Below are 71,191 nucleotides of genomic sequence, written 5' to 3'. Positions count from 1 at the left end.
TCAGGTGCCAGAAATGTCACCCAAGGCGACTCTAACTGGTGGCACACCCCTCACCATGGGGGTTTGAGCAGCCTGTGGTTCCCCGAGCTGCACTTATGGACTCCTTCCAAGACAGATGCAACACTTACTTGTCCTTTCTCACAAGTGATCTCTGCCAATTCAAGGAGCTTTCAAAAGCGATACCTCAAGGAAATATTGATTTTATACCAGAACTTCACCATTATTATTAGTTATACTACACCCTTATTTTCTCTCATCTTTAACATATTTGCACCTGAGCAGGAGAAAGTGACAACTTCTGAAGTCATCTTTTCAGCAGACTGTCTCAGAAAGGCTCTTTCAGTTATTCACCTGTTTTCTCCTCCCTTTACTCTTTGGTCTTTTCGGTACCTCTCACCTGTGCTGCTGTTTTTACTTCAGGAAGGAAAAGCTTGCATGTCTTCCTGCAGCCGAACTGTCTCCTTACCCAACTCTCCCCTTGTGTTTAGATCTATATTTCTGTATCTAGCACCTAAAAGATTTCTCATGAGAGTGTCCCTTGCGGAAAGGCACCTCATCAGAGACAGCTTGGACTCGGCATATGCTTGTGGAGGGTGTTGGCTTATTTATGCCACTTGATCATTCTTCACATTGCTTGCAGATTTGAATAATTCTTCTGTACCTGTGTGCAGCCAGTCCTCTAAGGCAAATTGGTGGGGATGGTGCAGAGGAGCTGCAGCACCCACCTGCAGAATTGAGGGGAGAAGTCTGACGTAAGGAGAAGGGATGTGAGTCCCAGGGGACAATGAGAAAAAGGGTGGTCTTGGGGACAGTCAGAGCAAGGTTGTCCATCCGGTGTCAGACCTCAAAGAACTGCGTTTCCTACCAGTCCAGATATCCTGAGGAGATCCTCTGCATCATTATCACTTGGAGATTGCTGCTAGAACCTCCTCTCTAACCTAAAAAGTAGCAAAATATAACCTATGAAATAAAAAATACTTATTTTGAAGTGCACTTTGAAATCCTCTCTCTTACCTACATGAATGGAACAGATTCAATTAGCTGCACAGGTCTTCAAGACTTGAAGGAAATGAGAAAAGCAAATACCTCATTAGGGCCTTGGGGGCTCCTGCCATGAACCTGAGCTACTGAGAGCAGACTGAACCAACCACTGAAGGAATGTAAGTCAGAAGCAGCACTGAAAATACCTTCAAACATTGATGGGTCCCGCTGAGGGCCATTGCTGACAAAGCGTCCCCATGGACTCGTTAGAGTAGCTAATTAGAGGCCAGAACTGCAGGTAGGCAAAGGTACTGTGTCGGTGGCTGTAATGCTGCAAAACACATTTAGGTTTTTTTATGAAGCAGAAAGACCAAGCCCTGACCCCCAGGCTCTTGGAGGGCAGAACATAAGAGCCTCCAAATCGAGTTCTATGTCACAGGCCTTGGTGGGAGAGGCAGCTGCCATTGCCAGGGGGACAGAGGCCTCAGCCCCCAGCTGGGCCATTCAGCCTTGCTGCAGCCCTGGGCCATCTCCACTGCAAGTTGCCCTGCACTGTCCATGTGGCACCTCTTTCCACTCTGGGGGTTGGCATCTTCCTTGCTTTCCCACCCAGCCCTCACACCTGCATTTTCCTGACTTTTCTGAAGTTTCTCCCCTCATCCCTGCTTCTTCCTTGAGACTTAAAGCCATGGGACAAGCCAGGCTCCCTCTGGGTGAACTCTGGCATCAGAGGGCAACCCTCCGAGGGACATTTCTTTTTCCTCACATCCAATCTTACCCTTCCAAGCAGCACTTTGCGGAGGTTTTCTCTTCCTGTCGCTATCAGGAATCACTCCCTTATCTCTGACACCCCCCTTCAAGCAGGTGCATGCTGTTACTGTGGTGCCCTGAGGCTCCACTTTGCCAGTATCAAGAAGCCCAGGACCTTCAGTCTCTCTCCACAGGCACCAAACTCAATCCAGGCAGGTATCCTCCACAGCCTCTCCACTTTTCCCCCATTCCTCCAGAATGAGAAACCTCAAAGCCCAGGCACAGATAACCTGGATGTGGCCACAACAGTGCTGTGTCAAGGGGGATGATGCTGAGTCAAGGGGGATGACGAATCCCTTGTCTGGGTGGCCACCTATGGTGAAAACCTCCAAAGAATCACCAAAGGAGGACAGTCAATGGCCAGGGAGGAAAGGGAAAGGAGAGGTGAGCTGCTTGCATGGGAGGATACAGGGGTGGTCAAGGAGAAGCAATTGTGCGTGGGAAAGGAGGGAAAAGTTGGGAAAGGGTGAAGAATAGGAATCCATAGGAACCAGCCAAGCAGCCCTGCATCTGAGCAGCAAAGCTTGGAGTGGGAAAAGAACATCGCAGGTCATCTGACCAACTTTCTGATTGGCTTCAACAGCCGCTGGAAACCTGAGTGATTTCCCTGCCATCATGAAGGCAAGATCCATGGTGGATGGAGATCCAGAGTCATTCATGCTGGAAGGGACCTCCGGAGGTGTCCAGGCCTACATGCTGCTCAGAGAACGATCAGTTATGGGGTTGAAGCAAGTAGCTCAGGCTTTCCTTCAAGTGGGGCTTGAAAAGCTCCAAGGATGGACATGGCACAAGCTCTGTGGGACATCTGCTCCACTGCTTGACTGTTCTTCATGGGGAAGGACATTGTCTTCCCTTGCTTCAGCTGATGCCCATTGGCCCCCACACTCCCATCATGCACAACAGGCAAGAACCTGGCTGCCTTTTCTTGCTGATATGGCCCAAGAAGATCTGGGAAGGCTGCTATTAGGTGTCCCCAAAGCCTCCTCTTCTCCTGGCTTTGCACCTTTCAAATAAGGCCCATGGCATCCTGGGCTGCATTAGGAAGAGCACTGCCCAAGGGTTGGTGGAGGTGATCTTTCCTCTCTACTCAGCCCTGCTACAGTTTGTCTTGTTGACTTGCTCTTGATTTCTACTTTACCAGTGTCACCCATACTTGACAGAAAGGTGCTGTCCACATTTTTCACCATTCCTGCCTTGTCTTTTGTTCAAAACAAGTCCAGCAAAGCATTTGTGCCATGTTGGTCAGGGATCATTGCTGCGATGGAGAGACGGGACGCAGGGTGATACAAGCAAATGCCAATTTATTGTACAGAAGCACGAGTTTATATACACTTTCAGAAGCTGCGCGTTTTAAAAAGATTGGTTCTTGAAGCTGCACGTTTTAAACAGTTGGTTCCTGAAGCTGCGCGTTTTAAACACTTGGTTCCTGAAGCTAAGCCTTGCATACTAGGCAATCCCCGACTGGTGGTTAACTACCAGCAATTAACAGCAAGGTGTTACCCTTCCTTCACGGCATCCGTCCCCCACTCCCCTGTGCTCTCTCAGCATGGCTCATCATGTTAGTTTTTGTGTCTATTCACACTCCTTGTCTTCCCAGGGTTAGTGACCTACAAGCTCGAGCACATTCCCTTCAGCTAACTGATTGCCACGCATGGTCCTGATTTCCAGCCTGCTCCTGCAGATCATCTTCCAGTTTCCCTTCAACCAAGGCCTTCAAGTAAAGTTCCCTTTCTCTAGCGGTCTAAAGGAGATGTCGTTCTCGTTCTAACCTTCATCAGGAGGTTGAGAGAATCTGAGCAGAAGCCCTTTGCACATGGAGGAGTTAGTGATGAGTGTCACAGAAAACCTGAGCAGGCCTGTGCTGTGCTCCATGTACCTCTTGGCCTTCAGGCTGAGCTGTGCTGAGTGTGTCCCTGGGTTGCAGAACAAGCCATATTGGAAGAAGAAATCTGCAGGAAGCTGCTGGTGAATGGCCAACCGCACGCCCTTACCTTTGTCTGAGGCTGCAGTTACCAACTCCCAAGTGAACATCTCCTCTTAGAACACGAGAAGTGATGACTAGAATGGGTTTCCCTGGCAGAAAACACTTCAAGAGCTGACAGGAGCAGTGTGGGATAAGCCTTCTGCAGGCAGGATCTGCACCACTTGCTGCACCACTCTCCCAACGCTGGAAACTCCGTGTTCCCGGCCTCGGAAGGGACGGCATACAGCTGACACGATTGTCTCTGTGTGTAGAGAGTTGGCTCTAGCCAAGGCCAATTGAAATGACACTTTGTCTCAGAGTCCAAGTGCCTTTCTTACTGCAGCCATAACCAGCTGGGCTGCTGATGGCCAATCCCCCAAGGAAACTGGAGACTCCAGGGACCTCAAACTCGCCTTCATGGCCACGTGCCTCCTATGAGCTTCTCAGATGTAATGGGTGTCATAATGATAGCCCAGATCATCAGCCTGCTTGTGGCCTCGGTTACTCCTTGGTCAGCGGTTCCTGAATTGGAGAAGGCAGTGATAAAGAGATGCACAGCAATGGAAGAGATGGCCAAGGACCCTGCAGGTGCCATGAAGGCTTTGCAGGAAGAAGTGTGAGAAATAGCCCCTATAGCTGTGCAAAATGGAATGGCGTTAGATATGAAGGTGGTGTCTGAAGGCAGAGTCTGTGCTGTTCTTAATACCAGTTGTTGCATATACGTAGATCAAAGTGGGAGAAATTCTACAGATATATGTGTAAAAAAAATTTGGACACATCCTATTATTTGTCGTGAGTTCCAGAAAGTTTGCACCTTCTATGAAATTGAAGACATTTGGAATAGCCTGACGTCCTGGTTTCCTGATTTACAGCTATGGATTAAGAAGTTCATCTCCAGATACCTTTCTCCTCTTTCTCTTTGATCGCTCCAATCCATTTTACCTATGTAGCTTCTGCTTTAAGGTTCAGAGAGGAAAATTTGGACTGTCTTTCAGTAGTGTCTCTAATATTCCCTATGGGCAACTCTTCAGTAGTGGCAATAGACCTCATGGGGATTTGCTTGAACTAACAATTATACAGCTGAGAAATGTATTTTTTATTTATTAATTTCTATCCCACTCCCCCCCACACACACACACGATAATTAATCCCTCTTTTATTCCTGCTTACACCCTGTTCTCTAAGAAAAGCAGGCAATAATTACTGCCAAGAATTTGCTATATTCAGCTGCAGAGTTGGTTGAAGATCTGATGTAAAGTGATGTAAGTCTCATGGGGCTGAAGACAAAAATATTGAGGCTGGAGAGCTGGGGAGCAAGGCTGTCCATGCAGTGATTAGCTCCAGGGACTGCTTTTCCTACTTGTCCGCACCTCCTCAGGAGACACTGTGCATCAATAGTAATTGGAAAAGCCTTCTATCCTTTCCCCAAAGTGCTCATTACCTGCCTTTCTCTTTCACTGTACAGCTGAAACTTATCTCATTAAGTGTAGGAGCCAAACTTGAAGACCAGATGTCCCTGATGGAGGAGACAGGGCTCGTCAGGGCGTTCTCCCTCGTCATGAGCCCAGGGTGTCTGTGGTGCTCTGGACTTCAGGTGTTCAGAGGAGCCTGAAGAAACCTCTCAAGATCACCAAGTCCGGAGCAAAGCCCACAGTCCCTGGAAGCGTTAATGGGCCCCACTGAGGGCCATGGCTGAGAAAGCCGCCCCATGGCCTTGTTAGAGCCCGTCCTTGGGGGCTGTGAGTGCAGGAAGGCAAAGGCGCTGTGCAGGCAGCTCTGCTGCTGAGCAAAGCCTTGGCTTGCTTGATGAAGCAGAAAGGCCAAGCCGTGACCTGCAGCCTGTGGGGAGGTGGGTGCTGTCCCTCACAGAGGGCTCAGGGCTCTTCCTGGGCACCATGGAAGGTGGGCATCCAATGCCCAGTGAAGGACAGCAATGGCACAGCGACTTCCAGCTTCCCCATGGGGCTGCAAGGAGGCAACGATGCCCCCGTGCCGTGAGGACATCATGTCTTGACATGACCCTCAGAGGCAGAGACAGCCGCCACAGCCAAGGGGACACAGACCTGTGTTCTACTGGTGCCTTCCAGCCTTGACAGCACCCTTTGCCCTCTCCACCACAGGCTGTCCTACATGGTTGGAGCCCTGCCCCTGTTGCCCTGCAGGCTGTAGGCACCATCTCGCTGCCCTGCCTTGCTCTCACCCCAACATTGCCATACCTTCGCTGAGGTACCTCCACTCTCACCGGCTGTTCCTTGAAACACAAACCATGGGCTGATCCAGGCTCCCTCTGGCTGAGCTCTGGCACCGCAGCAGGACCCTTGCAGTGACGGTTCTTCCTCCCGATAGCCACTCTCCATTTGCAACATTACACTTTGTGAAATCTTTTCCCCTCTCCTCTTTCTTCCCACTACCCAGAAAGGCTTTACCACCTCAGGAACTGCCCTCCAAGCAGGGAACATAACTCAATAGCTATTTTTGGTGGTCTTTCCCCTCAAAAAAGTGAAGTCACCTCCACATGGTCTTCTAAACCACATGGCTGCTGCTGGCCTTTTAGCTTCTCCCAGAGACGTGACCAAGCCACATGCCTGCTGCTGTCCTCTCATGTCCACAGGCAAAATGGACATGACAGCCTGTACCCCAGCCCTTCTCCTGGATGGGGCCTATGGGGTCCCTTGGCAGAGGGACTGTCCCAGCCACGTTCCTGATGCTGGCCTGTCACCTCCAGAGACAGAACTGACCTCACAGGCCCCTTCACAGCCAGGCATGTCCTCCTGCATGAGGAGTTCCTGAGAATCAGCTGTCCTCCTCATAACACACCCCTCTGTCACCCTCATTCTAACCCATGACCTGGCCACAGAAAAGCAGCCTTGTTTCTTTCAGATTTTTCAAATGCATTTCCCACAAGCCATTTGAGTGGAGAAACATTCTTCACATGAACTTCCGTAGTTGTGTTGACATACACATGATATATGATCTTTCATATATATGGCTTTTTTTTCCAGGTTGGACTGACCGCTGGAGATCATCGAATCCAGCCCTCCAACTGAGGCAGGGTCAGCTAGAGCAACTTGCTCAGTAACTGGTCTAGGTAGGCTTGCAATATCATAGAAGCATAGGAACAGAGAATCATTTAGGTTGAAAAAGACCTTAATGATAATCAAATCCAACCGTTACCACAGGACGGCCAATCCCATCACTAAATCATGTCCCGAAGCACTGCATCTATGTACTTTTGAAACACCTCCAGGGCTGGTGATTCCCCCAGCTCCCTGGACAGCCTGTTCCAATGCCTGACCATCCTTGCAGTGAAGATGTTTTTCCTCATATCCAATCTAAAGCTCTCTTGGTGTAAATTGAGGCATATTCCTCTTGTTCTGTCACTTCTTACCTGGGAGAAGAGACCTACCCCACCTTTCAGGTCTACAACCCAACCTTTCAAGTCTACAACATCCTTTCAGGCAGAAAGATCCCCCCTGTGGTTCCTCTTCTCCACACTGTACAACCTAAGTCCCCTCAGGTGCTCTTCAACAGTGCAGGGCTCCAGACCCTTCACCACCTTTGTTGCCCTTCTCTGGACATACTAAAACACCTCAACATTACTGTTGAAGTGAGGGGCCCAAAATGGAAACACAGTGTTCAAGGTGTGGCTTCAGCAGTGCCGAGTACAGGGGGTCCATCACTGCCCTGGTCCTGCTGGCCACACTGTTTCTGATAGCAGACACGATGATATGGGCCTTCTTGGCCACCCGGGCACACTGCTGGCTCATGCTCAACCATCTGCCAACCTGCACCCTCAGGGTACTTCCCCACCAGGCTGCCTTCCAGCCACTCTGGCCCAAGCCTGTAGCGTTGTGGGGGGCTGTTGTGACCCACGTACAGAACTGGCACTTCTCCTGGTTGAACTTCATACAACTGGACTCATCCAAATGATCCAACCCGTGCAGATCCCTCTGCAGAGGTTTACTGCCCTCATGGAGATCAACACTGCCACCCAATTTGGTGTTGTATGCAAACTCACTGAGGGTGCACTCAAGCCAGATCATTAATAAAGTTCTGAAGCAGGACTGGCCCCAACACTGAGCCCTGGGGAACACCACTCCTTATGGGCCGTCGTCACCCGAATTCACTCCATTTACTCCCCCTCTTGGGGCTTGGCTGTCCAGCCAGCTCGAACCCAGCGTGGAGAACACCCACCGAAGCCATGAGCAGCCAGTTTCTCCAGGAGAATGCAGTGGGAGATGGAGCCAAAAGGCTTTCCTAAGGTCCAGGTAGACAGCATCCACAGCCTTTCCCTCATCCACTAGGCAGGTCATCTTGTCCCAGCAGGAGATCAGATTCCTCACAAAGGACCTGCCTTTCATACATCCATGCTGGCTGGTCCTGACCTCCTGGTTATCCCGAACCTCCCTCCTACCCTTCTTGTAGGTGGGCAGCACGTGACTAACATTCAGCCTTCTTGGACCTCCCCAGTTAGCCAGCACTGTTGAAAGTCATCGCTGTGGTGAGGCAATAGAGAAACAGACCAATGATTTTCAGAGTGTCCCTGCATCACGGGATGTCCATGGTCAAGGACACAATCAAAAGCACAGAGGGGCTGAGCTGGGCTCTGTGAGCGCTGGCAGGGAAGAGCCCTGGGGCCAGAGAAAGAGCAGCTGGCAGGGACAGCTGCAGGCAGCAGAGCCCTGGGCAGGGAGGGGGGGAGATGCTGAGGGGGACCCTGATGCAGGGCAGATAGGGGCACCTCCTGGCCATGGTCTGCCGTGCAGGTGCCTTCCCTGAGCAACACACCTCTGCTCTCCTCTCCCACCCAGCACAGCCTTTAGACCGTTGGTTCCATGTGTTTCAACAGCTCCGGGTCCAGCAGAGCAGCAGAAGGGATGAAGTGCATCTCTCCTGCTGCCACGGTGCCATTTCTCGCTGAGCACAGCCTGAGGGTGACTGCCCTGCACTGCTGCTGTGTGGGAGGTGGTGTGCCGGGCTGGGAAAGGGGAAGGAGTTCCCGAGTGTCCCTTTGTCTCTCTCCTGGCCTTGCTCAGATGCTATTGGCATTGCAGGCAGGCTCTCTGGCAAGAGGGGTTTCAGCTGCCGGCTCAGGCGCAGAGCTTGTGGGTCCTCCTGTGCAGACATGTCCTCAGCAAGGAGGTGTCCCAGCTTTCCCCAAACCTGTGATGCTGTGGGCAATGCACTCTGTGAGGCTGGGGAAGGAGCTGAGTCTCCTGCAAGAACTTGCCATGGTCAAGACACTTGACTACCTACTTCGGGTGTCCACCCAAGCTGTATGTGCCTGCCAGGGCACACAGTGAGCCCTGGGTGTCCTTGGATAGCAGTGTGGTGCTGAGCCTTCGGTAAGGGATGAGGCATTCTGTTCTCTGCAGTGGATCCCTCTGCTCTCAGCAGTGCCTGGCTGCTTGTCAGGGTAACATGGCAGTGTGATCACTCTCCATCTAAGAAAGGAGCAATTGCCGGGCAGCTGGGAAGGAGAGGGATGGAGAGAGCAGAGTCCCTGCCTCTGCCCTCAGGCACAGACAGTGCCCTTGCCTCTCAGCACTCACTCTGCTCTCCCTGAGCACAGCACAAAGCCCTCCTGACCTGACTCTGGCCATGGCCGTTGCTCAGCACGGGCAGAGCCGATGCTGACAGGCCCTTCTGCGCTGGGAGCAGTTTGGGCTGAGCCAGTGCAAGGCCAGGACTGGCCCCTGCCCCCAGGGTTCCCATGAAGCCCCTGCTGCAGAGCAGGGCTCACTGCTGGGCAGCCAGCGGGCACAGCCCCTGCTCCTCACAGCACACTCGGCCAGCACTCAGCACAGCTCCAGCCACGGCTCGGAAGGGAGCTCTCCTAGGAACGGCAGAGGGGGGGACATGGGGCAGCGGGGGCGCATCTGGGAGAAACGGCTTTCACTTGGCTTAACAGAAGAATTGCCTGACTTGTCACTACTTTTCCTCCTTGAGCAGGTTCCCATGCCCAGAGGCAGCAGATGTCCAACAGCAGCTCCATCACCCACTTCCTCCTCCTGGCATTTGCAGACACGCGGGAGCTGCAGCTCTTGCACTTCTGGCTCTCCCTGGGCATCTACCTGGCTGCCCTCATGGCCAACGGACTCATCATCACTGCTGTAGTATGTGACCACCACCTGCACACCCCCATGTACTTCTTCCTCCTCAACCTCTCCCTCCTCGACCTGGGCTCCATCTCTACCACTCTCCCCAAAGCCATGGCCAACTCCCTCTGGGACACCAGGGACATCTCCTACTCAGGATGTGCTGCACAGCTCTTCCTGATTGTCTTTTTCCTTTCAGCAGAGTGTTCTCTCCTCACCGTCATGGCCTATGACCGCTACGTGGCCATCTGCCAGCCCCTGCACTACGGGACCCTGCTGGGCAGCAGAGCTTGTGTCCACATGGCAGCAGCTGCCTGGGCCAGTGGGTTTCTCTGTGCTGCGCTGCACACGGCCAATACACTGTCACTGCCGCTCTGCCACGGCAATGCCCTGGGACAGGTCTTCTGTGAAATCCCACAGATCCTCAAGCTCTCCTGCTCACACACCTACCTCAGGGAAGTGGGGCTAATTGTGGCTGGTGCCTCTTTATTCTTTGGGTGTTTTGTTTTCATTGTTCTGTCTTACATGAAGACCCTGGGAGGATAAGGAGGGTGAATAGATAACAACCAACAGAATGAGTCTGGCCGAGAAAAGATAAGAAGATGAGGAACAGATGGTGCCAAGGGGAAGTAACACTTTGCTGTTAATTGATGAGTGTAAAAATTTACTTAAAGTGTCCTTTGTTTGTAGTTAACCAAACAGGGATTGCCTGGTATGTAATGCTTAGCTTAAGTGACAGAGAAGGGGGGGGTAAGAGATAGGGTAGAGTTTAACCATTATGATAGTTTGCTTAGCTGTTTAGGGTAAAGTTGTAAAGTTTAACGATTATGATAGTCTGCTTAGCTGTTTAGGGTAAAGTTGTAAGATTTAACGATTGTAATAGTCTGCTTAGCTGTTTAGGGTAAAGTTGTAAAGTTTAATGACTATGATAGTCTGTTTAGCTGTTTGCCAAATCTTACAGGGTTTGCTTGGGTGCTGTGATAAGGTGTATGGGAGTAAAGGGCTTCATGACCATATAAGTCCAGCTTTATGACCATATAAGTCCAAAGAAAGATTACAGCCTTGCAAGAACAAGCCAAAGCCGGTTCTGCGGTTTGGACAAAGAGCAGGACGTTACTGAGCCTGCGCCAGGTGTGGGGGCAACTAGCGGTCACGAGGAAGACTCACCTGCCTTCATCCTCAGGACCCCTGACGACCACCACCAGGGGACACTGCGCAAACTCAGTTGAGAGAAAAATATGGAAATGACTCGCAGAGCTAATTTTAATACAAAGCGGGGATAGGTAATGCATATGTATAGGCGTATTACGACATAGTTATGAATATGTAATGAGTTGCCTTATAAAATCGTGCAAGTTTTCGCGCCAGGCACGCACGATTTTTGGCGGGACTACCCCCGTGCTGCCCAGCGCTGATTAAACATACCTACTTTACAATCTTACGGATTGTGGAGTCCGTTTTCCGCGCGTCAGTTTTGGCGAGCCAGCCAGGAGGATCTCCACTCGGCTGCGGGACCGACTGCGGAGCGGACGCTCCTAGGCGCGCCCCGAGCGTTTTGCTCGGAGGAGTCTCCGCTGCCGGCCGATCACCGCGGGAGTGGACAACAGCCTCTTGGAGCTGCGGATTTAACGGTATGTTTAACAAAGGGACTTGAGCGTACGCATATTCGGACTGCTGATAAATCGCGCAGAGACGTCTGGCGTGCAGCATAGTGCCCGTTGGTTAGGTACCTATTGGGTTTGGGACTGTAACTGAGAAACTCGCTGGCCGACAGAGCGGCCGGTAGCGATCTCGGGGATAGATCGACTGAGTTTAAGGTAACTGCTGTATCCTGTTGTTGGGAGCCAGGACAAACAGGAGAGGGGTAAGCGGGCCTCTTGTAATTCACAAGATATTTGCAGCTGCTAAAAGGTTGTTAACTGGAGCGATGCTGTGTTAAATTTCTCTTGGTATTGATTTTGGTTATGGCAATAAGACATTTGGAATAGACTATCGATTTGAATTTGTCGAACCATAGTGTTTGTGTAAAGTGATGTGTGTGTGATTTTCTCTGAGTGCATGGACGTCCGTGAGAGTGGAATTGAGTGAGAATAAGTGAGAGTGTGGCTGATAGGCGTAGAAAGAGAGAATTTAAAAGTCAGTTTGAATCCCTTAAGAGTATATTGAAAATGGGTAACACCCAAGGAGGGATACTGAAAAAGAGTCCTCTGGGTTGTATACTCGCCCATTGGAAGGATATTGTAGGGAAGGGAAGCACAGAAAGCAAAAAGACCCTCATTAAATATTGTAATCAGTGGTGGCCATTGTATAAGTTAGAGGGCGAAGTTCAGTGGCCGTTTAATGGAACATTGGATTATAATACTTTGTTACAGCTTATGCTGTTCTTGAGAAGAGAAGGGAAATGGGATGAAGTATCATATGCAGATATGTTTTTCACTCTGCGAAACCATCCGGAGTGGCAAAGGGACTGTGGGATAATACCCCCACAGGACCCTATGGTACTCGCATTGGAGCGGGAAAATAAGGAGGGTAGAAGTAAATTGAAAAGATGCTGTTCTTCCTGCAGCATTGGGCAGAGGTGTACAAAGGCAGACAAGGTTCACCAAGCCCCAGAACAGGACTTAGATGACTTGTTTAAACCTCCCCCCCGGGCACGGGACAAGGATGCGGATTCGGAAGGAGCTTTTAATCCTCCTGATAGCCCTGTATCTTCCCACACTCGGCAGAAGTCTGCCCTGACTATTTTACAAGCACCCCTCCGAGAGGCGGTGGGGCCAGACGGTGGAACAATGCTAATTAAAGTGCCTTTCTCCACTGCTGATTTGGGAGAGTGGAGAAAGATTGCAAAGGATTATAGAAGAGACCCGATAAGTGTAACCAGGCAGTTCCAATTTATCGTGAAACAACACAATCCCGATTGGAACGATATACAATTATTATTGGAGTATTTGACTGAAACTGAAAAACAGCTAGTTTTGAAAACAGCAGGAAATCTGGCTGAAGACTATTATAAAATTACAGGAGGGGATGTTAAGGAATATTTCCCCCTCCAAGACCCAAAGTGGGATGCTAATAGATCGGCACATATGCAAAGATTACGGGAATATCAGGAATGGATTGTGAAGGGAATGGAGAAAGCAATTACCAAAACTATAAACTGGTCAGCTTTATATGCAGTTAAGCAAACTCCTTCTGAGTCCCTGTCTGAGTTCCTGGATAGGCTGAGGGATGTGATGCGCCGTAACACGCCGCTGGACCCTGGGTCTGAGGTAGGGATCCAGCAATTAATTTCTTTATTCCTGGGTCAATCTACAGGGGACATAAGGCGAAAACTTCAAAAGCTGCGTTCTACAGAAGGTAGAAACTTAGAGATATTGTTGGATGAAGCGTGGAGGGTGTTTAGTAATAGAGAGGAAGAATATCGGCGGGGACAAAGGAAATTGATAGCTGCCATTCAAGAAAAAGGGGAACGGAGAGGTGGTAGGCGAGATTCGTCTCGATTGGAAAGGGATCAGTGTGCTATGTGCAGGGGCTTTGGTCATTGGAAAAGGGAATGTCCTAGAAACAAGGAAGGGGGTCGAAAAACCTCGGTGAATGTGAAGATAGCCAATGTGATAGAAGACTGACGGGAACCTGGCGAATCTACCCTAGCGGATCCACTGGTTATAATTAAGCTAGGGGAAAAGCAGCAGCAAGTGGAGTTTTTGATAGATACAGGAGCGACATATTCGGTTTTGAATCAAGCCTTAATGCCTTTAGGAGATGATTACGTTGTAGTCCAGGGAGCAACTGGCCAAAGTGAAAAGGCGTATTTTTGCAAACCTTTAAAGTATAAATTGGGAAAGCAATGGGGTATCCACAAGTTTTTATATATGCCCAACTCCCCAAAGGCACTTTTGGGGAGAGATTTGTTGGAACAATTAAGAGCAAAGGTCACGTTTGAAAAAGGGGAAATTACTTTGGAGGTAAAGGATCAACGATATACACAGGCATTAAGTCTAGTCCTAACTAGTCTCCCCTCAGAAGGGAAAATCAATGAGGAAATTCTGAACCAAGTGTATCCAGGAGTCTGGGCTACTGATGTGCCTGGAAGAGCGAAAAATGCTCCACCTGTTGAAGTTAAGATAAAGGAAGGTCAACGACCGGTAAGAATTAAACAATATCCTCTAAAGAAAGAGGACAGGGAAGGAATCCGGCCGGTGATAGAAAAATTTTTGCAGCTAGGACTATTAAAGGAATGTGAGTCTGAATTCAATACTCCTATATTACCTATTCGGAAGTCCGATGGGTCATATAGGGTGGTTCAAGACTTGCGTGCAGTGAACAGGATTACTGAGGTTCTCTACCCAGTCGTGGCAAACCCGTATACCCTACTGACTGCATTGGCACCTGAATTAATCTGGTTTACTGTTCTAGATTTAAAGGATGCTTTCTTTTGCCTCCCTCTCCACGAAGCCAGTCAAAAGTTGTTTGCATTCCAGTGGGAAAATCCTAAAAGTGGTCGAAGGACCCAGCTCACTTGGACGGTGTTGCCGCAAGGATTTAAGAATAGTCCTACCATTTTTGGCAATCAGCTTGCGAGAGACCTGGAATCCTGGGAAGCCCCATCCGAGAAAGGAAAATTGTTGCAGTACTTGGATGACATCCTGATCGCTACCAACACAGAGGAAGATTGTATGGAGTGGACGGTGAGTCTGTTGAATTTCTTAGGGCTTCAAGGATATAGGGTGTCCAAGAAGAAGGCCCAGGTAATGCAGCGTAAAGTGAATTATTTGGGCTATGAGATCAGTGCGGGACAAAGAACTTTGGGACAGGCCCGCAAAGAGGTGATATGCCAAACTAAAAAACCCCAGACGGTAAAGGAATTGCGAACCTTTCTGGGAATGACAGGGTGGTGTCGATTGTGGATCTACAATTATGGACTGCTTGTTAAACCATTATATGCGCTGACAGCGACTGAACAGAAACACCTCGAATGGGATAAAAGAGGCTGAACAAGCTTTTGAACAACTACAGAAGGCCCTGATGTCAGCCCCGGCCTTAGGACTCCTGGATGTGGGTAAGCCGTTTCTCCTTTTTTCTCACGAGAAACAGGGCATTGCCCTAGGAATATTGGCACAGGAGCTAGGTCCGTACCGTCGGGCAGTTGGCTACCTCTCTAAACAGTTAGACGCGACTGCAAAGGGCTGGCCTGGATGCCTAAGGGCAGTTGCGGCTGTGATACTAAATATACAGGAAGCCCGAAAATTCACCCTGGGCCAGAAAATGACTGTTTTTGTGTCCCATACAGTGTCGGCAGTATTGGAAGCAAAGGGTGGACGCTGGCTATCTCCACAAAGGTTCCTGCGATATCAAGCTGTAATAGTGGAACAGGATGATGTGGAAATCGTGGTTACTAACATTGCCAACCCAGCTTCTTTTCTCAGCGGAAACACAGGAGAACCAGTGCATCATGACTGCTTAGAAACTATTGAAGCGACATACGCAAGTCGCCCAGACTTAAAGGATAGCCCCATAGAAAACAGGGAAAACTGGTTCACAGACGGGAGCAGCTATGTCCTGAATGGCAATCGGCACGCAGGATACGCCATCACCACCAGTCAAGAGGTAATAGAGTCAGGACCTTTGTCCATGAACACCTCCGCACAAAAGGCAGAAATAATTGCCCTAACTCGAGCCCTGGAATTGGCTCAGAGCAAAACTGTAAACATTTACACAGACTCAAAATATGCCTTTGGAGTTGTACACGCACATGGAGCAATTTGGAAAGAAAGAGGTTTATTGAACTCCCAAGGGAAAAATATCAAACATGCAGAAGAAATTCTGAAGTTACTAGAAGCTGTCCAACTCCCTGAGAAAGTGGCAATTATGCATATTAAGGCACACCAGAAAGCGAGCTCAGATTTGGAAAAAGGGAATGAACTGGCAGACAGAGAGGCAAAAAAAGTGGCCAAAACGAAAATAAAAGTAGCAGGGGCTTTAATCCCCGATAGACATATTTCCCTACAAGATAAACCAAAATACACTAGTGTTATAAATTGAGACCACAACGGATCATAATCCAATTAAAATTTTATTAATTATAGCAAGTAGAATATGAGCAAAACCAGCGCTGGACGACAGGGGAGTCTGCGCTCCGCCAACTGCCGTCCTGAGCAGTTCAAACAGTCCCTTTTTATACATCTTTACTCCCGTGTTCATGAGGTAGTGGAGGTACCCTGCGCATGCTTCAGTTGTTGTTAGGGGGTCGTTTTCTGCCTTCTGGTGGTCGTTGAGGCCGAAGTAAGAAGTCTTCCTCCTTTGTCCCATAGTTGACCCCTCACTCATATGTCCTTATATGGGGTAGTTTGTCCTGTTTCTGTCGGTTCCTGGACATCTGGTGGTTATCTTATCTTGCACAAGCGGTATCTGGTGGCTGTTTATATCTTTTGCTGTCTGACCTTTACATTGGGCCTAACATAAATCTTTATAAACAATACCCTAGTCCATAGTTTCTCACACTGTCTGACCTTTACATTGGGCTTAACATAAATCTTAATAAACAATACCCTAGTCCACAGTTTCTCACAATCCCCCCTTTTTCTTTTTATCCTATTATTGTTTATTAGACGCCGCTTTCATTCTCGGCACTGCAAGCAAACCTTTTTCCACAATCCCAACATTTATCATAACACTCACAAGGTAATACCTCACAATTACAATAGGCATAGTTCTCACGTGGCATAACGCATTCACAACAATCTTCATCCTCATTAATAGATACACTCTTATACTTTGCCCCAGACCTCGTAGTTACAATAAGCAATTTAGCTATGTCAAACCGTTCTTTAATAAAATGTAAAATATAGCGTAATATACAAGGCCCAAATATAAGTCCCAGAATCAACATAATAAGTGGTCCTGCTAAAGCAGACAACAAAGTGGTTAGCCAAGGTGAGATATTAAACCAGTTTTCATACCATGACCTTCCCGCCTCACGATCTTTCTTACGTTGATCTAACCTTTTCCGGAGTTCAGACATGGTGTCCTGGACTACTCCCGTATGGTCAGCAAAAGAACAACATTCTTCATTGAGAGCTACACATAACCCTCCTTCCTTTAAGAGCAATGGATCTAATCCTCTTCTATTTTGCAGCACTACTTCTGATAAAGACTTTACTGAAGTGGCTAAATTTTGGATAGATTGTTCTATTTTTGCTAAATCCTCATCTACAGCCATCTGCAAACTTTGTAATTCCTGACCTTTTACTAGGGAGGCTATGCCTGTACCTGCTCCAACTCCGCCCGCTATCAGCAGTGTAGCTAGGGTTACCACTGTAATTGGCTCTCGTTTTTGTCTATTCAGGTCTCCTTCAAAGTGGCGTAACACCTCCTCGGAGGTGTGATAGATCAGACGAGGAACAATAATCACCTGTACGCAAAACTGAGATTGATTAAACACATTTAGGGATAGGCAAGGCCTTACTCCGATGTCTGAACAAACCCATTTAGCTCCTGGTGTCGGGATAGCCCATTTGTCATTTTGGTTCTTGTGTTTCTCTATATTGGTGTTAGTGACTGTTCGGTTGCACAAAGGCTGATACTTTTCGGGCACTGTACCTATACATTTTCCTTGACCTGTTACCAATTGAATAGTAATTCCTTGCGTATGGTTCCTCTGGTCATCCCATGGGCATTCTCGTGGGTTTGAACCATTAGACCATCGAATCCTTCCTGGTTTTCCAATTGCCTCAAAATATGGTGGTCTAACATTATAACATAACCAGCATTCCTCAGTTAAATTTGGTTTGCTTTCATTGAGGGCACGATAAGAGGCTTGCATGAGATTCCATAAGGGGTCGTTGGATTCTGACAACTCTAGATCCCTGGATAAGGAGAATTCAGTCACAGTGTCATTAGCTGTTTCCGAAAGGGAGTCTGGAGAAGGGGTTACGACAATTACGGGGGCAACCTTTTTTTCAAAGAAAGTAGGTGGATTCAGGACCAGGTTTGGTCCTACTGGTAAAGGATCGTGGGGCATCGGTCTCTTCATTATTTGAAAAATTCCTCCTCTGTCTGCACCTGTTTCCCAGTATCTAATTCCCCAATATTTCCCTGCCAGCCAAAAGTCCTGAGCAGGATTTTTTATAGTTATATTGATGCCCACACAAGGAATCGGTTTACTTAAGCAATGACCCCACCGGTCTCCGTGTAATTTAGGTCTCTCGCATCCTTCCGGTGACCACTTTATTTCTAGATATTGGTCTCCAGGTGCGGACCACTCAGAGGCCCATGTTTCGCACCCCCAATATGCACAGTAATAATGACCTGGAGAATTACAGTATCCTTTACCAGGGTTTGATGCTGGACATATATAAATTGGTTTACATATATCCGCTTCATCTCTACGATCTTCTTCAGTAACTAGATCATGCAAACCCACATTGAAACTAACTGTGCCCGGTGTAGTTTGTGCTTGGATTGGATTACTTGGATATTTTATGATTGTTATTGTCCAGTTCATAGGTTCATGAGGGTTTCCATTTGCTTGGGTTATTATCAATAACAAAACTAACGGTATACCAGGAAAAAGGGTGTCTGTCAATTTTGCTAATTTAAGTATATTTTTACCAGTCCTGGGGAAGTTTGGCCATTGCAGCTTTTGCATCCCATTGTTCTGGTTCTGTTCTCCACAGTTTGTTCCTCCTCTGCCTTGCCCGTCGACTCGGTTGCTTCGAGCCACGGGGTGTACCATCTTCTCGGCAGCAAGGGAATTCTTCAGGAGAACAGCTGCTTCGGGCTTTCTGCCTGTTTACATAGGCTTCCCACTTTGCAGCTTTAACTAATGGGGCAAAGCAAGACACGGTTAGTACTTCCCTTCTGCACTTTATAGCCAAGATTTCAGCTACAAAGGGGACTGGTTCGGTGGAGTGGTAACAATAATATTGAGGGTTTATTCCTTTGGCAAAAATTTCCCACCACTCATGGGATTCTCAAATAATTTCTTGTTTAGACTCTAATTGTTTTAATTTCCACTCAGTAAGAGTTCTTTGGATTTTCCAACACTGTGTGCAAACTCCTGTCGGAGGGTATCCACATTCACAGTGTGTCCACCATTTATTCTGGAAATACCTTACACCTGAAACAAGCAAATGGATAACAATTGCAGTTCAAATTATTACACCTAATTCATATATCTAGAGTGCATATATTATTTACAACAGCATATCTTCTATACTTGATATTGTGTGGTTGCATAAGTTTAGCAATTACACTTCTTACACTTCCATATATAATAGATAAAAAGCGAGATAACTATAGCAAATGTAAACAATAATACACACTTTATACCAAAAGGTAATGCGGCAAAATAATCAAATAAAATCTCTATCATAACTTTATCTTCTCAATGTTATCTTGGTGTCACCTGGAGTACTGATTACTTTCCAGTGGGGTCTCGTCACTGGGCCTTTAATGCGACTGGCATGAGTCCATCCACGCTCAGCAGTCCGGACAGCCGTTTCCGTTGTAAGCAGAACAAGATAAGGTCCCTCCCAATTGGGTTTTAGGGTTTCTTCTTTCCACGTTTTAACCAATACCCAGTCCCCAGGTTTAAGATTATGAATTTTTAAGTCCAACGGTGGTCGTTGTACAATCAGTCCATGTTCCCAAAGCTTGTTACGATGTTCTGCTAATTGTGAAACATATTCATTAATCACACGGTCTCGAATTAAAACATTTGTTTGTGGACTTTCAATTCTATAGGACATTCCATACACCATTTCAAACGCTGATATTCCTACATCTGCTCGGGGTCTGGTTCTGAGAATTAATAGTGCCATGGGTAGGCACTTAATCCATGATAATTTGGTTTCTATCATTAATTTAGTCAAAATAGTTTTGATTTCTCCATTCATCCTTTCAACTTTTCCCAAACTTTGTGGATGCCATGGCGTATGGTATTCCCACTTAATACCCAAGCTTTCTGTTAGATCTCTAACAATTTTTGACACAAAGTGTGTTCCTCTGTCCGAGTCGATTACTTCAGGTACTCCATATCGAGGTATAATGTCTTCAAGTTACACTTTAGTAACTTGGTTAGCAGTTGCCTTGGAGGTAGGAAAAGCCTCAACATAATGTGTTAAATGATCCACCATTACTAATAAATATTTGTAACGCCCTACCCTGGGTAGTTCAGTAAAATCCACTTGTATGTGTGAGAAAGGTCTGTATGCTGGGGAACGTCCTCCAAGAGGCTTTTGTCTCATGTTGTTTCGATTAACCTTTTGACAGGTCTCGCAGGCTGCCGTGACTGTCTTTGCTATGTTATATACGCCTATACAGGCAAACTGTTGATTGAAATGATCAACTAACGCCTGGGTTCCCCAGTGTGTTTTACTATGTATTTTTGAAAATATTTCAAGTGCTATGCCCTTCGGCAAAACTTCTCTCCCATCTGGCAATATGTACTTACCAGCCTGTTCCTTAGCTCCCATTTGTTCTAGTTTTTCCTTTTCTGCAGACTCAAAACTCAAATTTTTACTAACAGGTATTTGTTGTATAGTTAAAATCGTACTATAATTGCCTGCCACTCGTTTTGCTTCTGTATCAGCTGCATTATTTCCCCTAACTTGGTAACTTGTACCTCGCTGGTGTCCCTTTATATGTACAACTGCTATTTTATTCGGCATTTTTGATGCCTCCAGAACTCGCCGAATTAATTCCGGGTGTATCAGTTCTTTTCCCTGTGAGTTAACGAATCCTCTTTCTTCCCATATTTTCCCAAAAGTGTGCACTACTCCGAACGCATAGCGTGAGTCTGTATATATAGTTCCATCCTTTCCCTTCAGTGACACTAATGCTTTCCACAATGCATACAGCTCACAGGCTTGAGCCGACCAGCTGGCACTCAGGGGGCCTGATTCTATTGTCTTAAATTCTCCTTTTTCCAACTTAACGATGGCATATCCGGACAATCGTTTACCTTCCACTATTCGTGATGACCCATCTATAAATAATACTTCTCCACATTGTAGTTCTTCTTCTTCTAAGTCTGGCCTAATGGCGTGTCTGCTGTTCAATTGTTTGAAAACAATTGTGCAATAGTTCATTACCTTCTCCTGGGTACAAAAATTCAGCGGGGTTAACTGCTCCAATAGTTTTCAAAGATAGTTTAGGGGATTCTATAAGTATTCCCTCATACTTTAATAATCGGCTATCTGTAAGCCATTTTTCTGCTTTTTGTTGTAACACTCCCCTGATATTATGAGGCGCATATAAGACAACTTCTCCATTAAAGGTAATGCGATTCGTTTCCTCAAGTAATAAGGCAGCAGCAACAATGATTTGTAAACAACTCGGCCAACCCCTGCTCACAGGGTCCAACAGCTTTGATAGGTATGCCACCGGTTTCTTTTGTCCGGCCCATTCCTGAGTTAATACTCCGAATGCCGTTCCTTCATATATGTTAACAAATAAATGGAATGGCCGCTTTAAATCTGGGAGGCTTAAAACCGGTGCTTGGCTTAGCTCCCTTTTGAGACTGGCAAACTGCTCTTGATCCTGAGGGGTCCACTTGGGCATTTTGTCTTTAGACAGTTGTTCATATAAGAATTTAACTTTAAAGCTGTAGTTCTCTATCCATTGCCTACAATACCCAAATAGCCCTAATGCCTGCCGAATTTGCCTCTTAGTGACAGGCATAGGTAATTCCAGAATTCCTTTAATGCGCTCTGGATCCAATATCTTCTCGCCGTTAAACAAATAATGCCCCAAGTATTTCACTTTTTCCTCCACAAATTGTAACTTTTCTTGTGATACCCATAGTCCCTTTTGTGCAAGAAAGTTTAGGAGTCAAATGCTTTCTTTCCTTACATCCTCCTTATTATTCCCTGCTATGAGCAGATCATCAACATACTGTAACAGCATGTTTCCCGTTTGTACTTGGTATTCTTTTAAGAGCTCTTCCAGGGCCTGTCCAAACAGATTAGGGGACTCAGTGAACCCTTGGGGGAGCACGGTCCATCTCAATTGCTGTCTACGGCCTGTCTCTATGTCTTCCCATTCAAAGGCAAAATAATCACGGCATTCTTCTGCCAGTGGACAGGCCCAAAAGGCATCCTTTAAATCAGCCACACTATACCAGGAGTTATGGGGTCCTAGCTTGCTTAGCAGTGTGTATGGATTTGCTACTACAGGGAACCGGGTGATAATTCTTTTGTTTATTTCCCTTAAATCATGTACGAGCCGATATTTCCCATTTGGTTTCTTTACAGGCAGAATGGGGGTGTTAAAGGGTGACATACAAGGCTCTAAGATTCCTTGTGCTAACAATCGATCCATTTCTGGTTTTAATCCCCTCCGTCCTTCTAGGGATATGGGATATTGCCTTACCCTCACAGGTATGTGGGGTTCGGAAATTTGGATTTTAATCGGTGAGATTTCCAGTCTACTAATTGTGTCCGGAGAGTACCAGACATCGGGGTTAATTTGTTTTTGATCATCCACGGTCAAAGGATAAGCAGACACTGTTAGCTCTTGATTTTTCACTTTAATTTCTAATTGCAATTCAACAATTAAATCTCGTCCTAACAGATTAAATTCTGCTTCAGGGACGAGCAAGAGGTCACCCATTCCAAATTTATTTTCAGTTTCGAATACCACATTTTTGATTTTGCTTACTTTAAAGGGTTCTCCTTTTGCCCCAATTACTTGTACTTTTTCAGGGGAAACTTTACATCCCTCAGGTATATGCTTAATAGTTGATTTCTCAGCCCCAGTGTCTACTAAAAAGGTGAACTCTTGTTTATGGGGACCTATTTTTAATTTTATCAAGGGCTCATGATGACTCCGGTCCCCTAAGATATAGAGCCCCTGACTCTCCTATTCCGTTTTCAATATTTCCTCATCCCTGATCCTTTCTCTGCAATTCTGTTTTATATGTCCCCTTTTTCCACAGTAAAAACAACATCTCTGTTCCTTCTTTACTACTACGTTCCCTTGTTTCGTTCCAGCAGATCTGTGTTCACCAGTTCGCTCTTTGCGATCCTCTCTGACCGCTGCTACCATCATTTTTACTTGTCGCTTGCTGCTCTCTTCTTCCCGCCTTACATAGACTTTCTGAGCTTCCCTCAATAATTCATCCAACCCTCTATTCTGCCAGTCTTCTAACTTTTCAATCTTCTTTCTGATATCTTCCCATGATTTTGCCACAAACTGAGTTTTGAGGAGCGCTTGCCCTAAAGGGTCGTCTGGATTTACCCCAGAGTACAGCTGAAGGGCTTTCCTCAGTCGTTCCAGCCACTCAGTAGGGCTTTCATCTTTCTTTTGCATTTCATTAAATGCTTTATTGATATTCTGGCCACGGGGTACTGCTTCCCTAATCCCCTGAATTACTATAGTTCTCAGGTCCTGCATATGAGTTCTATGCACTGGATCCTGATTATCCCAATTAGGTCTTTGGAGTGGCCATTTAATATCTGCTTGGGGTCCCTGGGCATGCTGAGCATCCCACAGTCTCATTCCTGCTCGTCTAATCATATCTCTTTCCTCGGTAGTAAATAATTGACCAAGGATAGATTGCATCTCATCCCAAGTATAAAGGTTTGGTCCCAAAAATTGATTTAATCTTTCTGCCACTCCGAGTGGGTCCTCAATTAAGTTTCCCATCTCGGTTCTTTTAAAATCTCGTAGGTCAGCCGAGTTTAGGGGGACGGAAATATATCCGATCACAGGTTGAGGTCCCCCCATGGGTATTTCCCTTAGGGGGTACATCTGAGCTGCCCCTTTCTGACTTCTAGTTACGCGTCTAGGAAGAGGGGGAGACCCTTGTTCCGACTCTGGTGGGGGAGTGGGCGCTCTGGGGACCTCTGCGGGAGCAGGAGGAGGAATGTAAGGAGGGGGGGTTAGAAGGGTTTCGTCCAACTCTTCCTGCTTTTTCTTTTGTTTAGTTTTCATTTCATTCAGTGGGTAAAGTCTAGCTCCCGGTCTTTCTAGCCACACTTGCGCATATCGACTCTCCTCCGGGTTAAGGGGTTTTTTATTATTAACCCAGAGGTTTAATTGCTGTCTTACCCAATCTTCTTCTGACCCATAGACTGGCCAAAAGACATTTTTAGAAATTTTCTTCCCTCCCCATATCTTAGTACAATATTCTATCATCTTCTGCTTATCTTTCCCTAGAGTTCCAGGGAAATATCTCCAATTGTCTAAGATATATGCCAGAGGGGTATTCTTAGGTACAGTGGGTACCCTTCCCATGGGAGTCGAAGGCTTGCTGCCCTTCGCCCCCATCTTCTGGAATATCCACAAACATACACTCACTCGCTCCCCTTGTTCCTGGCCCAGTCCCTCGCGGGAGATGGGAAACGCAGTACTTAAGAGTCCGCACTCGCTTGGTTCAGTATATCGAACCTCTCACTCGTTATATTCCAGGAAACCCAATCCCACCCGAACGGCAAACCCGCGAACAAATTCGCAATATACTTACGCGTCCTGCGTCTTCGTCCGGACTCCCGTGCACAGAATTTCTATGGGATTTTACCGGTTTCTCCTTTGCTCATTATTCTAGAATTTAGGTTCGTCGGTAAGGTTGGAGTAAGCTGTTGGTCGCGGGGCCGCGAAATGTCGCGGGGCGCCTCCCCGGAGGACCAAAGCCCACCGTTCCTTATCCGAGTCACGGCACCAGAAATTGTTATAAATTGAGACCACAACGGATCATAATCCAATTAAAATTTTATTAATTATAGCAAGTAGAATATGAGCAAAACCAGCGCTGGACGACAGGGGAGTCTGCGCTCCGCCAACTGCCGTCCTGAGCAGTTCAAACAGTCCCTTTTTATACATCTTTACTCCCGTGTTCATGAGGCAGTGGAGGTTCCCTGCGCATGCTTCAGTTGTTGTTAGGGGGTCGTTTTCTGCCTTCTGGTGGTCGTTGAGGCCGAAGTAAGAAGTCTTCCCATAGTTGTCCCATAGTTGACCCCTCACTCATATGTCCTTATATGGGGTAGTTTGTCCTGTTTCTGTCGGTTCCTGGACATCTGGTGGTTATCTTATCTTGCACAAGCGGTATCTTGTGGCTATTTATATCTTTTGCTGTCTGACCTTTACATTGGGCTTAACATAAATCTTAATAAACAATACCCTAGTCCATAGTTTCTCACACTGTCTGACCTTTACATTGGGCTTAACATAAATCTTAATAAACAATACCCTAGTCCATAGTTTCTCACAGAGGGATATTGTAGGACAGGGTGGTACCGAAAATAGAAGGAAGTTGATTAAATATTGTAATCAGTGGTGGCCTTTGTATAAACTGGAGAGTGATGCGAAATGGCCTCAGGAGGGAGGAACGTTAGATTATAACACTCTCCTGCAATTAATGTTGTTTCTGAGGAGAGAGGGAAAATGGGACGAAGTATCATATGCAGACATGTTCTTCGTCCTCCAGGACAAACCCGAGTGGCAAAAGGACTGTGGATTAGTACCCCCTCGGGATCCTGTGGTACTAGCACTAGAAAGAGTGCGGGATTAACATCACCTGATCTTTGATGATGGCTCTAGAAAAGGATAAGGAAAAAACCTGAGACCTAAACTAGAAAGATGTTCTTGTTGAAATTTTTGTATTAAAAAGCTCAGGTTGTGGTTCCTTCTGTGGAGCAACCAGAATGAAACACGTTGTAAGATAAAAACTTGTACTAATGTATGTAAAACCTGAGGCGGGGGGGTGGGGGTGGTGGAGAATCAAAGACCCTGTGAAAGTGTTGAAGTATTGGGGTGAGTTTGTACAAACCCCCGTACCCCCTCAAAGGTGTGACTGAATCATGCTGGGACGCATGGCAGGGTGTTTGCTGTTTGCCTGCAAAGGCTGATATGTAAGAACACAGACTTAGAGCAACAAGGAGCAGATTTGCATTCAGGGTCAGAAAGAGGTAAAACAGAAGTGCTGTAGCAGAGGCAGGCTTGTGTAACCTGCAGAGCACGAAGAGCATCTCCTGCCCCGAACCCTTCTGATGGTGGGGAGGAGGGGGTTGCTCTTGCTGACAATTGAGCAGAAGGACCTGACAATGTCACCCCAATTGCTGCAGCATTTGCAGTACAACGGGACCGGTAACAGCCCCTCTAGGGCAGGGAATGGGTATGAGGTGGAATTTTAGTGAATACAAAACCAACTTATTTGTTAAACTTCAGTAAAAAAAAATAATTTGTTACAGTTGTGGGAGCTGCTGGCCACCAGGAAAACATCCTGAAACCTTTAAAGTACAAACTAAGAAAACAAATAATGCCAAATTCACCAAAATCTTTGTTGGGATGAGATTTATTAGAACATCTAGGCGTTTAAAGAAGGAGAAATGAAACTACAAGTTAAAAATGATCAAGTAATTGAAATATTGAGTTTATCTTCAATTCAACAGAAAAGAGGAAAAGAGGACCTCCCTGAAGTAAAAGAAATTTTTAACCAGCTGTATCTGAAAATAAATTCCAGGAAAGGTGAAAAATCCTTTACCTGTTACAGTAAAAATGATAAGGGGGAGGCTTGCCCAGTTCAGATAAAAACAATATCCCTTGGTCAGCAAGGCTGTGGGGATATTGGCAGAAAAACTGAAATAAAATACACTCTGTAGTAGTTCTACTAATGTAAATCTGTGTGTTTTGCCATGACAGTGACTTGTTATGGGATGTGCAGATGAAACTGCATTGACAACGAAGTACAAGGAATAAGGTTGGTCAGGTGCCTCCTACCATAGTCAAGGGCAAGACTGGGTTGGCCTCTGTGTTTGCCACCAAGAAGAATCTTGAGCTCCGCTGTTGGCTGCCACCCAGTAGGCGTTGAGTGGTGGGAACATGTGCCATGCCAGACCTTGATGTGAGGAATGGCCCCCGCTGTTATAAGAGGGTCATCCAGGAAGGAAGAACGTAAGATGACCCATTGAGGCACTGATTTGGAGATTGGAAACTGCCTGGCTGACCACGAGGCCAGACGAGCAGCAGAGAAAGTAGGAAAAGAGGAATTATCCTTAATGCCAGACGGTAAAATCCAAACTGTAAGTGCAGATCAGGAACCAAACTATTCTAAAGAAGACCTAAAGCTAATTCAGGACATGAATGATAAAATAAAAACAAATAAGTGGACTTATTTAAGGGATGGTCGTATAGTGGTACCATCCAATTTAATATGGACCACAGCCCTATCATTAATAAGACGCATTGGGGAGCTGATACTTTATATGAAAGTCTAAATCAGAAATTGATTGGGGGAAACTTGTATACTGTAATAAAACAGGTGACTCAACAATGTGAAATGTGTTTACACAATAATCCCAATACAGCAAATAAAATAAAACTAGGGAACATTAGTAGAGGAAATTATCCAGGACAACAGTGGCAGGATGATTTTCCGAACTCCCAAGAAAAGGGGGGTACCAATATTTATTAGTTATGTCTGATATGTTTTCAGGCTGGCCAAAAACCTTTCCTTGTCGAACAAATAAAGCAAGAGAGGTAACGAAGGGATTGTTAAATGAAATTATCCCCCGCTTTGGGGTTCCGGCAACAATCTCTTCCAATAGAGACTCACAATTTTGTGCCAAAATAGTACAACAAGTGAGTAGAGTATTGGGAATAGATTGGCAATTACATACTCCGTATTACTTCAGTGTTCTGTTTGGTGCTGTCGAAGAATGATCAGAAAGCATAATGATCAGAGAGCGTAATGATAGTTTTTAGAACAGGGGGGATTGAATAATGAGCTACGTACAATGAGTGATGAACGGTATACTACTTTTTTAGAAAATGATGTGCTTATATATAATTATTCAAAGCTGGGAGGTGTTCAAGGACCCTTATTGTCAACATGATGAATACACCAAGACCCTTAAGTGTCAGCACCACCGATGTACTAGACACAAGGTCCTTCGATTTGTTATCTTTATAAGGGCCATCTGGTCCTAAGTTTCTGGTGTGTATATAACGCTACCTAAACAAGGAATTTGAATCATGCTCATTAGTCGATCGAGGAACAGAGTCAGCGCAGAAACAAGAAGGTAAAAAAGGTTCACTGGAGGAAGACTCCTGATCTTCATCCTGAAGACCCCCAGATGACCACTCCTCAAGGACATTGCGCAGGATCGAAATATGTAAATGAATTCCCGGAATTTTAATGAATATGTAAATGATTTCCTGATGGAAACCATAATTGGTGGGATACTCTCTTTGGCTGGTCACCTTCTGCAACAGGAATCCTTAACGCTATGGTACACCCCATTGTGATCTTACTGATCAGTTTAGGAATTTCCTTAATACTAACCATTACGTTATATTTGTGGGTTTGGAGAATGTTTAAAAGGGTAACGCTTATGTATGATGCTTTATATCATTCGGGAAGACTGCTCAAGTTAAAGAATTTACTTAGTTTGATAGAAAAGGGGGGACTGATATGGAGAAATAGTGTGAAATGGGGACAATGGACATCGATTGTGATTGTCTATGTCTGCTCAATGAATGCGGGTATGGTGACTAGTCATGGGTGCGGTGTCTGGTCACATAGGCACACAGCCTTGAGGAGACGCCTACAGTTTTGAGGAGACGCCTGCCCTTCTTCCTCTAACAAAGGGGCTATTTTAAAAAAGAATGAGAAAAGGATGAGAGATATTCCAATGCTATTTAGAGGGAGTGAGTGCTAAGTCTCCTTGCTGAAGAAGATCGGATGGTCACAAGAACATGAATCACCTACAAACCTGCAAGACCACCACATTCCAGGCAACGGACTGATAAGCTAATTAACATACGAAGCGAGAGTAAGCAGGTTTAGGTAACGAACATGTATAGGCATTAATTGAATATTCATTTGTTTTATTGTATAAATGTGAGATGGTTCGTCACTTCGGGCATGCACGCTTGTGGAGGAGCGATCCCCTGTGCATCTGCGCGCAATAAACATACCTACTTTATAACTTTCGAGTTACAGAGTCTAATTCCGCACGTCAGTACGATGTAATGAAATAATGATTTAAACAGAGTAGGCATTTGCAGTAGAAATACCATCTTGGATGTAAGTCAGTGACCTGTTTTGCCTCTCCGCAGCATTACCCTTCATGTTCGTTGTTGGAGGGAAATCTGTCGTGCCAGAGGTACCAGCCCAGGAGAGAGGGGAGGCTGCTGCAGCCCCCCCCCGGCTCCGGCCAAGGAAGTGTGTTCCAGTGGGCACACGCGTGCCGAGCGGGCATGCCCGCCACACACACGTGTGCATGCAGGTAGGGTCAGCGCTGGGTTATGCGGTGTACACACCCGCACAGGCAGGCAGAGGCAGCCCCCAGCCCCTGGTGCCTGTAAGCCCGCCGCAGGGGGCTGCGCTTTTCCAGCGCCGGGTGGGCACCGGGGCCCGGGGGGCAGCGATCTCGCTCGGGCTCTCGGCAGCGGAGCTCGGCAGCAGCCCGGGCTGCGAGAGGGGGGCGGCTCGGGGGGCGCGGGGCCACCCGGGGCGGGGGGACACCCCTCCCGGCCGGCGGGCGGTCCGGCACCGGTGCCGCGGGCTGGAGCGACCCCGCCCGCCCCTCCGTCGGGGCCAGCCGGCGGCTGGAAGCCGGTGGCCGCCCCCCGCCCCCCCGCGCCGCGGTGCGCTCGCTGCGGGGTGCGCCGGCGGGGCCGCTGTGCCCGGGCCGCAGAGCCCGCACGGCAGCCGGGGAGGGCTCCGCCGTCCCCCCCCCGCCCTGCCCGGGGGCGGCTGCGGGAGCGGCGCGGGCGAGCCGGGGGAGCTGCGGGTGACGGGCGCCCCCCGAGCGGCTGCGGAGGACGGGCACGACCGCGGCAGAGGCCGCGAGTGCGGCGTGAAGGTGCCGGTCAGCCGGAGCCGCCTCCCGCGGGGGGCCCGGGCTCGCTGCCGGGTCTCCGCGCGGTCGGGGCTGTCGCTGCCGAGGTTCGAGACGTTTCGCCGCCGCCCCTCGGCCCGACACGCTCCTGCGACGGCGGCGCTGGCCGTGCCCGGCTCGGGGCAGGCGTTGGCCAGCCGGAGAGCGGACCCCTTCTCCGGGAGAGGCCGGAGCGAGGCGGCGAGCGCCGGGGAGCGCGCAGGGAAGGGAGCGGGCAGCCCTGTGCAGGGGGCGAACCCGGGGGCTGCGCCGCGGCTCCGCACTCGCGGCTCCGCCTCAGCCGCCGGCAGCCCCCGCAGAGCCGCCCCCGGCCCCGCACCGCGCCGCGCCGCAGGCAGCCCCCGGCGCCCCGGGAAGCGTTGCGGACCGACGGCTTGCACGTAGGTGGTCAGCAGAAGGCAGCTCTGCGCCTTAAGTGGCAGCGTAGGGAAAAGATGTGAGGGTCTGCAGCGAAGCACAGCAGAGGGTCCGGAGGACAGCGCGTGTCGCAGGCGCTTGGCAGCACACGGCCTCGGGAGGGGGAACAGACGCCATGGGGCAAGCTGGGGCACAAGGTAAGCTCAGGGAGAACCAGTTGGTTAATGGGACCAAACAGAAATTACTTGAACTGTGCATGAACACTTGAGTGAAAGTAAAGACCGCTGTGCCTTTAAATGGGGACGAGGCTCCTAAGACCCAGTGAGGATCAAGTGTGACTAAAGGTCATCGTAAACGGTTTTTCCAGGTGTATAAAGCATCTTCCTGTTGCAAAGAGCTGTGCTAGCTTTGTGGGTTTGCCCCCCAGCTCCCGTCCCCGCAGACACGCGTACCTGGTCCCTCGGCCGTGCGGGTGCTCGATCCGTTGCGCGGCGGGCGATGGGATCCGGCCGTTGAACGGCAGCATCAGGTCCCGAGGAGACGGTCGCTGCCAGCCCCGGCCAGCCTCGGCGCTCGGAGGGGCTGCGCGACATCCCGGTGCGGCAGCGGCCCTTCCCGGGGCTCGCCCCCCGTCTGGTCTTAGGTGAACATATTCACCTAAGAATATGTTCAAACATAGCTTGAGATATGCTGCTCATCACGTCAAGAAAAATGTCTAGCTTAATATCAAACTAGCTAAAGTGCAGTCACTGGGGAATATCTCGGTGCTTGTAAACTTTAATTTAAAGAGTGCTACGAGGCAGGATTACCTGATAACCAGTACAATTGGAACAGCAGTATACCCCCTCTTTTTTGAAGGAAGACTGTAGGTCATTTTGAACAGCATAGAATCATAGAATCATTTAGGTTGGAAAAGCCCTTTAAGATCATTGAGTCCGGTCGTTAACCTAACGCTGCCAAGCCCACCACTAAACTGTGTCCCTGAGCACCACATCTACACATCTTTGAAGTGCCTCCAGGGATGGTGAGGCCACCCTGAAACTTCCCTGGGCAGCTGGTTCCAGTCCTTGACAACCCTTTCAGTGAATAATTTTTTCCTAATGTCCACTGAAAACCTCCCCTGGGGCAACTTGAGGCCATTTCCTCTTGTCCTATCCCTTGTATCCTTGTTGGATCTGGTAGAAATGATCCCCAAATGGCAGTGTGTAAAGGATTAATTTAAATTCCAGATTCCGGTTGCCTGGCATTAGCAAAAATAAAGCTTTTGTGTTATTTCTCTTAACAGTTAAAAATTAGATGCAGGAAAAATAAAGAGAAACACTTTAAGTTCTGAATTCCCCCCCCCCCCCCCCCCCGGCCCCCCATTTACATTTTGGTAAGACAGAACTAATTTGCTCTCCTATCTGCTGTGCATCCTGCTGCTGAACTAATCTTTTCTATGCCCTAGCTTGTTATTAGCCTTGCTTGCTTATTACGGAAAGACTTACTTTCGAGGACTCCTTTTAATTCCATTTGCTACTACGCTGCCTTTTGTCTTAAATGTTATTTTTTTGTAGCGTCCTTTGAAAGATTCTTGGCCTTTTCTAACCTGGGACAAATTTATAGTAGCCTGATCTAGTTTTCCTAATCACGAATGATCTTCCCAGCCGGATATGTTCTTTGTCTTCTTCCTAACTTGATTCAGGACACATTCTGTTTTAAAGTGCCCTTACCCTTGAGCCATTGTGCTGGGATTTAGTGTATTGACCCAAACTCTAGTAGATTTTTCTTGAGGCTTTTCTGTGTCACTTTGCACAGCACTGGTAAGATACCTGCTGTCAAAGTGCCTGCATTTTAGTAATAACACCTTGGCATTGTTAAAGTAAGTATGTTTAAATTTTCCTTTGGCCGACTTACCTGTTTTAATTCCTTAAGTATTCAGATTTGTTCTGAGACAGGTCGAGGAAAGGAGCACTTGTTCTTTACAGAGGATGAAATAGCAGAAATAAATGTGTAAATAGGCATGACCATTAGGCCGTTAGGGGTGTTTCTATGGGTATGCCTGCTATGCCCAGAATGGTGTAAGAACAGTAATCCGCTTTGCAGATTTGGCTGTATGACCTATCACTATGTTTAGAGGTGCAGGCATCAATAGATGCAAGTGTTTCCACAGAATTAAGAAAACCATCTTGGCCATGCAGTCCAGCCATAAATGATGCCGAGAACAACAAATAATAGAAAAAAAAATGTCTTTCAGAGGCATATGAGTAAATAGAGTATTCTGTGCTGTCCTGTACACGCATGTGTACACATGTATTCGTAGCCAGTGAGTTGTGGCTCCTAAGCCTGATTTAAAAACTGAATGAGTTCATTATAATCCCCTCCTCCCCCACCCTCCCCCCCCCCCAAAAAAAAAAAAAAAAAAAATCTCTGAGGAATCAATCTAATCTGCTTTACTAAATGAACATGTGAAAGTGCTTACCAGGGATAAACCTGGGGACTCTACATATTTCTCTCTTTTTCCTCCAACAGAATGAAAACACCTTTGAGACAATAAAGGATTTGGAAGAGGAGCCAGTGTGTCCCATTCAGTATTCTCTGTGTATCTGCATGCACCGCTTCCCCTGTTTGGTTTCTGATCGAGACGGGAAGGACAGGGAGGGTGTAAGGACATTGCAACTCTCAGAGAGAAGATAGGCTTTTGTGCTGGCTTCAGGCAGTTCTGAGCTCTTTGGGGCTTAAATCTCCCCAGGATGGGTGTGATGTTGTCTACTCCAGGGCAAATGGAGAGGAGGAGGGGTGCCTGGAGGGAGCACCCCTGGCGCAGGGGACACCCTGAGCATCAGAAGTTCTTGGAACCAGTGATGACTAGAGCTGTGACCAGGGGGGACCTCTCAGATTTCTCTGCATGTGGTACCCCAGTTGCTGGGACATACATGAAGCAGAGATTGTGCGGTGTGGTGGGAGGGTGACTTGGTTTGCAAAGGGGGAGCTCAGGCCAAGCCCCTGCAAGGCAGGTAGAACTGCAGATCCTCCCTGTGCTTCGTGTTCACCTTGCCTATGGCAACCTGCCGCAGAGAAGCTGAGCACAGCCCTTTGCTGACGCCCAGCAGCTTGTGCTCCCTGCTGTGCCCCTCTGAAATATTTTGGTTGATCGTCATTTCATGGCGAGCTCTATTGTCCCCACAGCCAGGGCTACTGCAGCAGTAGCAAACCAGGGCTTCTAGTTCCTCCCCGACGCCTGCCTTCTTTCCCCTCTGCATCTCCCCAGCTCTCACAGAGGAGGGGTTGCCAGTGGTGCCTTCTCCAGGCAGGGCACATCTGCAGCTTCCATTGAATACCCTCCTTCCCTTTGAAAGCCCTGCCTCTTTCTGGCAGGTGGGGTTTGCTCATTTCCATGAGCGCTTTTGCAGGTGGTGGTGACATGGGAAGGAAAGGGACATACAGTGCTGGAGGTAAAGAGCCGCTGCGCGTCTGTTTACACCGTGTTTGTACAGCTGAGGTGGGTACAAATCACGGGTGGCTTTGCTGGAGAACTTTGCCAGGGATATAACTGACCCCCTGTTTGGGAGTCCCAGAGCAGCACGTTCGGTAACAGGAGATCGCTGCGCTGCCTGCCCTTGCCGTTGCTGTTGCGCATGCGGCAGTAAACACCTCCTCTGCACAAAACTGAGTCCGGGTAGAGTCCACGGAGACAGTGTTGGTAAGAATCCCAGGTGCTGCAGAAAAGCAGTCTGAGGTCTCAGCTGAGCTGTACTGCTTCAGAAGGGAGATTAGCCATAGATAGGTACGTGCTTTCTTTCTCAGAGAGGGGGAGGATGGTGTGGGATAGTCCTTTGCTCAGTGGTCCTGTGGGCATGTGCACTGGAGAGGAGCCATCACAGGCCACCTCTTCCTGAGCAAGCCGCCACTGTGGGAGGCACTGAGATGCTCAGCAGAGGCAGTTTAGGAGCGACAGGGGTGGCTGGTGATCTGTCCCGCTGCTTGGAGGTAATCCCCTCCATACAACCCTGAGATGCAACGTACCCAGCTAGAGGGAATCCCAGTAGAGGTGGATGATGAACACGTGCAGGTATTGCTCCCCAGCAACATGCGAAAAAATTCATCAGCAGTACATATCCTGGCATGTAGCCGTTCATATGGAAGGTGAAGATTTATGGTTTTTAGTGTAAGTCACAAGTTGTTGGACAGTCTGTTTTGCCTTGGAACGAAACCATAAAATTAAATTTCGCGAAGCAACCCGTGTTTCACATCCGTGGACAAGGTGAAATGCCCTGTGCGTGAGAGCGTTTCTCATCAGCGCGGATCTTTGCTGTCTCTAAAGCAGTGCAGGCTGGGGCTGTGGGGGCTACTGGAGACATGCAGCCCGCCTGCACTGCAGGAAGGTCATTCTGGTCTGACTGTCAGCTGGAGCTGTATGTTGTACAATATTGTACGTGTTGTGCCAAGCTTTCTGCAGGTAAAGAAAGCCGCAGTCATGTATTTGACAACAGCAATCATAGGTGATGCTGTGAAGAAATTCAGGGAAAATCTGCGGCGCATGTGATTTTGACTACAACCGAGCTGTAGTTTTGACTTGTCTTGGTCACTTTAATTAGTAATGTGTCATTAATTTAAAAATAACCGGTGCAGTTAAAGAGCATGGGTGTTGGTCAGAAAGGCCTGGTTTCTCATGTGTAAATGCACCAAGTCAGAGGCACTGATGCAAGTGCCTGGATGAATCGGTAAAACAGGGCTGGGCTAGCCAGGGCTGGCACGGGCAGCGTGTGCAGCATGTAGTGGTTTAGGCAATAGCTCTAACTCAGAGTTATGGTGGAGGTGCTGAATGTGCTTGGGTTTGGAAGCACACGGTCTTTGTTAGCTTCAACGGAAACTGCAGGATTCTGCTGTGCAAATCAATGAAACTGTGAGATACAATCCACTGTTCAGGAAAGTCAGAACACGTTTGTGAGGAAGTCTCTGTTGGGAGGTAAAGCCGCTGCTGAAGCAATAGCAGCGACGGAGCGTGTGTAAAAGAGCCTGGGGAGACCCGCAGCCTTCTGGAGCCAGGCAGAGTATTTAGGTTTGCATAACGCCGTCCAGCTTTACCCCCAGCACTGCTGTGAAGTGTCGCACCTCATCTGAAACCAGCAGGCAGGGAAATAGGGAAGTGATTCTCCCTTCCCCGCCCTGAGGAGGAATGTGGCCTCTAGAAATGCTGAGGGACTTGGTACTTTATGCAGTAAGATTTGCACATGTATTTTGCCAGAGATACCGAGGCTAGAAAAACGTGGCAAGCAATCATTCTATGTTGAAGACACCCATCATTAGAAATTATACCTATAAGCACTTTTCAGCTGCAGCGCTAGGACTCCTGGAATAAAAGGGGTTTCAGCACCAGCTGTTTCCCTTTGAACTGGTGGAAATTAAGTGTCAGGATTACCTGCTCCTCTGCTGTCAGACAAATGGCGTGTGAGGTGAGTTGGGAGGAGCTATGAAGATGCACAAAAGCCTAGGTGAGCTGAAGACGACCAGATGTCAAGTTATCAATCTGCATTATCTGTGCTCCCGGGAGCCTGGGAGCCCAAGCCCGTGTGCCGCCTCCTCCCAGGTGTGCTTCCTAGTGAGAGGATCCTTAGCCCGAGTGGGGCGGCTGTGGTTTGTCTGTGAACCTGTGGGCAAGGGTCAGGAGGCAGAGGAGAGCCTGACGGGGAAGAGCCCGTTTGTCGTGTCAGAAGCAGATGGTCCCTGTGTGAGGCCACTGACACCAGCCCCCCGGTTCCCGTGAGAGTTGCCCCCCTGAACGCAAAGTGCCAGGGCCGGGAAGGCTGGGCTGGGGCTCGGGCTGGGGCTGTGTGGGCGTTTGTGTCAGTCCGTGAGTGACCTCTCCCTGCCCCTCGCCTTCCCAGCCCGGCCTGAAACGGGTTTTGCTCGTCTGTTGCGCGCTGTGAGAACCGCTGGGTGCTGGGGGAGCGGGGAAGCAATGGCAGCCGCTCTCATGTAACCCACCCGCTGTCACCCTGGGATGTGCCATGTTGTGTCAGCGTCACTCCAGTCTGTGAGCAGCAGCTGAAATACCGACAGAGAAGGGAGAAGAAACCCAGGGTGCAACTCTTCTGGAGAGCAGCCGATAGCACTTGCGCTCTGTTTGTCTTGTTCCATGTCAGTAATACATTTATATAACTTTTCGTAGTGATTTTTTTTTCTTTTCTACAAGATCTCTTCTACAGGATCCGTATCGCAATGTCTGGAAGTAAAATTCAGTTTTCCAGCAACATCAGTGGGTCTTCTGCTCAGGCATCTATTGTCAGGGCAGCAGTTTGACTGAAATACTCTGTCTAGATCCATGTCTAGAGACACATTTGTGTCGGGCAAGGAATAAAGCTGGGGTCTTGAAGATTTCAAGCCTGTGACTTTGTTGTTCGTGATTTTCTGTGCACAACACATAGGGAAACGGAAATTGCTGGAGGAATCCTGTGTGGCGCACAGTGTGTCAGAGATACAGAGGTGTATATCTACGTATGAGAGAGGTTGTGCATGTTTAAGAAACAGGAAGGGCCTAGTTGTGACCATATGTAGTGATTTTCAGCAAATGTCCCTTATACATTAAAAGGTATAATGCCCTGGAAGAAAGGAATTCACACAGATGCATCTTAAATCTGTATTATGATAATTTTCTCTCGGAGTGCACAAATTTGAGGGGATGTTTTATTTTGTGTTAAGATTTTTGTCACAAGTAGGATGATTCAAGATGCACTCTAGGTGTAAATAAGTAGTATTAAGTCACGCTGGTTATAAAAATGTGTGGTTTTTCACTGCAGGTGAGAACTCAGGATCTACCTTTCATATGTCATCATCAGCTGAAAAAGACGACGTGAAGGATGGCATTGAATATTGTGGGGTGCGGGTATGTGAACCCAAATATTTTGGATTACAGTCTGATTCAGTAAGTTGTACTATACACTAAGGTTAAGAAAACTTACCAGTCAGTGAATAATGCTGAAGGGAGAGTCCTGTAGGTGAAGGCTGTATCACAGTCTGAAGGAAAGTTGGATACAGTCTTCTTATGGTGGGGTAAAATCCTTGTCACTATGCCGGATGCTTGCTGTTACACTGATTTGGTTTCAGTTGGTTTGCTTAAATTTTGAGGGGTGTTTTTCCTCTTGTGCACTGCTGAGAAACAGTGCGGGCAAATGCGGGTTTTTTTGCCTGTGCAAAATGCACGTTCAAGTGAAGAGGGAGATTTGTCTGTAATAGGCTGATCTGTTTGATGAAACATGCCGGTCTTCCTCTTTGTAAGACAAAGGTCAAAGAGAACGCCTTGAAATGTGGTGACCTTTCTGAGGCTTCCCCAGCCTCTGCAAAATATGCTCTTGTTTGGCCACGTGAAGTGTTTGAAAAGGGTTTCTCAGAGGGTATCCTAGAGGGGAATAAGGCAGGCGTCCTGCTTGTGTTGGGCATGCGGGGCAGGGCTGCGCAGCGGGGTCTGGCGTCCTCTGGAACACCCGAAGGGACAGCGTAGCAAATGATTTCCACCCCACAGCCGGGCATCACGAGAGAGGGACGTGCCTAATTCTAGCAGGCAAAGCGCAGGACTTAAGCCTGTTGCAAGGCGGTAGTAGTTGGCCAGTGAGCTTGGGAAGGGGGAGGGTGAGACAGGTGGTGGCTGGCTGAGGTGCTCCTTCCCTCTTGTGAGCGGAGGGGTCTTTGCCGCGGGGGAACAGGGCCTGGCTGACGAGGGGAGGGCGAGGAGCGTGAGGGTCTCAGCCCGCTGGGACACCAAGGCTGCAGGCCCTGTTCAGAAGGCACCACGAGCCGAGGAGGCGTGTGGGGAGGGAGCGTGTGGGCAGGACTGTGACACGGGGCAGAAGCAGTCGGAGCTGTTGAGAAACAGCGTGGGGACAGGGGCTTGAGGGGGCTGGGTAGGGTTAAGGCATGGTGCGGTTTTCCTGCAAGCTTGGGTTCCTGATTCCTGGGATGAGGGCAGGAGCAGGCAGGTTTCCCTAATAAATCCTTTCCTTTGCACCTTGGAGTGGAATTTATTATTTCGGAAGCTTGGGTGAAGAAATAATCCTCCCTTAGCCAGTTCTCTGTGTGGTGAACGGTAAAAAGCTTGTCATGTTCATTCCCCTTGGGTTAGCTTAGACGGCCGGGGACTGTAAAATGCCAGACGGTAGAGCGCGATGGAGGGAGGAGGGTGGGTGAGGAAAATGTTGGCAGTTTAATGAAAAATGGTATTAAAGCAATAAACCGTGAAAAATAAGCATGCTCTGTGACAAGCGCTGGCAGTTACAGAAAGCGAGCAGGCGAAAAGGTAAAAGCAACCCTAATGCCTAGGCAAATCTAACCCAAGAAACTGCTGTCTCTGAGTCCTTCTCTTGTTAAGAAGATGGTGTGCAGTGAACCTTTCATTTAGTATCCCTTGATTTTTGTAGTGAAAATGGCTTTCAAAATGCCTTATTTCTATTATAGGATGAGTTTGCAACAGAAATTGCATAGATTAACTGTAATATTTTTTCTTGATAATCTTTCTGTCTGTACCTGTTTACTTAAGGATAAATATATTTTAGAAACTACCAACTTGATAGAAAAAACCAGCACATGAAAATCACACTGATAAGGCAGAAATTTTACATCAGAAATTTCACAGCAGAAAATGAGGAATTGCACAGTGCTGACAAGCAGTTAAGTCCAAAACCTTGGGAAGAAAGATATGCAAGAATGTGAGTTGAAAATGAGAAAAGGGAATTGAAAACAAATTGTAAAAATGTTACAGCAGAGCTAAAGCAGCTGCTTGGTGAAATTCATGAAACTGGGAAAACTCCTTCCCTTGTGGAAGAAATGTCAGAAGATGGCTTCAGTGCTGAGCTGAAGAGTTCTCATGTTGTTTTGTCTCATGCAACAGAATCAAGTAACAACTTAGAAAGTAAAGGTGAATTTGGAGATACTAAACTTATGCTAGGTGGAAAAGTACCCAAAATGGAAACTGTAATCCGAGTCTTGGTGTCCTTTCTGATCAAGATAACTGAAATGCAAACATGGAAGATACCTGGAGTACAGATGAAGAAGATTGCACAACCAATATCAGTGATACAAAGATGCCTCTAGCAAAAGGAGAGAGAGAAAAAAAGCGCCTCCTATGGAAATGGAAGAGAATGAAAATGGAAGTAGTAGAAATGCAGTGGGAGGTCCTGAATACTCCCCGAGATACAGCTTTAAAACAAGTCTTTCGGATGACATTTCTAATATTATTCCTAAAATAAGACAGTTCCTACACGTGGTGAAAATGCATTTCTTGTAACAGAGAGGGAACTTGGAAAAGACTCTGGATTTGCTTTATCGACAACAAAATAGGAGAAACAGAAATGGAAAGTCTTTGCAAGTGCTCAGCAATCATGTGTCATGCTGAAAAGGAATCTTGATGAAGAACTAAAACAAGATACGGGAAGATTTAAGGGTAAGGTAGGAATGCTGCAAGTAGTAGTCCTGGCTTTGGAGAAAGAGAAGGTACAGCTGCCAAAAGAGGTAGTTCACCTGCTACTCCTTTATTCTTTAATCTCGCTCCGGATCAATGGTCCTGTTCACTTCAGCTATTTGTCACGACGGGAAGATGCTTCCTACAAACTGGGTTTTGTTCTAATGGAAATAGGTGACTGGTGAATAAAGAGGGCAGTGGAGAGTTGTCTTTTTCCCCATTTTTGGAAACCGGAATGCATTATTGTTCCAGTTTAACAGCAGGTGGCACTCGGTTCCAGTGCAAGTAGTTATCACTTCATTGCCATAAAAAGAAATCCATATAAATATGTCGGTTCTGATTCTGAATCAAAGAATGAAAATAGCTTCTGAACAGGGTCTTGACTATTAATTCATGTGCTGTGCTATCTGCATGGTGTGTCTTCATTGTCTTTTGTGAAAGTTCCTCTTTCCTGTGAAACCATTTGTGTTTGTGGGTTTGGGATCTTTTTTTTCTTTCCTCCCCTTGTTCAGGGAGCAGTAGCCCAGCACAGTCCCACTTGATTTTTTTCTGGTGGTGTTACAACTAACGCTGCAGTCCTTCTAACTGTCCATCTGTAATGCTTTCACTTTTTTGTTGTTCATGTTTTAAGAGACACTATTGTTTCCTTTCTAAGGGCTGTATTTTTGTTATGTCTCTCATGATGAGTGAATTTGAAGAACTCTCAATGACATAATACACACTGTAGTGTAATTTTGTGAAAATGCTTCTCTATGGATTAAAAAAAAAGATTTCATTTTGTATTATTTCAAAGGTAAACCCTGAATCAATCCATCTTGGGTGTGGTGTTTCTGTCTTCTAGAAATACTAAGAAATACATGAAGCTTAACTTTGTTTTTATAGGTTGAGAAGAAAAAAGCAAAGAAAGATGTTCAAGAGCACAGGCGGTGGCAAAACAGGAATGCCTGGATAAATTAAATACGCCACCAGGCAACATGACTAATTGGCAAATGAAGCAAAAGATTACTCTGAGGAAGAACGCCTGTTTGAAAATGGAGAATGAAAACACTGTAGCAGAAAAAACCAAAAAGAGTTTTTCATCTGGGGAGAGCTCAAAATTGATTAAAATGCCAATGAAAGGGTAAGCCAAGGAAATAATCTCTAATTCTTAGTTGTAGTGCTATGTAAGTGTCTTAGGTTTTCTAATACTGTAGTAGTTGAAGTAGTTTCCCCAGGGGTGAAAGCCCTAGTGAGTAGTCCACCGCTTCTCAAAAAGCAAAGAAAATTTCTCTTTAGAAAACACGGAGCTCACGATGGAGGTTCAATTTTATTGCCTGCTCTAAAAAAAGAAAAGGGGACAAAAAAAGAAAACAAAACCCACCCAAATTCCTGTGATTTACATGTTAATACTGAGGCAAAATGCATCTTCAAAACCAGAAAGAAAAGCAGACTGGAAAAAGCAGTTACTTTTGTAGGAAACGGCCACCTAGAAAAGAAAAGTAGGAACTTGGGGTTTGCTACTACTCCCTTTTCTAGGTGATTTTAGTGATCTCCGTGCAGTTGGTGTTTTCCTTTTCGTTAAGTTAATATGCCCTTTGTCAGGGGAAGATGATATTACCGAACCGGTCTCAAAAGTCTAAAGAAGGCACACATCTTTTTATGTAAACCTAAGCAGGAGTTTTTTCCTGTCTGTCCTTCAAGGAATCTCTGCTCTAGATGCTTTCTGTACCGTGGCTATTTGGATATAGTCCAGCTTAACCTGGATCTAGCGCAGATTCCATGTGTCCCCCTCACTCCTAGGGGCAGGTTTTTTAAGCACTTGGGCATCTTCCATGATCTTTGCAGTCAAGTCTGTGGTTTTATCATAGATATTTGTCGTCTCAGTTGTTTCTGGACATCATCTTAAGTATGTCTGTTTCACAGAAATACTTTTTGCAAACCTACTCACTCGGTGATTTTTTTCTTTCTTTCCGTGTAATGCACTAAAGTTGCCCTGAATGCCAAAGGTGCAAAGGAAAGTAAAAGACAGCCTTCAAAGCAGAAGGCTCATCAGCAGATGAGCTCTTCCAGTGGCAATCATGGTCAAGTACCGGACGATAGCACGTCCAGTGAAACGTCTCAGGATGAAGGAAGGTATGCATATAAGGAATGTTGAAAATAAAACTTCCTGATAAAAACTGACCTGAGAGCTGGAGGCAAGTTTGGGGGTTTTGTTGTATTTTGGGTTTTTTGGCAAATCTGATGCATATGAAGATTCTTAGTCTTTCGTGTGACCACACTACCTGATGCGCTTTGTGTTGACAAACACTTCTTTTTTGTTTAGAGTGCCTTGAGCATGCTGGCCAAGTCAACAACGAGGCCACGTGCACAAATTCTGATTAATTACATGAGTGTGTGCACAGGCATAGAAGTATTACATGTGTTTAAAAAGGGCGAGGAGAGACTTACAGAAAAGCAAAATTCCTCTTTCACTGCAGGTATCTCAGGATTTTTTGCCCTGCTCCCCGCTCCACCTTTTCTCTTGCAGCTGCGGACCCTCCTGACTTCTTGCCCACCCTGAACTTACCTGTGTGGGTTGTGGCCAAGTGAGAAAGAGAAGTTGTTGACACTGTTCAGCACTAGCTAAAAATCTGGTGTGTTATCACCGCTGTTTTGGTCAGAAATCTAACACACAGCGCTGCGTGGGCTGCTGTGAAGAAAATAAACTGCATCCCAGCCAGACCCAGGACACCAGAGAATCCAAAATTACAGTTCTTTGACCTAGGACACCAGAGAATCCAAAATTACAGTTCTTTGACCTGTAGGAGAAGGATTCTCAGTACTGAAGAGAGCTAAACCCCTGGTATTAAACAGGGAATGCACGTAACCGTAGAGCTACGTGTCTGTAGCTGTAAGATTTCTGTCACTTTGTGTGAAGCTGAGAGAATAGTTCTTTCAACTACTTGCTTAATATCTTGCAGAAAAAATAGCCTTCCAATAGACATAATGGTAGACAGTAACTGTTTCAGTCTTCAACTACATCTAACAAAGTTGTTATACTAGATTTTAGTTTAATTCATTTCTGCAGTGAAGTTTTCAAAGCAACTGTAGTGTTATTCATAATCAACGTAAGCATTTCAGTACTGAAATATATTTCTGTTTTCTAGACCTGCAGCAACAACCGGGAGTGAAAAGAACAAGGTACTGTAAAACTGGTTCCTTGATAAACGGTTTCTATCAGTTTTTAATCACTTAAATGGGAACTGTGTTTATGTTGTTGTGATAAAGAACTTAGTCCCAAAATAGGATTACGATCAAAGTTTGCAATTTATTAAGCAAATAGAGGCAAGCAAAGAGCGCTGGGTGCGCCGGGAGCCTCTGCTCCTCCAAGACGCGCGCTGTACAAAGTTTATTTTTGGTTTATATTTCCTAAACTAAGACATATTCCTAGCTATTTCTAAGAAAGGGTCGGTTTGTCTCAATGGGTCCTTGGAACAGGCGTGTACTTCGTGGCGCGTGCTCTTTCTATCTCTGAGGGTCTTCTTAACCCCTGTCTGGCGGTCGGTGGATGAAGTCAGCAGTCTTCCTCGGCTCACCCTTAGGATGACCCTAGATTTTACGCGTGCGCCCTGTAAACTTCTCTTACTTAACACTCTGCTGTTAGCAGCTCAGCCTGCATATCAGGGTGTGTAACCAGATGTCCTTTTTAAGATACAGAAATGAGGTATGTAGCCAGATGTTCTTTGCAAGATACAGGAACTATAGACATTGATCACTGTTTTTCTTAAGCGTGTGGTTATACAAGGGTCTGTCAGACAGAAGGTTACATTTCATCCTGCGGTCCTAGCATTGTTCTATATCGACACGAATCAAATGCACACATTTCACCATCCCCCATCTTCTTTTTTATGGTATTGATTCGTGTTTTCATTTCCAGTCGAGTCAACACTTGTCGAATTGGTGTCAATTTTGGATCTTTTTTTGTTTTTATTATCATCAGGGAATGGGTTTTCTCTTTCCCTGGTTCTGGGTGAACAGGTACCGCAGATATTTGTATCCCTTGTATAACCGAGTGTATTAATCTGATAAAACAAGGTGTTAAACATGGAATGATTAGCAATCCTCCACATATCCCCAATACAATGATCCCAATTTTAGTAAGCCAACCACCGCCTATAAATTCCGCCCGCCCCCCCCCCCCCCCCAATCCTTCTAGATTGATTACATTCCAAGTTTGAACTGGGACATGTGGAATTTTCTTCATTTCTTTTATCAGCTGATTTACGGCTTTTCCTTCATCATCAATCTCTAAACAACAATTACCAAGGTTAAATTTTCCGCAGACGACTCCTTCTTGTGCTAACAAACAATCCAGAGCTAAGTGATTTTGGTATTTTGTTTTGCAATTAATCCAAGTGCATCTCCGGTTTTATTCACAACTATTTCTACTACAGCTTGTAGCCTAATTACTCTATTAAGCATATATATTGGGGTCCTATAACCCCAGGATCCATCTTCTGCCCACGTAGCTGGATCATAATAGGCAATGATTCTTTCAGGAGGCCATTCATTATATTTCCAATTTCCATTTGTAAGCTTCGTTTATGGCGCCTTTTCCTTAGCTCATCAGCTTCAGCATATACTGGGACCCCTAATCGCTCTCCCCGAACTCTGGGTAACAGGAAAAAACTGGGTCTTATAGTTCCTAATACACAGGATCCTGTCCAATTCTTTGGTAAATATGCATAGGCTAGTTTGCCACAAATCCAGTAACGTCCTTCAGGAGTTGGCCAACCGTTTGGTGTGTTTGTTCCATTGGTCCAGTTCTTAAATTGATGATTCATTTCCCGTGGGTTTCCCCATTTATCCCAGCTATTCTGAGTTTCATTCCATAGGTAACCTCCTTCACACTCCAGGTTACCTACTTGTCTTCGTTTGGTTTTTTAGATTTTGCCAACAACGTCTTCCAACTATACTCGTTTGGAGTACCCATCGTTGTTTTCTATTACCCTTTTTCATTGTTTCCCATGCTTGGGGATTGCTGATGTTGCTCTCCATAGCCTCCCATGGCCATCGTTCACCTTGATTTGTTCCACCACAAACATAACAATTAGTTATATTCAATGACTTAGCAATGTATTCAGCAAGATTTATAAATAGATTTTTAGCAACTGTGGGAATTTCGTATTTTACTCCTGTTTCTATTTCATGATAAAATGAGTTGAATAACAGTCTATGTTGCACTGACTCTTTTATCCTTTCTTTGATTTTAATATTAATAACTACACCCGGGTCTTTTCCAGGTCCATATATCTTAAGTCCAATTTTGGTTACTTTCTTCTGTTTCCAAATCTCTAAATTTATAGGGTTAAATTTACTAGATTGCAGGTACGGGTTGTACAATTACTGTCTGTTTGTACCCTTGTGATTGAAGCTTGTAAACTTCCACGTGGATTACCATATCCCCAGCCTGCAGTATCCCAACATACACAGGACCATCCCCTTCTTCGGCATAGGTGTGCCAATTGATACCTCGCGGTTTGACTAGGTACATGATCAGGGTTTATTTGACATTGACGTCCGCCGGGGCAGATGTATTTTGGTTGATTACTATAGTACCGTCTCCACTCCAAACTCCCACAATTAGTGTCTGGATCATCATCTATAATATCACATGCATCAAAGATTACTGATACTGACGTGTTCAAATTGGTTATAACCCGACTTGTTCCAATTAATCTACCTACTTCCGAATTTGTCTTAATTTCCACCCAATATTGAGAAGGGAGTTCTTTTGGATCATAGCAGACGGTCCTGTTACCTTTTCTGCACAGAGCATACTGGGTTTGGTTATGAATGCAGTTTCCTATTTTCTGGTCTTTACAGTCATAGACAGTATGATACACCAAGGTTTGGGAACTTACCCGTCCCCTTCTAGTAGTTACTATACATTGATTGCAGTTGTTGGTCGTAGCCTGGGTTAAGGAACTCACCCCAAGCAGGACTAGAAGAGGTCCGGTAAGGGCTATAGCGATCGATGGTCACAGCCCGAAGGGGTTGCAGCCCTTGGCAGACCTTCCAAGCCGCAGCACCAGTTCCCTATGCGGTCTTGCCCTCTTCGTTAATCTTAAGGGATCGCCTCTTTTAAACAGCCAGATGAGATAATTTGTATGCTGCGTCCCAAAAATTTTGGTATATATTGTGGATAGCTTATTACTGCCTCTTATTTCCTAAAACCACTTCTTGATTAAATCAACAACAATAAAACCTTACCCAGGGTAGGTTATGGAAGGGGGTGGTGGCTTTGTATCGAATACACCGAAACTCTAAGCTGTTATTTAGATAGTGTTCCTGTCCTCCTCCTGGGGAAGTAATATACTTAAAACATTTGGAACACTTAGCCCTTAAAAATAAACAACACTGTTTACACGACGGACAGGCACTAGTACCGGCTCCTCTCCAGGGGCTTGAGAGGGTACGACTTTTTGTCAATCCTCGTATACATTAATACATTACTGGCTCTTAACTGTTCCCGGTTACTGCTTAATTCTACAGGAGTAATTACAATGAAATTCCCACAGCAACTTAGCTTATGCTCTTTGATGAAGGCTTCGTCAAGTTCTTCTGATGGTTAGTTTAGTTCTTCCTGGTTCCGATGTTATTTTCCACTCCTTCACCAGACCTTTTACTCGCGAAACATGTGGCCATCCTTTCTCAGCAGTTCTTACAGCTGTTTCTGTAGTTAATAAAACAAGAAAAGGTCCTTCCCAGTGAATAGTGAATGCCGTACCACTTATCTAAAGGATGACACACCTATGTTTAGTTGAAAGTCGGGAAATGTCCAAGGACCCTTATTGCCACATGACGGATGCACAGACTGCTAAGTCCTTGGGTTGATTACCTTTAGAAGGGACATTTTGTCTTAGATTCCTGTTGTACATGCGATGTGGCGAAGATGGAGACTTTAAACATGGCCGCTAAGGAATAGAGTCTGCGTAGAGACAACTCCTCAAGGACATTGCGCAGGCACGAGATATGTAAATGGATTCTCAGAATTGTAATGAATATATAAACAATTTCTTGGAAAACTAATGAATAGGTCTGAGTAGCTTGTATAAAGGGGGGACTGAAAAGCCCCCTCGGTGTGCATGACTTTGGTGGAGCGATCCCCCATGCACCCAGCGCTGCCGAATAAAGATAACCTCCGCCCGCCTGCATATTGCTGACTGATTCTTCAAATCACCAGAGGGGAGATAGGTTTTCTTCTTCCCATGTTTTTATCAACACCTCATCTCCCGCTTTCAACTGATGCATTGCAAAACCTAGAGGTGGTGTTTGAGCCATCATCCCAATTTCTCTCAGCTCTTTTAATCTCTTTCCGATGGTAATGATATACTTTTGGATACTATGATCCTCAACTACACTGTTCCCTAGAGGCATCCCTTGAGAATAAGGCATGCCATATAACATTTCATATGGCGATAATCCAGTCTCACTGTGTGGTTTAGTTCTTACGTTTAAAAGTGCCAATGGTAAACATTTTGTCCAGGGCATTTGTGTCTCGATCATTAACTTAGCTAATTGTTGTTTTATTGTTTGATTCATTCTTTCTACTTTCCCCGAGCTTTGTGGGTGCCACGGAATGTGGTATTCCCACTGAACACCTAATGATTGACATAATAATTTTATTATCTTGGGAGTAAAGTGCGTGCCCTGATCAGAATCAACGTACTGGATTATCCCATATCTAGGTATCAAATGCTCTAATAAAATATTTACCACTGTTTGTGCCGTAGCTCGTGCTACAGGATAAGCTTCTACGCATTGTGTTAAATGATCTACTGTTACCAACAAATATTTTATCCTCCCTACCTTTGGTAATTCAGTGAAATCAACTTGTACTTTCTCAAAAGGTCTGCAAGCTGGTTTTCTCCCCCCCATGGCTACTTGTCGAAACACTGTCTTATTTATCTTCCGACAAGTTAAGCAACCCTGTGTGATTTGCTTTGCGATTTCAAAAATCCCAATGCAGCCAAATTGTTTAAGGAAATGATCACTTAACGCCTTTGTACCCCAATGTGTTGTGCATGCAAATGTTCCAATATTTGCCTAGCATAGGCTTTTGGCAACATCTCTCGCCCATCGGGCAGGGTCCATTTTCCTTGTTCTAACTTAGCTCCTATTCTCTCCAATTTTGTTTGTTCCTCAGGGCTAAACTTCTTTTCTTCTTCCTCTTGTCTTTCTTCCTCCTGTGCTACGTCCTGAGTCCTCAAGGCTGCTTCCTGGGCTTCTTTATCTGCTAAATTATTTCCTCTGGTTTGGTAATCTAATCCCTTTTGGTGTCCTCTCACACGTACCACTGCTATCTCCCTTGGTTCTCTTAATGCCCTTAAAATTCTTACTCTTAATTCCTGATGTATAAAATTCCTCCCTTGAGTATTAATTGAACCTCTTTCTTCCCAAATTTTTCCAACAGCGTGGACCACCCTATATGCATATTTAGAATCTGTAAATATAGTCCCGCTTTTCCCCTTTTTTAACAATTCCAGGGCCCTTCACAGGGCATACAGCTCACAAGCCTGAGCTGACCATGATGGACTCAAAGGTCCTGATTCCACAGGTTCTAGGTCCTTATTAATTCTTGCATAGCCTGATTTTATTTTCCCTTCCATACCCGGGAGGAGCCATCTGTAAACAGTGCTTCTCCTTTCTCCAATTCAGTATCCCTTAAATCTGGCCTTACCTTCGTCTGGGTTTCAATTACCTCTAAACAGTTGTGTTGTCATTTCTCCGATGGTTCTCCAAACAAAAACTGTGCTGGACTCTGAGCAGAGGTTACCCTCAGTTCTGAGTCAGGGGAGTCAATTAGTATTGCTTCCTACTTTAGGATCCGGCTATCTGTTAACCATTTTTCCGCTTTCTGTTGCAAAACACTTCTGACATTGTGTGGAGTATACACCTTTAAAGGAGCACTAAAGGTAATCTTCCTAACTTCCTCTATTAGTAATGCTGTAGCGACCAAAGCTTGGAGACAAGCAGGCCATCCTCTACTTACCGGATCAAGTAACTTAGAACAATACCCCGCGGGTTTCTTAATTCCTGCCCAGTCTTGAGTAAGGACTCCATATGCTGTCTGGTTTGATGTATTCACAAAAAAAATAAAAAGGTTTTCCCAGATCTAGGAGGCTCAATACAGGCACTTGCATTAATGCCCTTTTTATTTCCTCAAATTTGTGATCATCTTCTGTGAATCCCTGAAGTTGGTTATTAATTTCTCATATAAGAATTTAACCTTTTCGCTGTAGCTTTCAAGCCATGGTCTACAATATCCTAATAATCCCAATATCTGCCAAATTCCCTTTTTAGTTTGTGGGGGTCTTAAGGCTAGGATCCCAGATACCCTGTCAGGATCCAACTTCTTTCTTCCCTTACTCAGCCAATGCCCTAAATATTTCACTTCCTGTTTTACAACCTGTAATTTTGATCGAGACACCTTTAATCCCTTTTCTCCTAGAAAATCTAACAACTTAATAGTAGTTTCTCGGGTTCCTTCTTCAGTTTCTCCTGCTACTAATAGATTGTCCACATATTGCAATAATTTTGCCTCCCTGGGTAATGTAAAATCTTGTAAGATTTTCTCTACAGTTTGTCCAAATAAATTTGGTGATTCTGTAAACCCCTTTGGTAGTACAGTCCATCTTAATTGTTGTTTTCATCCCGTTTCAGGGTCCTCCCACTCAAAGGCAAAATAATCTCTGGATCTCTCACCCAGGGGGCAGGCCCAAAAGGCATCTTTCAAATCTATTACGCTATACCAAGTATGTTTGGGGGATAGATGGCTCAGTAAAGTATAAGGATTTGCCACTACAGGGAGTTTAGTGATTGTTTGCTGATTGACAGCTCTCAGGTGCTGTACCATCCTGTATGACCCATCAGATTTCTTTACAGGGAGGATGGGTGGATTATGAGGTGACATACGTGGTTCTAAAGTTCCTTTTTCCAGACGTCTGTCAAGTACAAGTTTTAATCCCTTTCGACCCTCCACTGGTATAGGGTATTGTTTGACTCTAATGGGACAATGCGGATCTATTATTTGCACTTTTATGGGGCCCATTTCTATCTTTCCAGTTTCCCCCTCCTTACACCATACTGAAGGGTTAATGGCTTCTTCATCCTCTTGTGTTAAAGTGTGAAATTTAACCTGCAGTTTGTCCCCTTGACTCTGAATCCTCAAGTTTAGTTTCAAAATCAGATCCCTTCCTAGTAAGTTGTACTCCGCTTCAGGGAGCAAAAGTAAACCATTAAGACAATTTTTTTTCTCTGTTTCTACTTCTACATCTTTCAAGACAGGTACTTGAAAAGGTTCTCCTTTTGCCCCTACTACTGACATATAACTCTTCCCTTTTTCTATTCCTTTTGGAAGTTTTCTAATAGTGGATTTTTCAGCCCCTGTGTCCACTAAGAATAAAACTTCCTCCTTATGGGGACCGATTAATAATTTTATCAAGGGCTCTGTTGATGTTGAAGTCCCCAGAAGATATAGCCCCTGACACCTCTGTTCTTCTTTGAATACTTTCTCATCCTGTTCCCGCTTGCGACAGTTCTTCCGAACATGTCCCTTCTTATTGCAATAGTAACAGACAGGAATTGTGGATCTTTCTCGATAGGATTGTCCCCTGGGTGTTTTCTCTATTCCTTTTTCCCTTCTCTCTCCAGACGGGGTCTTATTTCTCTGGCTTTCTCTTACTGCTGCTACAAAGATTTTGGCTCTTGCTTTTTGTTTTTCCTCATCTCTCCTAACATATACTTTCTGTGCTTCCCTAAGTAACTTTTCTAATCCTCTCTCTTGCCAGTCTTCCAACTTTTCTAATTTCCTTCTTATGTCCCCCCAGGATCTAGCCACAAATTGTGATCTAAGGAGTGTGGTTCCGGCCACTGTACTCGGATCAATTCCAGAATACATTTGTAGGCTTTTCCTTAATCTCTCCAACCATTCTGTTGGAGATTCATCTTTCCCTTGTTGTTCATTAAATGCTTTATTAATGTTTTGCCCTCGGGGAACCACTTCCCTTATTCCCTGTATGATTAATGTTCTCAAGTCCCTCATATTCTGTTTTCCTTGGGGTTGTTGATGATCCCGGTGGGGATCCACATTTGGCCATTTGTGGTCTCCCGGGGGTCCTGCCTGATTCTGTCTTTCCCAGATTCTCATTCCAGCTTGCCTAATCGTTCCCTTCTCCTCAGCAGTAAATAAGATCCCTAAAACGGACTGTATTTCTTCCCAAGTATAAGTATTGGGGCCTAGGAACTGGTCCAGTTTTTCAGCTGCTCCGAAGGGATCACCTAACAGGGTCCCCATTTCTTTCATCTGTAGTATTTAATGGGACTGCCACAAACCCGATGCCTCCCTGATTGCCTCCGAGGGGTACCTCTCGTAAAGGATACAGAGAAGCTCCCTCAGATACGGCAGTCCTACTTCTCATACGTGCAGCCGGGGGTCGATCTAATTCCGGTGCTGTTGGTGGTGGAGGCAGGGGCAACGGTGGTACTGGTGGAGATACCACGGCCACCGGAGGGGGAGCTGCCGCCGGGGGTGGATTGTTAAGATATGGAGGTGGTAGGTTATCTAATGGCTCCCATTTATCATCTTTTTCTCTTTCCTGTTTTTCTTCTTCTGCTTTTAGTGTAAGTATTGAGGCTGGAAAAGGACGTGAAGTCCTGATCCATAATCCTGCATAATCACTTTCCTCCTGACTAAAAGGTTCCTTTGAATTAACATGCATATTTAAGGCCTGGCAAATCCAGTCTTCAAAAGAACCGAAAACAGGCCAAAAGAGATGTGGTCTTATAGGCTCCTTTGGCCATTCTACCATACAATACTGGATCATTTTTAATTTACTTTTTCCTTTTATGGGGCCAACAATATGGAATTGTTGTTCCAATTTCTAATCATTATTGCTAATGGACTTTCTGGTGGTATGTCTGGCAATTTGCTCCCTTTCTCGTGGTCCCTGGTCTTCGATTTTGTCTGGCCCATCTAGGAATTTTACTGTGGCCATTCCTACAGCCCTTGGTTACCTTAGTAGGAGTGTCTTGCAGGGGGTTTAGGACCCACCACCCACCCACGAATCCTATAGGAATCGCTTTGGTCCTTCACCGGCCAAGTCCCTCGCGGGAGATTGGAACCGCGGTTAGAAGACCTCCACAATGGCTCTGGAACAAAGTTCTGTCTCAGTCACACTCTTACACACACAGGCAACCGAATCCCACCCAAGGGAACGGTATGCGCCTTAAATACTTACGACTCTGTCTTCGTTCGGATCTTTGCACGCAGAATTACGGGCAACATATAGTGCTGCAGCCAGCAAGGGAGCTCATTGAAAAAATCAAATTCTTTGCTTGCCTTTATTCAGGTTCAGGATGGCGTTAGTCCCGACCTGACTCGAACAGGAGCCACCAAATGGTGGAGCGCCCCTCCTTGATCAAGTCAGAATTCAGGAACCAAAGCCATCCCGGATGAGCCCCCAGGTGTGAAAAGAACTTAGTCCCAAAATAGGATTACGATCAAAGTTTGCAATTTATTAAGCAAATAGAGGCAAGCAAAGAGCGCTGGGTGCGCCGGGAGCCTCCGCTCCACCAAGACGCGCGCTGTACAAAGTTTATTTTTGGTTTATATTTCCTAAACTAAGACATATTCCTAGCTATTTCTAAGAAAGGGTCGGTTTATGTCAATGGGTCCTTGGAACAGGCGTGTACTTTGTGGCGCATGCTCTTTCTATCTCCGAGGGTCTTCTTAACCCCTGTCTGGCGGTCGGTGGATGAAGTCAGCAGTCTTCCTCGGCTCACCCTTAGGATGACCCTAGATTTTACGCGTGCGCCCTGTAAACTTCTCTTACTTAACACTCTGCTGTTAGCAGCTCAGCCTGCATATCAGGGTGTGTAACCAGATGTCCTTTTTAAGATACAGAAATGAGGTATGTAGCCAGATGTTCTTAGCAAGATACAGGAACTATAGACATTGATCACTCTGTTTTTCTTAAGCGTGTGGTTATACAAGGGTCTGTCAGACAGAAGGTTACATTTCATCCTGCGGTCCTAGCATTGTTCTATATCGACACGAATCAAATGCACACATTTCACACAGGGAAGTGGCTGTGATGAGGGAGAGCGATTTAGTGGGGCAGAAGGTTTTAGCCCAGCCGCAGGGTGGGAGCGGGCCAAACCAGGGGAAGTGATACAGGCTCCCCTGCGCCAGGCTGTGGGAAATGAAGGACCCATTACGGTGACGGTCCCGTTTTCAAGAACAGAGTTGAAGCATTGCAAAGCAACTGCAGGAAATTACCGAGACGACCCTAAGAAGGCGGCTGGTGTTTTTGAAATAATGATGGTTAAAACACAGGATGGTCCATGGCCGGAGCAGTGCGCTCCCCAGCCAGCTCTGGGAGCCGAGCGGCAACTCCCTGTGGGGCCGAGTGCTGCCCTGGGGGCTGGCAGGGGAGCCGGCACAGGGGCTTTTCCAGCTGGGACACGGGGGCACGGGCGAAGGGCCACAGTCACGCAGCCTCTCTCCTCGCCTTCTCTTGCAGACGGACAGCCCGGCGTGCAGGGTGGCAATGCCCTCCATCAGGGTGAGGCGGGAGGAGACAGCCCGTCTGCCAGCAAGGCAGGCAGCAGCACCACAGAAGGTGCACGCAGCTCGGGCACCAGGAGCTGCCAGCACTTGCTGCAAGCTCCTGCCTCTGCCAGCAGCAGCCTCTGCAGCTTCTGCCCAGGGCAGGGGAAAGGCCAGCAGCACTGCAACCAGCAGACACCGACAGCTTGTCCCATCTACTCGGGGCATCCCTGGTGAGCAGGGGAAAGCCACCAGTGCGCAGAGCAGGAGGCATGCCCCACACAGCCCTGCAGCCAATGCCACAGCTGGGAAGGAGACAAAGAGGTGCCTTTTGAGTACGGACCCGGACAAGGTTTGCACTGGGAGCCACCGACCCAGCCAGCAGACAGCGGCACAGTGGCACTGGGAACACAGGCTGGGTGCGGCGAAGATGGCAAGATCAGAGGAGGTCCGGGCGGCCCACAGTGGCAAGGCCCCTGCAGGTCAGCACGTGCCTGATCCTCATGCACGTAAAAGCACCGGTGCTGCTGGCAGGGTTTCTGTGCCAGCTTCCCTGGGCAGGAGGGATGTGGCTTCAGGGCAGCAGGGACAAGTGGAAGAGCGCCACCCCCAAAACACAGCTGTCTCTCATAAAGACCAAGTGCAAAGGCAAGTCGCTGCGGGAGCACCGAGAGGCTCTTAAGGAGCATGTGGCCATGCCGTCAGTGAAGATGGAGGATCAGATGGCCACCATCACCACAGCCAGCAGACACCAACAGCTTGACTCATCTACTCGGGGCATCCCTGGTGAGCAGGGGAAAGCCACCAGTGGGCAGAGCAGGAGCCATGCCCCACACAGCCCTGCAGCCAATGCCACAGCTGTCTCCCAGCCCACCCCGCACCCGCTGCCTCCAGAACCAGCTGCAGCAGGAGATGGCACTGTCCACCCAACCCATCTTGCAGCGGTTCAAGCGCGAGCTGCCTGCCTCCCCCTGCACGGCCCAGCCCGAGGGCTCTCCTGGCCACCAGGGCCATCAGGGGACGCAGAGCTCCTGCTCCTCTGGCAGAAACAGGCCCCACACCTTGGCGGCCCTGCAGGAAAGACCAACAGAAAGCCACAGTGCTGGGCCACAAGCAACGTGCCAGGCTGTGAGAGGTGCTCAGCTCCGGGTGATGGAGCGGGAGGACTTGATGCTGCCTGGCAGCACATACAGCCATCTCCTGGAGCAGAGCAGACGCCTGCAGCGTCTTCTGAAAGACCTGGAGAGGCAACAGAGTGCCCTTGAGATGGAGAGCCGCCTCCTGGGAAAGGACGGTTCTCCAAGAGCGTGCAAGGAGGCAGGGAGACTGCAGCAGAAGAATGCTCAACTAGCTGCCCTCACCTTGCGGCTGGGAGAGCGAGCCAGGCAGCTGCAGGTGACCATCGATCGCCTGGTCAATGCTCGCGGGCCACTGCCCATCCAGCGCTCCGCTGAGCAACTGTGCCCGCCATTGCTTCCTCAGCCGAGGCGTGGAGAAATGGGAGAGCCCAGCAGAGCTCTGCTGGCACGGGACAAGCGGCACGACTTGGCACAGAAGGCAGCTGAGGGGCTGGAGGCCCGAGCAGCTGCAGATGAAGAGGGATCCTCTGATGTGAGCACCCCCGGGCAAGCTTGTGAGGAGTTGCAGGTGCAGCTCGCCAAGGTGACAAATGAAAACACCCACCTGGCTGAAGAAAACGCTCGCCTGCGTGGGCAGATGGCTTTGACAGAACAGGTTCAGGCTGAAAATGCCAACCTGAAAGGGCAGCTAGCGCATCTGGCAGAGGAGCGAGACTCTGCCATCCAAGCAACCATCTGTCTTTTTACCCAACTGAAGCGGCCAAGCGCGAGCTGACAGCCATGAAGGACAGGGCAGAAAGGAGTCGACAGCTGGAGAGGGAACATGAGGAGACAAAGCTGGCCCACAGGGAGCACAGAGAATCCCTGCGAGCGTTTCCAGCCCCGCTGAAGGAACTGAGTGATCGGTTTGAGAAGCTAAAGAAATGCTGCCAGCAGCTGTTTCAGAAATTGGGACGGCTGGAAGGAGAAAGATCCAACAGCACCGTTTCCAAGCCGCAGCAGGCTAACCTGGGAGCAGACAAGGAGTCCGTCCTGCCGGAGGCTATGAGAAAACAACCGGCAGAGCTTCGAGCATTCATCGCTCGTTACAGCTATGATCCTTTCGATGGTCCCAACGAGCGGCCTGAGCTGGAGCTTCCGCTAGTTGCTGGGCAATACGTTTACATCTTTGGAGACGCGGATGGAGACGTTGGTACATGGGAGAGCTGACCGACGGCACAAGGGGATTGATCCCCTCTAATCTCGTTGAGGAAGTTCCAGGTGACGGGCGACCTGATGACACCACAGTCTCCCCAGAGACAAGTGATTGGTGGCAGGGCATAGATGACGTCTGTCCTGTCTTCTCATAGAGCTTCTCATTAAACCTCTTTTAATGACCTCTCTGTGTAATCTCACTCCCTGTCCTGTTTGTCTGTGAGCTGAAGGGACTCTGTGCCTGCTATGGGGGACGTGGCGCGGGTGGACTGAGTGCCAGCTACTGGAGTCAACGCGAGGCCGTAGGCAGCTCTGGCTTGTGGTGCCAGCTACTGGTGTGCGTCCCAGTGCAGCCAGTGGAGTGAGAGGGGGTCCGAGTGCAGCTACCGGAGCCAGTGGGGATCTCAGCCATCAGGCACTAGGGGTGGGATTGGCGTGCGTCCTGAGAAACCACAGGGTATTTGCACTACAGTAGCATGTGCAGTAAAGAAAACTGGTCTTGCAGTTTGATCCAACGCTGCATCTGCAAACAAAACGAGGCGGAGGCATGAGGAACATGGATGGAAACCTCACCTGCCACACCAAAGTTACGCCACGGAAACTCTTCCCTTTTTGTCACCTGCCTCGGGTTTGGTAAATCTTTTGCCGAGTCTGAAGCAAAGGCCCATTGCCTCTTCTTCCTGTTTCTAACGGCTAACGTCTGGGTTTCACAGGCTGCTTTGTTGTGCGGCACCGCTTACACCCCAGAGTTGCCTTCATAAATGCATCCTTGTACTCGGAAAGGAAAATTGCCTGTCATGCCAGTCATACCACTGTACTACCCTACCCGCAGGGCAACAGACCGCCCTGCTTGTAAGAGGATTTAATACAGGAAATAATCCTCCAGTATCTGGGTGTTTTAACAGTTCAATCACGTGCTCGCAGTCTGACTGCTGACACAATCTAACAAGAAAAAATATTAAGGGGGCTAAATCTGTGTTTCAAAAAAAGTGGGGTTTCTCTTTCCCTTCCTGAGAAAACTTGCTCCCTCTACGTTTCTGCCCTGTCATTTCATCTAGCAGCTTCGAAGAAGGGTTTCCCGGCCAGCTATTTTGATGTCATGGTGAGCTCTGAGATGTTTGAGTTTGTTCCTTTCACGCCCCCAGAACTTGGAGTCCTGTGGCTACAACAGCATCTCTGCTGCTGTACAAAAGCAGGGCCCTTGCCAGGTCCTCACGATAACGCACTTGATGGGCAAGGTGAACACGTTATTTTACACAGCTTCAGAAATCTCACTGCATTGTTGCCTGCGAAAAGCCACTTTCCTTTTGGCATTTGAGACACCTTTGAACACTGACCATAGAGCCCTGTGGCAACCTCTAGGCCTGGGGGAAACCTGCATTAGGGAGGAAATAGGCATCTCCTCCTCCCCTTCAGCTTTGCGTGTTGTTCTGTAGAAGGAAGAGAGTTGCCTTATTGCCCCAGGGTGGGGTAGGGGAGCCCAGAGGCAGCGGTGCCTGAGCCTGGGACAGGGTTCTCCAGCCCGGAGGCCAAAGCTGTTGGTGGGACTCTTCCCTCCAGCCTCCTGCCTGGTCCCTGCAGGGGGCAGGGGACCCGTGCTGGGGCAGCAAACACTGCCGTAAAGCCTAAAGATGTCCCCAGGGGCTGCTCTCAGCTCTGCCTGGGAGCTGCTGCCGTCAGATTCACCCACTAGCAAGCAATTCCTGGTGCAGGAGTGACAGCTGCGTGGAGGAGAACAAGTCTGGGTGTCTAATACCAAGGTCTCCAACATCAGCTGAGCAGCGTTTATTTTAATGGTTTGGGTTTTTTTTTCTCCCCAGGAGTTTCCATTGTGCCCCAAAGCCATTTTCTGTCAGAAAAGGTGCAGGCACGTGCACGAGACACGGGTGTTTCTCTGTGTTGTAACTGGGAGCAAAGGCGGCTTTTCTTTTCGTTCCAGCTGGAAGGGGAGCACAGAGCGTCAGCCCCAGGGAGGCAGCCCTGCTCCCTCGTCCTGGCTGTGGGTGTGAGCCCTTGCACGCTCCACCTCTGGAGGAAAGGCACTGAAGAAGAGCAGCCTGGGAGGGACCTCCCAGAGCCGGCTGGGGAGAGGGCTGGTCACCCCGCGGCCCATGGCGACTGCCGGGAGCAGCTCGGCGTGGCCAGTGGCCTCTGGGCACGGGCCTGCGGGCCTCCCCTGCGTTGCTGTAGGCGGGCACCGGAGCGTCCCCAGGCCTGGGCGCCCTGTGTGGGAGCCATGGCTGGGGACAAGGCCCCGGGCGGTGGCAGCCAGAGCTGCTGCACGCACACAGGACTGAGCTCTGCAGAGGCTGCTGGCACCGGGGGGATGTGGGAGGTGCGGGCTCGGGCCTGCTGGGGCCTCTGTGAGGGGCAAGCAGGGGCTGCCCCACGCCGGGCACAGCCGCGCACAGCCAGTCCCCGCCAGGCTCCACAGCATCCACAGCCAGGGCTTTGTGATGCAGGCGGCGCACCGTGCCCAGAGGTCATTGTGATGCGGGTCCCCACGGTGACCCCGCGGGTATTTAAGGAGCCAGAGCCCTGGGGTGCCCACTCCCAGGAGAGCCACTCCCTCAGGAGGCAGCATCTCCCCTGGGTGACCATGGCCGGTCGTCGGCAGGCGCCGCCGAAGATGCCCACGCATGAGGAGGCAAACGCCCCCCCCCCAGCCCAACAGCAGGCTGCCGGGCCTGCAGAACCGGCGCCAGGTGAGGGACGGGGCAGGAGGGGGAGGCCGGTGGTGGGACAGGGCCACGCGGAGCTGCCTTAGTTCCAGGGCCAGGCTTGCCGCCACTGTGGGGGCCGCTGTGCCAAGGCAGCCGCCTCCAGTCCTTGACTTCTCCTCCTCCTGCCCGCAGATGGGCCACAGGCAGCCGCTGGCAGCGCCGCAGGACAGCCAGGGACAGGCTTCGTCCCCCCATGGGAACAGGCTGCGACGGCTCCCCTGCCCACAGAGCTCGCAGGCCGCTGGGAGCCGACGCGCACAGGTAGGGAGCCCGAGGGAGCCCGGGACAAACGTCTTCCCGAGTCCAGGCACTGCCGACAGGCAGGCGGGAGCTGCAGGAGGGGACGGGAGGGCCCGGTCACATAGCGAGCTGAGCCCCCCAAACCGTGCCTGCAGGCTGCCCGGGCATGCTGGGGATGCTCCCAGGAGTCACTGTGGGCCATGGCCGGAGCAGTGCGCTCCCCAGCCAGCTCTGGGAGCCGAGCGGCAACTCCCTGTGGGGCCGAGTGCTGCCCTGGGGGCTGGCAGGGGAGCCGGCACAGGGGCTTTTCCAGCTGGGACACGGGGGCACGGGCGAAGGGCCACAGTCACGCAGCCTCTCTCCTCGCCTTCTCTTGCAGACGGACAGCCCGGCGTGCAGGGTGGCAATGCCCTCCATCAGGGTGAGGCGGGAGGAGACAGCCCGTCTGCCAGCAAGGCAGGCAGCAGCACCACAGAAGGTGCACGCAGCTCGGGCACCAGGAGCTGCCAGCACTTGCTGCAAGCTCCCGCCTCTGCCAGCAGCAGCCTCTGCAGCTTCTGCCCAGGGCAGGGGAAAGGCCAGCAGCACTGCAACCAGCAGACACCGACAGCTTGTCCCATCTACTTGGGGCATCCCTGGTGAGCAGGGGAAAGCCACCAGTGCGCAGAGCAGGAGGCATGCCCCACACAGCCCTGCAGCCAATGCCACAGCTGGGAGGGAGACAAAGAGGTGCCTTTTGAGTACGGACCCGGACAAGGTTTGCACTGGGAGCCACCGACCCAGCCAGCAGACAGCGGCACAGTGGCATCGGGAACACAGGCTGGGTGCGGCGAAGATGGCAAGATCAGAGGAGGTCCGGGTGGCCCACAGTGGCAAGGCCCCTGCAGGTCAGCACGTGCCTGATCCTCATGCACGTAAAAGCACCGGTGCTGCTGGCAGGGTTTCTGTGCCAGCTTCCCTGGGCAGGCGGGATGTGGCTTCAGGGCAGCAGGGACAAGCGGAAGAGCGCGATCTCAAAACACAGGTGACGCTCACCAAAAACAAGTGCAAAGGCAAATCGCTGCGGGAGCACCACAAGGCTCTTCAGGAGCATGTGGCCATGCCGTCAGTGAAGACGGAGGATCAGAAAGCCCAGCCCAGCAGGACAGGCAGTCATGCAAGCGCAGCAGCTCGTGTCCCCAAGAAGAACTGGGCAAGGGCAGCAAGGCCACGGAACAGCCCGGGGTCCCTGCCAAAGGAAAAAGACTGGGGAGAAGACAGAGACAATGAGCTGCCCCAAGAAGAGGGCATCACCATTCACAGCATCTGGGTCAACCCCTCATTCCTGGAGTTCTTCCAGGACCCCCACGCTGGTCCCCAGGATGGGCCCTGCTGGCTGAGCAGTGTAGGCAGAGGGGCAGCAGCAGACGCAGCTGGCAACCTACAGAGCATTTCAGCTATGCAAGGGGAACCCGTGGAAGTTGAGCCAGCAGCTGCTGCCCTGGCCACACCTTCTGAGGAAGAGGGGCACTGCGCACATCTAGCTCCCATAGCACAAGAGTCAATGAATGCACCCGATTCTGCTCTCCTCAGTGAGCAGCCCACAGCAGCACAGGCAGAGAGCCAGGCGGCTGCCCCACACAGCCCCGCAGCCTACAACATGGCTCTGCAGGACACAGACCAGTGTAAAATGAGTGGGGTCCTGAACGAGGCTGTGGCTGTGATCCAGGGACTCGGTCAGCAACTGGCAGAACAGCGGGACCCAGCACAAAACGTGCATGTGGTGATGGCACCAAGACCACCTTCAGCAACTCAGGACAGCGAGTCTTCCTTGCCTGGAAAGCCTCCAGGAGAGGCCAGCACAGCCTCTCTCGTGCAAGAGGAATGTGAGGATGGGGAACACATGGCTTCTGCCATGTCTGGAGACCATCAAGGAGAGGCCAGCACAGCCTCTCTCGTGCAAGAGGAATGTGAGGATGGGGAACACATGGCTTCTGCCATGTCTGGAGACCATCAAGGAGAGGCCAGCACAGCCATTTTCTCCCCAGCAGCGCACGAGGAAGATCTGGCTTCATTGCTGCCTCAGATCTCTCTGGATGATGCTGCCATACCCCACCTTGACCGAGCAGGGGAAGATAAAAGAGGTTACATGGATTCTCCCTTGTCTGCAGAGTCTTGGCACCAGGTGAGCCTGGAGTGCATGTCGGGCACGGGCCATCACAAGGTCCTGTAGGCACGTATAGTGTCCAGGGTGTGTGCGGCAGGGAGATGGCTGGTGCTGTCCGTGTCAGCCCGCTGACATCCCCTCCATCTCCTGCCTGTGCTCTTCTTCTCCCCATGCAAGTGGCCTCCCAGCACAGAGGTGACGCACAGCCCTCCTCTGGCTGCAGGGACCATAAACCTAAACAACCCGACACATGGCACTGCGTAGTCTACCACTAAAGCATGTCCCTAAGCGCCTGTCTTTCCCCGGTAGCCAATAACGGATGCTTAGATCTCCTTTGGCTGTTAATGTTTTTATAGGATGCGCCAGGGTTCATGTCTGAGGAGGACAATTGGGAAGATGACGATGATAAAGAGCTGTCCCAAGATAAGAACATCATCTACCACAGCATCTGGGTCAACCCCTCATTCCTGGAGTTCTTCCAGGACCCCCACGCTGTTCCCCAGGATGGACCCTGCTGGCTGAGCAGTGTAGGCAGAGGGGCAGCAGGAGACACAGCTAGAGACCTGCAGAGCATGTTCCCTGTCCCGGAGGAACCCATGGATGCTGAGCCAGCAGCTCTTTCCCTGGCAACCGCTCCTGAGGAAGAGGGGCACTGTGCACCTCTAACTCTCATAGGAAAAGAGGTGGCAAAGGCACAGGAATCTCCTCTCCTCAGTGAGCAGCCCACAGCAGCACAGGCAGAGAGCCAGGCGGCTGCTCCACACAGCCCCGCAGCCTGCGCCGCACCTCTGCAGGACACAGACCAGTGGGACGTGAGTGAGATCCTGCACAAGGCTGTGACAGCGATTCAGAGACCCAACAGGCAGCTGGTAGAACAGCGGGACCCAGCACAAACCATGCATGTGGTGACTGCAGCAACACCTGCAGCATCTCAGGACAGTGAGTCTTCCTTGCCTGGAGAGCGTCAGAGAGAGCCCAACTCAGCCACTCTAGTGCCAGCAGAATGTGAGGATGGAGAACACACGGCTTCTGCCGTGTCTGGAGACCATCAAGGAGAGGCCAGCACAGCCATTTTCTCCCCAGCAGCGCACGAGGAAGATCTGGCTTCATTGCTGCCTCAGATCTCTCTGCATGATGCTGCTGCACCCCACCTTGAGCCAGCAGTAGAAGATGAAACAGATGCCCCGGGGTCTCCCTTGTCCTGGGACTCTTGGCACCAGGTGAGCCAGGGGCGCGTGACCAGCACTGAGCACCACGAGCTACGGCCGGCAGGTGCAGTGTCCAGGCCATGTGCAGCAGGGAGATGGCTGGTGCTGTCCGTGTCAGCCCGCTGACATCCCCTCCATCCCCTGCCTGTGCTCTTGCTCTCCACGTGCATGTGGCTTCCCAGCACAGAGGTGACGCACAGCCCTCCTCTGGCTGCAGGGACCATAAACCTAACCAACCCGACACATGGCACTGCGTAGTCTACCACTAAAGCATGTCCCTAAGCCCCTGTGTTTCCCCCGGTAGCCAATAACGGATGCTTGGATCTCCTTTGGCTGTTAATGTTTTCATAGGAGCAGCCAGGGCACTCAGCCATAGAGGAGGACAAGCGGGAAGACGACGACGGTGGCAAAGAGCTGTGCCAAGGGGAAGACGTCGCCATCCACAGCATTATGGCCCACCCCTCATTCCAGGACCCCCGTGGTGGTTTCCAGGAGGGGCAGCCAGCCCCTGAGCAGAGCGATAACACGTGGCCCTGCTCCAAGCCCAGGGATGAGCCCGAGGATGAGCCAGGTACATCCCCGAGTGTAGCGCTGGCCCGGCAAGGGAAGGCTTAGCCCAGCCGTCCCGGCAATGTGCACCCAGGCCAAAGCAGAAGGACTGCGTGCATGGGGGCTGGCCGTTCCCTGGCCACCACTCCCTGGGGAAAGCTCTCGGTGGCGGGGAGCAGGCAGGATCTTGCCCGGTACCTGCCCAGCCCCCTGCCTACACTTGTCTTCCTTCCACAGGCATGGCTGCCCTCCCGCATGCCCCAGCTCGACGGCGACGGCCCTCCCTCCTCCGCAGGGCGCTCAGGGCTCTGCGCAAGGCTTTCTGCCCTTCTTGCATCAGGCCACAGCAAGAGCAGCAGCGCCGTGCTGGCAGAGGGGTCCCCAGAGATGGCAGCTGGCCCTGATCCTGTGCGGTACCCAGAGGGTGTGGCACAGGGAGGCACGCGAGGCATGGGTGCATGGACGGCGCCCAACACGTTCAGCTGCCATGAGGACGTTGTGGTGCCAGACTCTGCTCCACCCTGGGCACGTTCTGAGAGCAATAAAAGCTGAGCACGTTCCGCCAGTGGTTGCCTGTGCCTGGTCCATCCTGGGAGAAAGACGTGTGCAGGCAAGGCCCATGCCGGCAGGCAGAGCTGGAGAGCCCCTGTGCTCCTTCTTCTCCATGCCAAGCAGAGCCCACGCCTTGGGCCTCTGCCCGTGCCTCTGGCGCTCCAGCTGCTGACCAGCTGGGGCCTCTGCTGCCCTTGCTCCCAGGGCCTGTTATTTGAGTCAGCCTCTGTCCTCAGGGTGTCCTGGCACTTGCTCGGGAGAGCCCTGGGCTGGTGCTGGCAGCAAGCCGGCACTCTGGCCGGAACTTGCCTCTAGCTGACTTCCAGGTGCCTCTCTGCCATTCAAACCGAGGACTTTGACCATTTCCTTTGCATCGTAAACTTGGTCTGGTTTAACTAATGCTTGCACCGCACCACCCCGCAGCACCTTGGTCTCACGAGGAACCTGCCCATGGCAGGGGGGCGTAGGAGCACCTACATGAGCCACTTGTTTTTAAAGCCCTCCGTTTTTAAGACCTTGTCCTGAGAGTAGCTGTTTTGGTGAGAAAAGCCAGACCTTCGGTAGTTTAGCTGTTGGCCAGACGTCTGGGGGCTCCGTCTAGAGTTGGTTCTTGACATTTTGCCATATTAGCAGGGCAGCAGGACCATGCTACGAACGAAATGAGGTGCACAACAAACCTCTCAGAATAAACTGAAAGAGGTTTTTACAGACGTTTGAAACAGAAATAGGGAAGACTGGATAAAGGTGGGGAGGAAGACTGATGAGGATACTTGAACATTGCTGCCTGAGGAAGCAAACCTCATAGTAAACTGTTACGTGTATGTGCATTTATGTCTCTGTCTCAGGCATCTTTCCACTTGTGCATTTCCCTGACCTTTGGCTGTTCTTAGACGAGAATCAGTTCTGGAGGAGAGTGCTTCAGACTTCTTTCTGTAACACTGGGGCCCAGGAAGTGCCTCGGTGGCACCCCTAGCTGTGACGAGAGAAGGATTTTCCTTCCGTGGAGCCTTTCCTTCACTGTGGCTGTTTAGAACAGGAGGAGGCATGGGAGACCTTCCAGGGTGCCTGCTAGCTGAAATGATTCTGGCGTTCTGTGGGCAATATAGCCACACCTTTCTCTGTCCTCCTTTATGGAGAACATCTGGCATGAACCTTGGGTGGTAATGGGTGTCATTGTGATTCTCTTTTGAAACGTAATTTTTCACAGTTTAAACTCCAAAACGCTCTAGTGATTACACGCATGCATGCAGTTGGGCATCCTTTTCCTTCCCGGAGAGAAGCCTAGAAAAACCTCAAGCATGTGGTGTAGCTGAGAGTTGCAACGGGTAAGAAACTAGGCAAGGAAGCGCTTTCTGACATCAAGGACCAAGCGGGTTGACAGTTTCCCCCCTTCTGGCTTGGCACTGGAGTTTCAAACCGTGGCACCGCATGCCCGGCGGCACCATTTTCTGTGTTGGCTGCCTGAGGCAATGGAACAGCTGAATTCAGAGGGATCCTGTGCCCAGGGCTATGAGGCCTCCTGCCGGGCCTCGCCCCCCTCTCACAGTGCAGCCAGGAGCTGCTCTCAGGTGAGCGTCCCCTGTGCCTGACGGGAAATGGAGGCTTTGAGATGTTTGCACCACCCCTCAATCATCAAAACCGATGAGATTTTTGAGACATCAGCTGGAAAAGTGTACATTGTGATGGAGCTGGGGGAAAAGGGAGACTCCTGGTCGGCATGAGGAACAGAGTTGGCTGCTTTGGGAAGAGCCCTGTCAGAGCGGCCATGGCCCAGAGGAGGTGACTTTTCGACGGTCTGAGAGGGTTTTTCACCGTGACCGCCTTTACGGGATCATTTTCTGGTGACCCAGGTGAGACTCTGCTATTGAGCGTCGGTGGAGCTGTGAATCGCAGCAATTCCAGCTTCTTGGTCAACCAGGAGCGAAAGCGTGCCCAGATCTAGTCTGAGAAAGCATTTGGCACGTCATAGAGTTTCGCTCTTCCCTGTGGTCAGCCTTTGTGCCGTTTTCCTGGTCACAGGACTCGGGACTTTTGCTACGGTCCAAGAGCGGTTCCCAGGTGAGGAAGAGGTGTACGCGGTTTGAAGACCTGTCTCCCAGCTGGACATTGGTGAGTTATCCCTGCGGGAGCTCGCGTTCCTCACAGAGGTGAGGAAGGCAACTTCACATGGCTACCAGGGCACAGCGAGAACCACAAACAGAAATCCATCCTGCATCTTCTCTGGTGGAGCTGTGCATGGGTGGTGCAGCATTTTGGCTGCGGCCGAGTGCAAATGTCAGCTTCTCCCCATTTCACCCCAGAAAGTAGGTAGCACAACTGTTGTGGTGTGCTTCACATGGCTACCAGGGCAAAGTGAGAACCACAAACAGAAGTGTCCTGGGGCCTGGTTGTGGGCCACAAGTTCCTCTGGGGGGGCCCGTGGTGCTCGTTGGTGCCGGAGGGGGGGGCACAGGGGCCTCTGGGGAGGCTTGGAGGGGCCATAGAGTCTTCCCTGCCCCTAGGAAGGCATAGGGGCCTCGGGGGGCGGCACAGGTGCCTCTGGGGGGGCTTGGGAGGGATAGGGGGCTCTGGGGGGGGGGGGGGGCACAGGAGCCTCTGGGGGTTTTGGGGAGCCCATAGGGGTCTGGGGAGGCATAGGGGCCTTAGTGAGGGGGCCTGGGGGCTTCTGGGGCCTCTGGGGGGGCCATAAGGCTATTTGAGGGCCTGGAGGGGCATAAGGGCCTCTGGAGGGACTTGGCGGGCAGGTGGGGGGGTACAGGGCTTCTGGGGGGGCAGTAGTGTTGCTGCGAAGGGCCTTAGGTCCTTTAGGTGAGCTGGGGGGTGCAGTGACTATGCAGGGGCCTTGGCAGCGGCTGGGGGGCTGGTTGGAGGGCACAAGGTCCTCTGGGGGGCTTGGGGGGCATCTGGGGTGGATGGGAGGCACAGGGGCCTCGTGGGGGAGCCCATGGGGGGGCCATGGGGCTGGGGGGGCCATAGGGCAGCTGTGCCCCCAGCCCGTTCCTCTATACTCCCAGTTCCTGCTGGTGGGTCCACAGAGGGCCCAGGTCGAGCCCCCTCCCCAGGCAAGGGGGGGCCCAGGACGGCGGACACGGTAAGGGGGCCGGGGGCGGCACTGGCACACACACCCCAAGCGGGGGGGGGGGCGTGCGAGCTGTCCCCCCCGGTGCCTCCCCAGCAGCAAACAGCCCGGGGGGGCTGCCCCACCCCCCTGGAGCAGGCAAGTGGTGAGGGGGCGGGGGGGACAGGATGGGGGCTATAGGGGTTAGGAGGGGCTGTAGGGGCTATGAGGGAGCAAACCGGGGCTGTAAAGGCTGAGGGGGCAGGGGGGCGGGGGTGCAGGGGGGCGCGGGGGGGGCAGGTGGTCGGAGGAGGCAGGGGGGCGGGGGACACGGGGGGGGGCGCACGGAGTGAGCGGGGGGGGCTCTCCGGGCAGGCACAGTTTTGGGGAGGGATGGGGGTGCGGGTGTGGGCAGAGGGGGGCCGGGAGGGGCAGGGGGCTGGAGGGGCAAGACAGGGGCTATAGCGGGGGGGGGAGGGCGGCAGGGCCCACAGGGGCAACCCCCCCCGGGGCCGTGGGCATGCCCGTGGCCGGCGGCGGGCCCGGCCCGGCCCCGGAAGGCGGGTTTAATTTCCGGCCACGCGGCGCCCCGGCGCGGCTGCGGCGGTGCGGGGCTTCCCCGGGAGCCTGGAAGGCTTTCGGGCCGGGCCGTGCGGCGGCGCGCTGGGTGAGCGGGCGGGCCCGGGCCTCCCCGTCGGGCAGCGGCCGGCCGGGGCGGACGTGGCGGGCCGGCGCTCGGCCGCGGCAGGGAGCGCCTGGTGCCGGCGGCGGGCGGGCTGGGGCGGGAGGACGGCCCGGGCGCGGCGGGGCTGCCGGCGGTTCTCGTCTCCCCGGCAGTGGCGGTGCTCAGCGGGCTGCTCGCGGTGCTGCCTTTTTTTCACTCGGAGCTGCGCCGCTGCCTCAGCGAGGAGGCGAGGAGCGGCGGCGGGGCCCGGGAGGGGGGTCGGCCCGCGGCGCCCTGCCGCCCCCCCGCCGCCTCCGGGTGCCCGGGCAGCCGCCGCAGCCGCCGCAGCTCTGCGCGGGGCTTTGTCTTTCCCCCAGCCGCCGGCCGGGGCCGTGGCAGCGGGCTGGGGCCGCAGGGGCTGCCCTGGGGCCTGCGGTAACGCTGGCGCAGGGGGGCGGCTCCGGAGCCTCTTCAGCCCCTGCGAGCGGGCACGACGAAAAAGAAAGCCGGCGGCGGAAATTCCCCCCCGCCCCCGCGGCTGCTGTCTTTCTGTACAAAGTATTACAAAGGGCAAGCGCGAGGAATTGCTGGTGCCTCGTGGTTACGCAGCCGGGCCTGCTGGGCGCTTGAACCAGCGCGTCCAGTCAGGTAGCGTCATTTTTCTAGTTTGTAAATGAGCCTGAGGTTTCAGCCCCCTTACATTTCTGGACGGCAGTGTACTTGGTCAGAGAGCTCAGTCGCACTGCCAGAGCTGGCGCAGAGTTCCCTTGGGACTCCAGACTTGACTGTCTTGTTGACAGGCTCGAGAGCCTGCTTTGGAAGTCACTTGGCAAGGCACAGCTTCGCCGTGGTTTTGGTACTTGAATTCTGACTGTAGTGCCACTGCCACATGTTAGCCTTTCTCCAGAAGTTACAAAAGCATTCACGTTTTCACTTTTTAAAAAAAACTGAACAGGCAGTATAAATAAAGGAAGCAAGCTGAACTGTAAAAAAAAAGAATATAAAATAAAAATCAGTGAAGCTATCAAGGAGCTATGTGTACCCTCTAGAAGAGGGGTCCTGAAACTTTTTTAAACAGGGGGCTGGCGTGCAGATGAAGTGGCAGGCAGATTCTGCGGCTGCTTGGTTCCCCCCCCAACCCCTGGCGGGGGCAGGGGGGGATGTTTCTGTAAATACCGGGGGCCGGACTGAGGACCCTGGGGGGCTGTATCTGGCCTGCGGGCCGTAGTTTGAGGACTCCTGCTCTAGAAATTCCGCTAGCTAACATACCAATGGGTGAGACTTGTGCATTTTTCTTGGTGGAAAAATATTTCTGCCCTGTGAGCCCTGAGGATGGCTCTGGTAGCAGGGAGAGGCAGTTTCTGTCACTGTGCAGAAGGGTGAAGCTTCTGCTTTCCTGGCTGGGTTTGGTAGTGCTGTCAATGGTGATTGTGTGGTTCTACCAAGATCAGTCATTTGAAATGTTGCCACTTGTTATGTATAATTGGTGGCTCTGGTCTGGTGGGAAGCTAGATCTGCCCTTCATGCTGTGTGACAGGCCATCAAGACCATGTGTCAGACTGGTTATGCCTTTACTGGTGGCTATAGACAAAGAGAAGATCAGAGGGCAAGTGCTGCTCCTCACATTCACTCTTTCCACCTTTTTGCAGGCTCCATGAGAGAGCACCTAGATGTGTTTGAAGCGTCTGGGAATGAAGCAGACATGGCTTTGCCACCTCCGTCAGGACCTCGGAAGGGGAAAATAGCAAGAGAAGCTACCAAAGCCCCAGCAGAATTGGGGCAGGGGAGGTGGGAGCCCTCAGTAGGGTTGGACATTGGGGAATTGTGTGCCGGACAAGTACAGAATAAATGCTACATGTGAAGCAAAGACACCGTAAGGTGAGGAGTGTGTGAAGGGCGTGTTTGTATGAGAAGGAGCAGTCTGAAGGCACAAAAGGAAAATTGGTTGAACACAGGGATAAAATAAATGAAAACATAAAGCAAAAGCAAGAAAACAAAAGTAGTAGGTAATGTTTATTTGGAGGGGAGCGTGTGTGTGTGTAAATCGCAAGCCTTAGGAAGAGCCTGACATTTCTAAAAAAAACACCCCCAAAAAGGGCAGGCCGGGGGGAGAAAAAAAAGAGACTGGTCTAGGAGAAACATGTAAGAACAGGGAAAGAACCTGGAAAGGGCATGAGGTTTAACGAAACTTTGAGTTGCCACTAGCAGCAGGGATGTCCACTGTTAGCCTGTACAAATGTGTGATCTAGTAGCGACACGGCCTCTCCTCTTTCTCCTCTCGGTCCCTGTGCTCCCCTAATACATCTGCCTAGTCTGGGCTCTGGTCCTGCCCCATTGCCAGGGTGTTTGTGCTGTGGCCAGGCTGAAGGGTCCTTGGGTTCTATTGTGCTTGTGGCGGTTCGCTGCAGTACAAATAATGGATATAAGCTAATTATTAATGTAAGCTATGTTGTCGTAGGGAGGCTGAGTGGAAGAGGAAATTCACTTATAAAGGTTTTCAAAGGAAGGCTTTACCAAAGAGCTTTCTCTGTTGATGTGTTCTGTACCTTGGAAATGGAGACTGACTGTTAAAGAAAACCTGGAGTAAAACAAGAATAAAAGAAAAACAACTGAGAGGTTACTGTGCCATGTGCACACTACTGCCAAACAAAGAACTTCAGACTTGATGACAGAGCTGTATATAAGCTTGCATGATGAAATCTGAAGCTGGATAAACACAGCTTGGTCTTCATTTATAGTTTAGTGCCCGTAATCTGTCCAGCATCATAAAGATCTTAAAGCTGAGCCAAGTTTTACGAGACCTTGGGTGAGTTAGAGTTTCTGATGGAAACCATGCAAAAAAAGATGCCAAAGCAGACAAAAGTTAGGGTTCTGACTGTGTTATGCTTCAAGTTTCAGAATTAAAGTCTAAGCTCAAAGTAAAATAAAACTGGGGCACTTCTGGCCAACAGAAGAAAAAGTTAACTGGAGCTGCTGCCTGCTTGCTGCTTTGTTTTGGGTTTTTTTTTCTTTTGTTGTTGTTGTTGTTGTTGTTGTTGTGACAATCTGTAGTCTGCCTTTGTGGGTTTTTTTGTACTTCCCACGTTGTCAGAAATGAAAATGGAATACAGATTCTGTTCTGCCTTTTATTTTCTTGTTGACAAACATCTGGAGACTCAGCTTCTATAATAACTAAGCCTTAGCAAGTAGGTCTTGCTCTGCACTGTCTCTTGGGAGTGGTTATGTTACTGCTGGCTCTGCTCTAGAGGAGGAAGACAGCTCAACTTGTGTTTTCCCATTGCAGGTGTTGTCCTGGAGAAGGCCATGCATAAGTGCATTCTGAAGCCGTTGAAGAGCCATATTGAAGCGATGTTGAAAGAGTTTCATACTGCAGATGGTTCTTGGAAACAACCGAAGGAAAACCTTCAGGTGGTGCGGCAGAGGAATCCTCAGGAACTGGGCGTGTTTGTTCCAACACCAGACTACGTGGAGGTTGAAAGTTTGTGACCCCGCAGAAAATGTATTCGCCTGAAAAGAAAGTCGTACTGCTGCTGAGAGTTTGCAAATTGATTTATACTGTTATGGAGAATAACTCGGGTATGGTGCTTCTTGTGGTTCAAGGTCATTGTTTTTCTAAACCTGGGGTTGTGTTTTGGTGGAGGAAATGAGACCACCTGATTCTGCAGCTTTGTCTCCTTCGCCTGGAGCTCTTGTAGCATCTCCTTGCCCTTTTGAGAGGGATTCTTCCTCTCTGCTTCCTTCCTGATCTCTCTGCATCTGGCAGCACATCTTACACATTCAGTGTGAAGCAGAGTTGTGAAGCAGCTTAAACACACCCCCCCCCCCAGCCACCAGCTTTGCTTGAGTGTAGGCATTTGAATTTGGCTGTCAGAAAGGCTGTCCTGTAAGCCTAGAATTTGACACTGGTTCTAAATTAGTGTTTTCCTGGAAATCGTAATAAAGGATACACCCAGTATCTAGCTGCAGTAATTCAGCAGTGTGTGTGCAGTATGACAATTACAAGGGCTCTGTGTCAATGGCTGGGGGAAAGCAGCCCCTGATGCAGTGTTTTGGGTTTGCTGTGCCTCTGAATGTTCTCGTTGGACAATTTCTTTGTGTTTTTGCAAGAGAAATAACATCTATTTCTACACTGTAGCAGGAGTCCCAAAGTGACCTTGAAACCTAGATGGTGAAATGGAACCACAGACCAGTTAAGACCCGCTTGATTAGTCAGTGGCACAGTTAAAACGCTGTGCTGGACAGTATGAATTCATAGGTGCAGCTCTGTTGCCTGATGTCTTATCATACACTGCTGTGGTAGGTCACGAGCTAAGGTGAAGCAATGCTGGTGGTAGTGGAAGATTTTTTTTTTCTCTAAGAAAGTATAAGCTGCTGCAGGTGGTTGGCAGTTTTCTTTCAAGCGCTGAATCTGCAGCTGGGCTCTGTGCCGATCAGGATGCTTGCTTTCTTTTGAGATTTGAGGTGAATGGTGAAAGCTTGAGGCTGTAAAAGACCCCCAAGCACTTTGGCAAGATTTGGGCAGGAGCTTAGACCTGGTTTATTTCTGTGCAAAATCCTGCATTTTAAAATGGATATAGGAATCTTTGCCCAAAGTGATGTAAACTTTGTTTTTTTCTCCATACTGTATTATCACATTGAGTAAGGTATTCCCAACACGCAAAAGAAAAGTACTGAGAGGCTTCTGGTGAACCACTGTACTGAGGGGCTTGGGCTAAGATGCAG

The 71,191-nt window shown here is 49.3% G+C and overlaps 1 protein-coding gene across 1 annotated transcript; it reads right to left on the bottom strand.

Moving 5' to 3' along the window:
• Window positions 1–18,358: 18,358 nt before the first annotated feature.
• Window positions 18,359–23,622, bottom strand: LOC130143332 (uncharacterized). Its single transcript, XM_056326034.1, has 2 exons — window positions 19,259–23,622; window positions 18,359–18,673 (listed from the first exon to the last, which is right to left on the bottom strand). Exon 1 carries the CDS (start codon window positions 20,940–20,942, stop codon window positions 19,911–19,913), a length of 1,032 nt encoding a protein of 343 aa, XP_056182009.1. The 5' UTR covers window positions 20,943–23,622; the 3' UTR covers window positions 18,359–18,673; window positions 19,259–19,910.
• Window positions 23,623–71,191: the final 47,569 nt, after the last annotated feature.

Source organism: Falco biarmicus, unplaced genomic scaffold (assembly GCF_023638135.1).
Source record: "Falco biarmicus isolate bFalBia1 unplaced genomic scaffold, bFalBia1.pri scaffold_27, whole genome shotgun sequence".
Classification (NCBI taxonomy): domain Eukaryota; kingdom Metazoa; phylum Chordata; class Aves; order Falconiformes; family Falconidae; genus Falco; species Falco biarmicus.
Note: the sequence above shows the minus strand (reverse complement) of the source record. Positions and strands in the feature narration are given on the sequence as shown.

Coding starts and splice junctions, on each gene's coding strand:
- LOC130143332 (XM_056326034.1), bottom strand. CDS start 20,942: ATGAACTATTGCACAATTGTTTTCAAACAATTGAACAGCAGACACGCC.